Source organism: Lithobates pipiens, unplaced genomic scaffold (genome assembly GCF_037356315.1).
Source record: "Lithobates pipiens isolate NorthernLeopardFrog02 unplaced genomic scaffold, aLitPip1_a1.2 Scaffold_18, whole genome shotgun sequence".
Classification (NCBI taxonomy): Eukaryota; Metazoa; Chordata; class Amphibia; order Anura; family Ranidae; genus Lithobates; species Lithobates pipiens.
This window is the reverse complement of record NW_027507758.1, coordinates 324204510-324276598: the sequence shown is the minus strand read 5'-3', so window position 1 is coordinate 324276598 and position 72089 is coordinate 324204510. Positions and strand designations below refer to the sequence as shown.

The window sequence follows — 72089 nt, the reverse complement described above, 5'->3', positions numbered from 1 at the left end:
CCAAAGGCCCAATTTTTCTACCACTGTTCAACAATGGCATGTAATTACAATTCTTGATATCATCGTTCACAACAGGTCCCTGCAACGCTCGCCAAGAGTCACTTTGAGGGCTTATAGTGGTGTGGCAACACCAACACCTTAGGCCCATATTTCTGCAGAGCATATAGGGCAGGCCCCTACTTTCAAACATCCAACTTACAAACGCCCCCTACTTGCAAATGGAAGGAGACAACAGGAAGTGAGATGAAAAAAGATGGACGGCCCAAAAAAATATGCAGGGGTGATAACCCTTCCCTATGTTTTCCAAAAAGCTTAAAAATAGATTTTTTGACTGGAGCTACACTTTAAAAATGTACCAGGTCAAAATTACAAACAGATTCTATTTAACACAACAAACCTACACGGTCCCTGTCTTCTTTGCACCGCCTGTATGTGCGGTTCTGAGTATATAGGGCCTGGGGGTCCCACGCCTTTCCTTTTTTTAATTTGGGTACGGGGTTCCCTTTAATATCCGTACAAGACCCAAAGGGTCTCAATGTTTTTCATCCGTATTGCCGGAACCAGACATTACATTAAAACCGCAAGCAGTTTTAAATGACTTTTGTTCCGTTAAATGTCATTTTGTGCAGGGACTGTTTTAAACATGGGAAACATGTGCCACTTCACAGGCATACTATAGACACCCCCAGGCACAATATTTAAAGGAATACTTCACTTTTTTTTCACTTTAATCGTCATTAAAATCAGTGCTCCCAAAAAAACGTCTGTTTTTAAAAAAAAAATTGCCATTGATCCATGTCCCCTATGGCAGGAGCTGGGTCCCCAAACCCTTTTTAGGGCAATATCTTGCATATTAGCCATTAAAATTAGCACTTTTTATTTCGAACGTTTGAGTCCCATAGACTTCAATGGGGTTCTAAAGTTCGTACGAATTTTCGGTCTGTTCGAAAGTTCTGGTGCGAACCTAACCAGGGGGTGTCTGGCTCATCCCTAATGGAGGGGTTATAAAGCTTCAGGAACCTTCGTGCACCTGTGGTGAGAATGTGCAAAGATACAGCCTTACTGGGAAGGAATCACTGGAGCCATATATCAAATAACAGGACAATATATTCAGGTGGATCCCTGGAAATGCCTATTTCATAACACGAGAGAAACGGTCACTCAGTATAGGAATACCTTAGTTCCACACTTATTAAACCCAGCTAAAAGTCTCATCCAGAGACTATGGAGAACCCCAGAAGCCCTGAATATGAAAGAGTGGGTAGCAAAGATGGACTGGCTGAGATCTATAGAGGAATCAATACATATAGCAGATGATTCATTAGAGGCATATCACATTATATGGGGGAAATGGCTGAAGTTCAAAAAATCTCTTGAATATATGACTATGATGGATGCCTAATGGGACAAAATAAGGTGGGAGATAGTAGAGTTTAGTCAGAGAGGGAGAGGAAGGAGAGAAGGAAAAAACGGGAAAGAAGAAGAGGAAATGGAAGGGGTGAGGAGGTCGAGAAAAGGGTCGAAGAGGGAGTGGGGTCTAGAAGAGAGAGAGACTAGGGGAGTTTTTTTTTGGGCTTGGGGAGGGGGTATTGGATATGGGGAACACAAATGAAATGATGTAATAATGAAACTGAAACATAGGTATGTTTATTTATTGTGCATTTGTTTGTGTTTTCAAATATAGTAATAGTAAAAGAGAGAATATATATATATATATATGTGTATATATATATGTATATATAATAATTTGTTCTTCCAGCAGAGGTAGGGGAGTCTTGGCAAACACTGTGTGACAGCTGATTGAAGGAAAGGCACAACCCCCCCCCCCCCTCTCCTCCACATGGGCAGAAGGAAGAAAGGAATGTGCAGAGCTGTGCTGTGATTAGACCAGCTCTCTGCTAATCCATTTATAGCACCCAACCAGACACAAATTTCCAGCTGCTTTTATTTCCAGCTGTCAGAAGTTATCATGCTGATAACAGAGGAACGGAGCAGCAGAAAGACACGGGACTTAGGGTTTTGGAGAGAGATAAGAAAACACTGCAGATATATTTGCTCAGCTCAAATTTCATGAAACGGATTTACATCCACTTTAATGCATAGAATGCATTAAGATAAAAAAGCCTTCTGACTTTACATTCACTTTAAGCATAAAAAGAATGTAGTCAAAGATATGTTGATCAAGGCCCATGTTGCCACAGCAACAAAATAATAAATTAAGCAGTTATTTTGTGTGTCTAACATTTCAGCGTGGTACAGCCCACCTTTACCAAGGCAACTAGAAATAGTGATAGTACATTTAACTAACATTTACATACCTACTTATCATAACCCAATCAACAGTGTAATAAAATGACATCGGAGATCACCTCTGGCGTCAACATAAAATATAGGGATAACAATAGGCAGGGGTATAAATAATATTAGCTGCTCAACAGCAAGTAATAAAAATAAGCCACATGCAGGGTGATGCTCTAAATATAAGCAATATGTCCATATGTCACAGGAGTTGCAGGGAACTCCCAGAAGTTGCCTGGAGGTTTTAGGTGATGGTCAGGACATCAAAACACAAAATTATATATACAGTATATTTATATATTTGCTACAAAAACTATTTCTAATTGTTGCTATACCTGTGTTTTGTGACCCTTCAAACTGAGGCTCTTTGTATTTTATCTGTTTGTCTGTTGTTATGTTGTTATGTTGTTAATTATCTTCGATAAGCAATTAAACTTTTTCCCTTCAGGAAAAATGCTGCATTATTAGATTGTACACAGAAAATATCTTCAGATATAATGTCATGTATCTCTTATATGAGCTCTGTATTTTTGAAAATACAAAATTCTTTCTTGCATTTCCTAACAATTGTTGTTTCACCTCTTTTCAATCTCCTTTAAACATTAATACTTTGACCAATTCCTACATAAAATATTTAAAAGAAATCTGTTGAATAAGTTTGTGTGAATGGTTCACAAATGACTCAACTGTCTTCTGTAGAAAATGACTCAGAAGTCATAAAAAATAATGAAAGCAATGAAGACATAACAGCAACAATGCCAACATAAAGGAACAAACATTATGAAATGACTTTGCCTTAACCATCTGGCTTTTGTTTGGGATTCTGATGATAGGATTAGATAAAATATTAGTTATCATACAATAAATCATTAAAGTAGAGAGACAAAGATAACTATACATTACACTAGGGATGAGCTCGATGTTCGGGTCAAACATACGTTCGACTCGAACATCGAGTGTTCGTCCATTCTCCGAACAACGAACATTATTGGGCGTTCGCGGAAAATTTGAGTGCCGCAGAACGCCCCATAATGCCCTGTGAGATCACAGTGCATTGCTGTATGATGATTGGCCAAAGAATGCACCTGACCTACATGCTTTGGTCAATAACAGTGCACTCTGGTGAGAGAGCCATAATTAACCAAAGGCAGGGTACCTTTGGCCAATCATGGCTCAGGGGGACTAAGTCCATGCCCCACACTATATAAGGCTGCTTACACAGTGCCCATGCGTAGTATTGTTGGTGTGGACAGAGAGATAAGTTAAGTTAGATTAAGCAGGCAGGTTATTCAGTCAGTGACAGTGTATTTGATAGATTATATATTATATATACTCTGCATTTAGTGTAGTCTATGTCTACAGTGCATTCAGTGGTGTACTGTTTCTACTACACTTCTGGCGGTGTACACAGTATCTAATAAAGTGTGTACAGTTTATACTACACTTCTGGTGGTGTACACAGTATATAATACAGTGCAGCCATTGTACAGTTGATAATACAGTGCAGGTGGTTTATACAGTATCTAATACAGTGTGCACAGTTTATACTACACTTTGGGTGGTGTACACAGTATTCAATACAGTGCAGCCATTGTACAGTTGCTAATACAGTGCAGGCACTGTACACAATATCTAATACAGTGTGTACAGATTCTACTACACTTCTGGTGGTGTACAGAGTATACAATACAGTGCAGCCGTTGTACACTTTCTAAAACACTTCAGGCGGTGTACATAGTATCTAATACAGAGTAGTGTGGTGTTGCAAAACAAAAAATACATCATGTCCAGAAGTCCACCAAGGAGAGGTAGACGCTCATAGGCCACAAAAAGAGGACAAGCAGCCTCTATCTACAGTGGTGGTCATGGACATGGTGCATCCACTGCAGGTGGCCACGGGGCACGCTTGTCCTTTTTTGCTGCTGCTGGCCGTGTTATTGAGCCACAACATGCAGAAGAATTGGTGGAGTGGATAACGAAGCCGCCTTCATCCTCCTCATCCTCTGTCACCCAGGCTCAGAGTAGTTTGCCTTCCAACGCAGCTGCCAAGGCAGCCTATTCCACCGCCTCCTTGTCCACAGTCACTTCTTCCATAGCCCCACAATCATGCACGGAGGAGTCCCTAGAATTATTCAACCACATTGTTGGATATATGCTGCTGGAGGATGCGCAGCGATTTGGAGGCTCCTATGTTGGTTCACAGGTTGAGGAAGGGAGTAATGTAAGCCTAGAGAGATGGGCTACCACAGACGGACATAAACTGGCAGTCATGTTCCACCAGCTGCAGCATACTGCCAAGTTTGCTCCAGTGAAGGGGAGGGAGGGGATGATGAGGTCACTGACTGTACTTGGGTGAATGAAAGAAGAGAGGAGGAAAGTGAGGAGGAGGAGGAGGCACAACTCCAACGAGGCAGGATGTCCTCTAGGGGGCAGCTTAAAGGCAGCCACCTTATTGCATCACACCACAGAGCTCCACAGGTGCAGGGCACTGCAGACTCCCCAATGAAGTTTAAAAGTTCCTTGGTGTGGGCCTTTTTTGACACGTGTGCAGCAAATTGCACCAATGCTCTTTGCAACCTATGTCTGAAGCGGATCGAGCATGGCCAGAACAGCAGCCACTTGGGCACCACATGCTTGGTCAGACATATGACTTGCCATGCAGTCAGTTGGCAACAGCACTTGAAAGACCCACATCAAAGAAAAAGGTGAACTTCTCCTTGCTCCTCATCTGGGATCCCCAACCCTACTATACTGTCAGAATGTTTATACATTAAAAATGTATTGTAATTATGAAAATATGCAAATCTTTGATTTGGGAGATTTACAATTTTCTAACAATACAAACAAGAAATGTAAGTTTGTTCATCTGTGCTATTTTGAAGAGGAGTAGGGTTGAGCGAACCCGAACTGTAAAGTTCAGGTTCGTACCGAACTTTTGGCTTTTTGGGTCCCAAACCCGAACCCGAACAATTTACTGTATGTTCGGGTTCGGGTCCGGTGTTCGGCAATGTAATGGAGCATTTTAAAAAGCCCTGCAGCAGCCAATCAAAATTCGTTTAACTGGTGTGCCCTTAGAAGCCATCACAGCCATGCCTACTAATGGCATGGCTGTGATTGGCCAGTGCAGCATGTGACCCAGCCTCTATTTAAGCTAGAGGCACACAGCACAGCACGTCACTCTGCTTTAGACAGTGTAGGGAAAGGTTCTGGGCTGCTGCTGCGAGGGAGAGAATTACATAGTAGGAGTCCTGATTCTGAAATCTATTCTAATTAGTCAGCGATCTACATTGATTTAGTTGTGTGGGTGCAGTGCACAATCTTTTTACACTGCAAGCTCAGTGCACCAGCACTGCACATATTGCTGTAAGATACACACTGTATATAGTGTTTTCTGCATATGTGGAGGTGTGCGTTACACAATTTATATAGTTTTCTTCTATTGTGCTATTCAAAAAAATTTTTTTAGGGCAAAACATTTTTTTTGAATAGCATTTTCGGCATTTCTGTAGCTCAGAGATACACAGTTTACATACTCTGGTTGTATTCTGCTATTGCAAAAACACCCATTTAGCGCAAAAAAATATATAACTTTGCAGTGTTTTCTGCATATGTGGAGGTGTGTGTTACACAATTTATATATTTTTCTTCTATTGTGCTATTCAGAAATTTTTTTATAGGGCAAAAACATTTTTTTGAATAGCATTTTCGGCATTTCTGTAGCTCAGAGATAACGGAAAATTTATATCAAATACTTACCGTAATTTTCCTTTCCTGATAGGCTCCATGGCAGCATACGTGTGGGTAGCCCCGCCTCCACGATTACCCAATAGGACCCAACTCCCATAAATCTTTGCTCCCGGCTACTATCAGTGTTCCGTAACTAGCCTACTCCAGACATTTGGGAGGGAACTCCTGCTGCCATGGAGCCTATCAGGAAAGGAAAATTACGGTAAGTATTTGATATAAATTTTCAGTTTTCCTGAAAGGCTCCATGGCAGCATACGTGTGGGAAATAACTCGCCAAACACACCCGGGTGGGCAAAATGTCGAGCAAAGAACAAAAGTTTATTTAGCATTATCAACCAACAAAACTTGCAAACCAAAATTAACAGAAGACAGAGCCGCTGGCTCTACACAATAATGAGAAACAAAGGTATTAATGGAAGACCAAGAGGCCGCTCTGCAAATAACTTCAGGCGCAACATGTCAAGAAGCTGCCCACGATGTTGAGATACTGCGTGTTGAATGAGCCGTTAATGCCTCAGGAGGAGCCAAGCCCTTTGCTCTGTATGCCCTCTGAATGATCTGAACGATCCAGGTAGAGATAGATCTAGCCGAAGCTCGCAATCCTTTATTCTTGCCATGAGGGAGAACAAAAAGAAATTTTGTTTGCCTAAAAGGAGCTGTGACTTCCAAATATTGCTTTAGCGTGTGTCCTACGTCCAGAGGATGAACATCCTGACTCTCTGAGTTTTTGAAAGTGGGAAGCACAATTTCCTGATTCTCATGGAAGACCGAGGTTACTTTGGGATTCGATCCCAACATGGGAATCAATACTGCCCTGTCTGGAAAGAAAGTCAGAAAAGGTTCCTCCGAACCTAGATTCCTAATCTCAGAAACTCTCTTGGCTGAGGTTATAGCTACCAAGAAGATGGTCTTGAGAGTGAGATCCCTTACGGACAGAGGCTCTGTAGGATCCTTTCCAAAGTTCGAAAGAAAATCCAGCACTAAAGGGAGGTCTCATTTAGGAAACCTTGGTTTTCTTTGGGGACTGAGCCTGATAGCTCCCTTGAAGAATTGTCGTACCAGTGCATCCTTTGCCCAGGAAATACCTGTAAAGGCTGAAATAGCCGACACTTGGACTCTCAATGAACTGATAGCTAAAGGTAAATCAAGGCCTGTTTGGAGAAAGCTTAGTATGTCTTGTACTGATGGAGAACTGCACGAATTTTCTCTGGAGGACATATGGGCTGAAAACTTGGACCATATGCGCTCATATACCCTGTTAGTACTCCCTCGTCTGGAATTGAGAAGGGTTGGAATAGCTTCTTCCGGACAACCAAGAGCTTCTAGCCTTTCCCGTTCAAAAACCATACCTTGAGTTGCAGACATGATGGGCATGGATGTAACCTTGTGCCTTGAGATAGCAAATCCGACCTGAGAGGCAGGGGAACTGGCTCTTGATAACTGAGGAGCAGCAGTAGAGGGAACCAAGGCCTGTTGGGCCAGAATGGAATCACTGCGAGAATCTCCACCTTCTCTGTCCTGAGCCTCCGAAGGAATTGCAGAATCACCGGAACTGGAGGGAAGGCATAAGCTGTCTGAAACTTCCAATGTTCTGTGAGGGCATCTATTCCATATGCCTGAGGATCCCTGAACCTTGAGTAATATTTCGGAAGCTTCCGATTGCACGGGGAAGCGAACAAGTCGACTTCCAGGGACAATCCTAAGGTCAGGAGCCAATCGAATACTTCCCTGTGTAGGGACCATTCATTGTTGTCCAACTCGACACGCGATAGGAATGTCCACCTGCCCTGAGCGACATCCGAAAGGCAGTGAGCACCCCATCCTCGGTTGCTGGCATCTGAAGTTACCATGACCCATGAGATGGGAATGATCGAATGGTGGTTGCGCAGGTTCTTCCCCTGCAGCCACCAAAGAAGAGACGTCCTCATCGCTGGAGTGAGGAATATGCGCTGTGTCTGGCTGGATAAGTCCCACTATTGTAGAAACCCTTTCTGAAAGGGACGAGTGTGCCACTGGGCCCACTTTACCATGGGAATGGTGGCTGACATTGTGCCAATCACCTTCAGACATTGGAGAGCCGAGAGATGGGATGACGCAAGGGCTGCATGAATCCTGTCTCTTATGACTCCAACCTTCTCTTCTGGAAGGGCGATAGTACCTTCCACTGTGTTGAACTGTGCCCCTAGAAAAACGAGAGACTGAGTTGGATCTAGGTGACTCTTTTCTAGGTTCAGAAGCCACCTGAACTCCTGCAGAGTGGAGATGACTAGGTCTTTGTGCTCCAAGAGCTGCTCTCTGTTCTGGGATAGCAGAAGTAGGTCGTCGAGATATTGGTGGAGACGAACACCTTTGACTCTGAGAAAGGCCACAACTGCCAAAAGAACTTTGGAGAAGACCGTGGGGACATTGTTAACCCAAAGGGAAGACATGTAAATTATGGATGTTGATTGCCTACCGCAAAGCGGAGGTACTGATGAAACTTCTTTGCCACGGGGACATGGAAGTAAGCATCCTTCAAGTCGACTGATATCATCCAGTCCCCCAGATGCACTGACTGCTGGATGGTAAGCAGAGATTCCATCTTGAACTTCTCTTTGTGAATGAAGGAATTGAGATGGGTCAAATCTATTACCGGCCTCCATGTGCCGTTTTTCTTTTGAACCAAAAACAGAGGGGAATACATGCCCTCTCCACGTTCTTCTTCTGGAATGGGAACGGCTGCGCCTTGATCCAGTAAAGAGTTCACGTAGGTCAATAGGACTTGTTTCTTCTCTTCTGATTCTGGAAGATTTGTGGGAATAAATCTCAGCCTTGGGGTGCTGATAAAACCCCACTTGTGACCTGAGGAAACTGTTTTTACTGTCCAAAAATCCCGAATTGAGGCCGCCCAAACATGCCTAAAGAGGAGAAGACGAGCCCCCACCTGACAAGTTTGAGCGGGCCAAATTTCAAAAGGATTTCGCGGAATCCTGCTTGCCGGACGAACCCCCTTTTGAGGTATTTTTAAAAGAAGAAGACTGCCTGGATCTCCATGACCTTGAGAATTCTCGACCAGGTCTATAGCTCCGTGCCTCCCTGGCACGATCAGGCCCTTGTCTTCTAGGAAATGGACGCTTTTGATTTTGAAGACGTCTGTCCTGGGGAAGAAACCCAGATTTCCCACCTGTAGCCCGGGATATGGCAGTATCCAGCTTGTTACCAAACAAAGATGTCCCCTCAAAAGGAATACGGCACCAGGCCTGTTTGGATGCTGGATCCGCCAGCCATGGACGGAGCCATAACTCACGGCGTGCTGAGACTGCTGCTAACATATCCCAAGATATCAGGCGAATAACATCAATAGATGCCTCCCCCAAAAAGGCAGACGCCATCCTGATTTCTTGAATAGGGGAGTCTTTGGCTGTTTCAATAGAAATACCCCTCAAGAATTCTTCTACGGAATCAGCCCAGGATTCTATGGCCTTAGATACCACTGCCATTGCAAGCACTGTTTTGCAAGCCATTCCAGAAGTCAGGTATATCCTTTTTAGGTCTGAGTCGATCCACCTTTCCAAAGGATCTTTAAAAGATACCGTATCCTCTAAAGGTAGGGTTACATATCTCACCAAATGCATGAGCGCTGCATCCACCAGTGGAGCTGACTCCAGGTGTTTCACATCCTCTTCTTTAAAAGGGTATAACTTCAGGATTTTTGACTGCATGGAACCCTTTTTATCCATCTTTCTCCACTCCTCGGTGATAATGTCACCCAACGCTGAAAGGAAAGGAAAATATTGTCGCTCCTTATTGAGCTGTTTAAAGAATTTTCTCTGCTTTGGTGGGGAAGTAATAGAGTCTTCCCACTTCAGAGCCTCTCTCACTGCTTTGACCAATGAAGGCACCAGTCCATAGTCAAATCCTAAACCAGGATCCTCACAGTCAGATTCACTGTCTGAGATGGGAGCAGATAGGCGACTTGGTTGAGAGGATTCCCATGTCTCCTGCAATGGGTTCTCTCCGGTTGGAGGAGCCAATAATTCTGACGGGGATTCACACAACCATAGAGCATCCCTCTCCTGCAAGGATTCCTTCACAACCCGTCTTACTAATGACTCCAAACGCTGGTCTGCACCATCCCTTTCATCTGCAGCTTTGGAGAAGCAGTGATCGCATAGGGATTTGTCTGATGGAAGAGGCATCCTACACCCCCAGCATGATTTTTCTGTATGCCTGCTGGAGTGAGCAGCAGGGGGGTGAGAATAATTCTTGTCACGCTGTTCAGACCTTGACCTATGCTGGCTAGACCTTGAGGAGGATTTATGGTGGTGTGATCTTGATGATCCACTGCATCTAGAGGTATTAAGTTGTGGATCAGACCCAGAAGGGCTGTAAGGACAAACAGACAGAGAGAGAAAAAGATACACAGTCAATCCTACCTATGCAAAACTCTCTCCATTATAATACCATAAATGCTAGCAACCTACCTAACATGAGCGGGCTGGCCACTAGGAGGCAGTAAGGCGTCCATATCCAAACAAACCAACAGATCAAAGAAGTACTGCAAACCAAAGAGAAATAAAAAATGCATTTTTTTTTTTAAATAAGCATTTCCCTAGCCTAAGGGGCATGCTCTTACCTTAAACCGCCGAACTGTCAGCCCCGGGAAGTCGCTGCGACCACTGCAAACATTCCCAGGGTTCTGACAGCTTCCAAAGACTTTTAAAAGTGGCGCCCGAGACGTCATTGCCGACGTCAGACCGGGATCGCACATGCGCAGAACGCCTGCATAACCCGGAAGTAGGAGAGAGAGGTTTGCTGGAACGCGGAAGCGACCGCAAACAGCATAGAGGAGACCGCTAGACAAAACAGAAAAGAAGAAAAATACACACAAATACATTGCTGCCATGGATGGACAAAAGGCTCACCACTCCACCAACGATCACCTGGCCGAACGGACTGGGACACACACGCCGTACCTCCAAGCAGATAATGGTCATCCATAGCAATGGGACACAGACCGTGCGCACTCAGGTAGGGAATCCTTAACAGTCAGGGCCTATCGGAGGAAAAATTCTCAGTCAATCAGCCAATCGATCGTCGTGAAGTTTTGTTTCCAGGAAAGAAACCATCTGGTCCTACTGGGGAGGACAAAAAAGGAACACTGATAGTAGCCGGGAGGAAAAATTTATGGGAGTTGGGTCCTATTGGGTAATCGTGGAGGTGGGGCTACCCACACGTATGCTGCCATGGAGCCTTTCAGGAAACACAGTTTACATACTCTGGGTGTATTCTGCTATTGCAAAAACACCAATTTAGTGAAAAAAAAAATAACTTTGCAGTGTTTTCTGCATATGTGGAGGTGTGTGTTACACAATTTATATATTTTTCTTCTATTGTGCTATTCAGAATTTTTTTTAGGGCAAAAACATTTTTTTTGAATAGCATTTTCAGCATTCCTGTAGCTCAGAGATACACAGTTTACATACTCTGGGTTTATTCTGCTATTGCAAAAACACCCATTTAGTGCAAAAAAAACTTTGCAGTGTTTTCTGCATATGTGGAGGTGTGCATTACACACTTATATATTTTCTTCTATTGTGCTATTCCAAAAAAAAATAAAAAATTAGGGCAAAAAAAATTTTTTTGAATAGCATTTTCCGCATTTCTGTAGCTCCGAGATACACCGTTTACATACTCTGGGTGTATTCTGCTATTGCAAACACCCATTTAGGGCAAGATCCTAAATTTGGAAAATATGAGGAGAACGTCAAAGAAGGGACGTGGCTCCGGTCGTGCTGCTGCTGGTGGAGCTCCTGTTGCAGGGAGAGGATGTGGTCGATCTGTGCCAGCTACATGCACAAGTGAAACACCTTCCTCAGGTGCGAGTAGGTGACAGAGCCTGCAGAGGTATTTGGTCGGGCCTAATGCGGCTGTATGAATGTTGAGGCCAGGTCAAGTACAGGCGATAGTAGACTGGGTTGCTGACAGTGCCTCCGGTTCCTTGACATTATCTCCCACCCAGTATCCTGATGAAAGATCAGAGTTGGCACCTGCAGCCGATGTCCATCAGTCTTTCACATCACCCCCTTGCAAATCAGCCAAGCAGTCTGAGCCCCAAATCATACAGCAGTCTCTTCTGCTTTTTGATGACTCTGTTAGCAGGGTTTCCCAGGGCCATCCACCTAGCCTTACCACAGAAGTGGAAGAGATTGTGTGCACCGATGCCCAACCACTTCTGTTTCATGATGAGTACATGGGAAGACCATCGCAACACATCTCGGATGATGACAAAACACAGGTGCCAACTCCTGCTGCTTTTGCAATTGTGCAGACCAACAAGGAGGGCAGGGATGATGACTAGGTGGAAGATGATGTGGAGGACGATGAGGTCCTGGACCCCACATGGAATCAACGTCATGCAGGTGACCAGTGTAGTTCGGAGGAAGAGGCGGTGGTCGCACAGAGCCACCAGCACAGCAGAAGAGGGAGCAGGGTGCAAAAGCGGAGCGTCCATCCCCTAGACAGTATGCCTCCTACTGCCCAACGCAGCAAGGAACTGAGCACACCAAAGCCAGGTCCAAGGAGTTCCCTAGCGTGGCAGTTCTTCAGACAATGTGCTGATGACAAGACACGAGTTGTTTGCACGCTGTGCAATCAGAGCCTGAAGCGAGGCATAAACGTTCTCAACCTGAGCACAACCTGCATGACCAGGCATCTAAGTGCAAAGCACGAGCTGCAGTGGAGTAGACACCTCAAAAACCAAGAAAGGTCTCTGGCTCCTCCTGCTTCCTCTTCTGCTGCAGTCTCAGCCTCTTCATCCTCCTCTGTAGTGACAGTGGCACCATCCAACCTACAAACAGAGGATCTGCCAGCAACACTACCACCTGGGTCACCAACCATCTCCACAATGTCCCATGGAAGCATTCAGCTCTCTATCTCCCAAACACTAGAGTGGAAGAGGAAGTACCCCCCTAGCCACCCGTGATCCCTGGCCCTGAATGCCAGCATTTCAAAATTCCACACCTTTGAAATGCTGTCATTCCATCTGGTGGAGACACTGATGGCATTGGCTGTCCCACAGTACGTCGTGCCCAGCCGCCACTACTTTTCCAGGCGAGCCATCCCTTCCCTGCACAACCAAGTGGGGGACAAAATCAGGTGGGCACTGCGCAATGACATCTGTGGCAAGGTCCACCTAACTACGGATGTGTGGACCAGTAAGCACGGTCTGGGACATTATATCTCGCTAACAGCACACTGGGTAAACGCAGTGGCGGCTGGGCCTGAGGCGGATAGCAGTTTGGCGCATCTCCTTCCGCCACCGAGGATTGCAGGGCACTTCAGTTTGCCTCCTGTTGCTAACTCCTCGTACTCCGCTTCCTCATCCTCTACCTCCTCCTCATCCGGTCAGCGTAACACCTTCACCACCAACTTCAGCACAGCCAGGGGTAAATGACAGCAGGCAGTTTTAAAACTTTCCTGTTTGGGGAAAAACCCCACACCACGCAGGAGTTGTGGAGGGACATGGAACAACAGACCAATGAGTGGTTGGTGGCAGTGAGCCTCAAGCCCGGCCTGGTGGTGTGCGATAATGGGCGAAATCTTGTAGCAGCTCTGGGCCTAGCTGGTTTGACGCACATCCCTTGCCTGGCGCATGTGCTGAACTTGGTGGTCCAGAGGTTCCTTAAAAATTACCCTGATATGCCAGAGCTGCTGCAGAAAGTGTGGGCCATCTGTGCGCACTTTCGGCATTCTCACCCTGCTGCTGCTCGCCTGTCAGCGCTGCAGCATAACTTCAGCCTTCCCGCTCACCGCCTCATATGTGACATGCCCACAAGGTGGAACTCCAACTTGCACATGCTGGCCAGACTGTGCGAGCAGCAGCAGGCGATAGTTGAGCTTCAACTGCAACACGCACACGTGAGTCGATCTGCGGAACAGCACCACTTCAACACCAATAATTGGGCCTCCATGCAAGACCTGTGTGCCTTGTTGCGCTGTTTTTTTGAGTACTCCACCAACATGGCCAGTGCCGATGACGCCGTTCTCAGCGTTACTATCCCAGTTCTATGACTCCTTGAAAAAACGCTTCGGACGATGATAGAAGAGGATGTGACACAGGAGGAGGAGGAGGAGGAAGAGGGATAATTTCCATGGCTTTCAGGGCAGTCATTCACAAGTGGCTACAAGGGTGGGTTCCTGCACCAACAAACGCCAGATACACAATTGTCTGGCAGCAAGGGCACAGTTCTGGAGGATGATGAGGTGGAGGATGAGGAGGAGGAGATGGAGGAGGAGGAGGAACCATATTCACAGCAGGGTGGCACCCAGACCAGCTCATGGCCATCACTGGTGCATGGCTGGGGGGATACAGAGGACACAGACGATACACCTCCCACAGAGGACAGCTTTTCGTTGCCTCTGGGCAGCCTGGCACACATGAGCGATTACATGCTGCAGTGTCCCCGCAACGACCGCCGAGTTGCCCACAATCTAACTGGTGCTGATTACTAGGTGGCCACCCTGCTGGATCCCCATTATCCGCGTTATCACAGACAAGCGCAGCCGCCTGTCCAGAGCCAATGTGGACAAGCTCACGTTCATTAAAATGAACCAGGCATGGATCCCACAGGACTTGTCCGTACCTTGTGCAGAATAGACATGTATACCGGTGTTCTGACAAAAACTGTCCGGCCATCGCATAGTGTCCGGCCCAAAGACAAGGAGATTCCGAAAATCTCGGAAGATGAACGGCACCTGCGCAGTGAGTGCAGGTTCAAGCCCCACCATCCAAGTGGACATATGGTAGCACATAGTAACAGGGCCCCTCACAGGCTCGCTTCACTCGCCACGCTTTGCTTGCCACGCTTCGGGCACAGCCTCGCTTCGCTCGGCTTGAATCTCGGATGGTGTGGCTTGAACCTGGACTCACCACGCAGGCGCGTTCGTCTTCGGAGATTTTCGAAATCCCCTTGTCCTACGTACTGAGCAAGTGCAGTACAGGGTGGATACTATCCGACGGGGGACAGAATTCAACACATCACCGGCCTTACAGAGCCATTGTTGTATTTTTGAACCAGTGTTGGCTACCTCGTCCTCCTCCACCTTCGCTTCCACCTACACCGCCACATCAACCTCCTACTCCATATGGACCTCCTCCTCCAAGATTATAATTTTTTATTTTTTTTTATTTCAAAGTATTTTATTTTCCCACTAGCTTATCTGTTAAATTGAATAATTTTTTTCCAGAAAGGGCATATTCTGGGGCATTCCCACCATATGTGTGGCATCGTGCAGTTGAGTTTCTGAGATTCTTAATCACTTCCTGTACCTCTTCTTCTGAGAAGGGGGCCTCCAGCATATTATTTTATTTATTTATTTATTTTATGTTATTTTAAGTTATTTCCCTATCCACATTTGTTTGCAGAGCACTTTCAATGCTCTTAACAACATTTTGTTGCCATTTTCAGCCCTCTAGCCCTTTCCATTACTTTTTTAGAGCCATTTTAGTCCTCAAAAGTTCGGGTCCCCATAGACTTCAATGGGGTTCGGGTTCGGGGTCAAGTTCGGTCCCGAACTCAAACTTTTTTTCCGAAGTTCGGCCGAACTCGTCGAACCCGAACATCCAGGTGTCCGCTGAACTCTATTAATTACTTTTTATTTTTTATTTTTTAAAGTGTTGTGTGGAGCAAGCAGACAATACAGAAATCAAGGTCAACCTCTAAAATCAACAATGGGACAGAAGTGCTAAAAGATAGAATGCTGTTTACTTAGCTAATGTTGACTATGCAAAGTGAATAATGGCAAATAGGGTAGACCTGTGTTCACTTTGAAGACCCAGTCACGTGTGATGGAAATTCAAAAATAGGATTTTCTAGCACATGATTAGCTTATTGAAGGGGACACAACATCACCTTATTAATAAAAATCAGTAAACATTCTCTGCTGGTTTTATAGTAAGCAGCATATAAATATACCTTTATATAGAAGCAAGTGACACATAGAAAAAGTAAACTGATCTTTCCTAAATGCTTTCCTACTAGGTCTAGACATTTGTTTTAAAGGCTTATGTCTAAAGCCCCATACATGTGTTGAATATTGTCCGAAATCAGCCTGTACAGTAGAAACCGGCCAACGTTCGGCCAGTGTGTACAGGTCCTTGTCTGACAGAAGTTGATCTCATGACTGGTTTCTGTTGAATGAGCATGCTGGAAAACCAGCAGCCAATCCGCAACCTATCAGTGCTTCCAGTCAATGGCTGCTAGTGCTGGCTGGTGTATGCCTGGCAGAGGGGCGTCCCCCTGTTATAACACAATAGCACAGTGGGGAGGTCGCTGTACTAACATCACATAGTTAGTACAGTGTGTGTCTCAGTTTTTTTTTCCGTTCAGCCCACTGGGTTGAACGAGAAAAAAAAAATACTTACTGTGTGTACCAGGACAAGATGGAAGACAGTCCAATTGGTCAAGAGATGTCACAGAAGCAGAAGCAGTCCTCAGAAGCAGCCAACTTGTTAGAACAAATCCTTTCAAATGTTCAAAATAGCATGACCGGTGTAAGAGGACTCAAATGGACATATGCTCAGTGAGTCAACAAGGTATATGGTGTAAACACCAAAGTATGCCACTTCCACATCTGGGCTCCAGATCAAGATGGAAGACCGTCCAATTAGTCAAGAAATGTCACAGAGAAGCAGTCCTCAGAGGCAGCCAACGTGTTAAACCAAATCCTCTCATATGTTCAAAATAGCATGACCAAAAAAGAAAATACTCCACATAGTGTGAATCCATATAAACATAGAAATTTAGGGAAAAAATTTTGGAAACACTCACATTTAGAAAGTGGATCAAGCCCTTAAAAATAAGGTTTGTGGGTAACTGTCATGGTCCCTACCGTGTCTTTTCTAGATGGCCAGGCGTGGTTATGCCCCAAGTGTCTCTAGGTGGTATTGAACTAATGACTGTTTGTTCTTGCTCCTGTTTCTTTACCTCTGAGCCACACCTCAGTTCTATTCTGCTTGCTTTCCAGCCATGCCTAGTTTTGCATAAAGTACTGTGGGCAATTCTGTTTGTACCTGTCACTCTTGGATCAGCTGTGGCAGGTTACCTAATTAGCTGGGTATAAAACCCTGTCTTATGCTGAGGGCTGGGTCAGTTCATTGTCTCTTGTCGCCAAAGGTTCCTGTGTTCGAAGACTGACCCCGGCTACCGACCCTGGCTTGTATATCGTTTATTCTGTCTTCTGGAATCCCTGACTACGGCTTTACCTGGACAATCCTTTGGAAAATTCCTGTCAAGCCCCCATGCACAGATTCACAGCCCAGGTAGCTTATCTGTGGGCTGTGTCTATTTGCAAGGTTGAGTGTACATCTCTGCACCATGGACTCCAACCTAGGTAAGCCCTCACATAATGAACTGACCAACATGGAGTCCACAGAGATGTACAGGATGCTCACCTCCCTTGCTCTGCAAGTCTCCAGCCTGAGCCAGACCATTGCTGAGTTGCAGCAAGAAGTCCGCTTGTTTAAAGGCACAGTACACCCAACCCTGGAACCTGCATGTCCGGAACCGTTTGTTTTGATGCCTGAGAAGTTTGATGGTAATCGTGCATCCTTCTTTTGTTTTAAGATGGATTGTGAGCTGTTTGCCCTTAACCCTAGAACTTATGCCACCGACTATATTAAGATTTGTGCTTCCATCAACCTGCTCACTGGACAATGTAAAACATGGGCTCATCAGCTTTTACAGGAGAGGAGTCCAGTCTTGGATAGCTGGGAAGCATTCATGTTTGTTCTGGACTCTTACACTCCTGTTTCTAAGGAAACTAGAGTTCCCAAGTCTGCTCTCTGCTCACGTGGCCTGCGGGCATCCAGGGACAGGAGTACCCGGTACAGATTCGACTCCATGCCATCACAGTATGTTCCAAGCCATGAAGCTGAAGTCCTTACCCCACAAAGCCTAGACGCTCCTAAGGTCACACGCACACCTTCCCTGGGAGACGTTGGAACCCACGGAGATCGGGGCCATCCGGCCCAAGCTATCTCAAGGTGAAAGAGAGTGGAGGAGAGACTGTGGTCTTTGTTTTTACTGTGGGGGGAGAGGGCATCTTATCTCTCTCTCTGTCCAATTCGCCCACCTCGGCCAAAGGTTCTCCAAGTGGGTACTTCTAGGATCCTTCCTGCTGCCCCTGAATCTCTGCCTGCTATCCAGCTTGAAGTTCCTGTGCCGGTGTCCCCGCTTGAAGTTCCTGTGCCCCTGCTTGAAGTCCCTGTGTCGGTGACCCCGCTACCTCCAGACTGTACATATGCCTCAAATGGCACCATCGTCCATAAGCAGGACCTGAAGACTTTCGAAAGAGCCTTGCGAGCGACGAAAGTCTCCCCAACTGGAACTTCTAAAACTAAGAAAGCCCAAGGGAAATAGGATGTTCCATGCTCTGAGGGCATTCCTAAGGGGAGGGAACTGTCATGGTCCCTACCGTGTCTTTTGGATGGCCAGGAGTGGTCGCACCCCAAGTGTCTCTAGGTGGTATTGAACTAATGACTGTCTGTTCTTGCTCTTGTTTCTTTACCTCTGAGCCACACCTCAGTTCTATTCTGCCTGCTTTCCAGCCATGCCTAGTTTTGCATAAAGTACTGTGGACAATTCTGTTTGTACCTGTCACTCTTGGATAAGCGGTGGCAGGTTACCTAATTAGCTGGGTATAAAACCGTGTCTCACTCTGAGGGCTGGGTCAGTTCATTGTCTCTTGTCACCAAAGGTTCCTGTGTTCCAAGACTGACCCCGGCTACCGACCCTGGCTTGTATATCGTTTATTCTGTCTTCTGGAATCCCTGACTACGGCTTTACCTGGACAATCCTTTGGCAAATTCCTGTCAAGCCCCTGTGCACAGATTCACAGCCCAGGTAGCTTATCTGTTTGTTACTGTGGGCTGTGTCTATTTGCCAGGGTGGGCGTACATCTCTGCACCATGGACTCCAACCTAGGTAAGCCCTCACAGTAATGCAATGACATCAGCAGGGCTCGTTTCAACTTGTTTTGTCTAAAGAGATATCATCTGGCGTATGAGCTTGCTGTAGTCAATGTGTTTATATATGTTATGAGGCCCAATAATGAGATTACCAACCTGTGATCATAATTGGTGCACTTCCTGGTTTGGGCAAAGACGTGCGTTCCAAACCTCCCTCTGAATAGAGTTGAAAAATCCATTGACATGTGGAGAGTCAAGCCTCACTGTGACCCACATGTAAAGTAACCGGGTTGGCTGACACACACAGCGTCCTATAAGGACATAGACCACGCCCCATATACCTATGGACAGCACGGTTCAAGCCTCGCTATGGGAGGACAAAGTCAGTAGACACATCCCTCACGTTATCAACAGAAAATACAATGATCATCGGCATTGGGCTCGCCACCTACAGACGTAATGTGATACAGACTTCAATCTGAATAAATAGAGAGGTGTCAGGGCTGGGCCCAGCCCTTCCTTCTCTGAGCTGGCCAGTCAGCTTTTGGCTAATTGCCAGGTTCTATCTCTCTACAGTGACTCATCTGTTGATGATCCTGCTTGTCGGTCCTGCCTACTTAAGCCATCCAGTCCAGATGATCTCTGCCTTCACCTTGGTCATATCTCTAGAGACGCTCTCTTTTGTTCCTGTTAAAGACTTGCTTAGCTGACATTCCTTCTGGCGTTTTGGCTTGTCTGACTATCCGTTCTGTTTCCTGAACTCTGGATATGTTTTGACTACGTTTACTCTATTTATTTACCTTTTTTTTATTATTATTAATCACGTGTGATTTAACTGTACTTCTGTCTGAGTCTGATTCATGGTTTTTGACAAGAGGTCAGTATATCAACTGCAATCTACACAGGAAGTGTGAACGGCAGTGACACCATCATCTAATTTGAAGAAAAGGGGAAGCAATTAATCATATATTAAACGTAAGAATAAAATTAAATTTAGACAATTTGATCACAGGACTGGTCTGTATAAAAAATAGATGAAATAATAGCTAAAATTAGATGTAAATACATTTCATAAAATTATTTTAAAAAAGGTTTAATATGTAAAAAAATTAATATTCAGAAAAATTCATATAAACTAAACTTTAGGCTTTATTAATGAATGTAAATTCAAATAAATGGTGCAGCGCAAAATAAGTCCATATGTTATATGATCAAAAGTTCTACAAAAAGGAAAGATGAAGCCACCACGTGATGAAAGGAATCTTCTAGTAAAATGCCAATATTCAAGGTGACAGATCCTTCCACTATCTATATAAGGTACTCTTACCGAATCTGATTGACCACTGAATTATCAAATGGTCAAATAGGCTTACTCCCAAACACAGGATGAATGGATCCAGCAGCACCAGTTCACAAATGAGGACAGGGTAGGATCTGGTAAAATTCCTCCAGCAGCAGGGAATCCAATAGATCACTCCGGTGCACTAGTAATGCTCATGGGGTAAAATTTACTAAATGTATCCAGTAGCATTAATCCAGCCATCATAGTACATGCCCAGAATTCACTCCAACAGAAAAAGCCCCCAGCAAAATATAAAAAGAAAAACGATCTAAGTGTAGCTAAAAATATAACTAGTCATTGGAGAGCGGCAATAGTTTATAAGATGTCGTAGGACATTACAAGTTCATTATGGATGGTCACAATGGTCCTCAGACAGTCCAGCCTTCTTGGGTTGTTCCAGGTTTTTTTTCAGTGTTGGGCAGCTTATGAACGTCTTGCCTTGAATCGGGTTTGGTAATTCCTGAAGAGGTCTGATGATGACCCGTATTCCTCGGTGATCTGAGTCCTGGCTCTGTGCAGCCTGGAGGAGGCACAACAATGATCAGCACTCTGCACACTCCACACATAAGCACTGTATGAAATGTACCGTCCCCAACTCCCCACAGCTCAGCCCTTGCCACTTCCTGGGGAGGGGGATGAATCTCACCAATGCTGCCTCTTCTGTATTAATGAATGCATTGATGTCCCATTCAATATTGAGGCCCAAGGGGGAGTGGCATTGGAGCTCGTAAATACAATAAGTGGCGCGCCCCTGCTCCTGGCCCCACCTCTCCAAGGGGAAATGTACCTGTCAATAATTAAAAATTCTGTGCCTGTAGGATCTCTGTTATGAAACTGTCAATAATGTCATGGGACATTATGTTCAGTGTCACTTTAGTGTTAATGAGAGTTATGTGTTCATTAACTCTCACTGAAAAAGCCCGAATAGTTCTGCCCACATACTGCTTACCACATTAGCAGGTGAGCAGACATACCACATTTTTTGTGGCACATGTACATGGAAATAGAAGTGTTTAATGTTGTATAAACGATTAGTATTAACTGATTTGAATTGTAAGGTCTTACACCATCCCTGTGTGTTATAAATACACACACTGCACTTCTTACATGGAAAATAGCCAACCAGATTATGAAAAAAGGATGTTCTAACTGGGGAATTGATGATGTTAGGTGCAATTTTGGTCTGTAAAGATGACACTGACCTATATATCACCTTAGGTTGATCCGGCATTAGGGGGACCCAAAATGTTATCTTTTTTGAAGACACCCCAGTGCTTACGAAAGATTGACTTAATCTGCACGTGCTGAGTAGAAAATTAAGTGATCAATGACCACTTAAAGGTTTCATTAGACTCAGAACGGGGTTTGTCCCTTAGCAGAGAGTTTCTCTCCTTCTCTAATGCTCTCTGTAGCTCACTCTCAACTTCACTTTGATTATATCCCTTATCCAAGAATCTTTACTTAGAACAGTTCGGACACAACCTCAGAAATTGGCTGTGTGGAACTGAGCGGAGCCACGATCTATGGTGGCAACTGTCCACAGGGATGAATCCGTTGCAGTCAGTTGGTTTGAAATGGGTTTTAAATATGAATTGGTCACCAATGATCTCAATCTCTAAATCCAAGAAGGACATCTTCTCATGACTGGACTAATGAGTTGGAGAAATACCCCTATTATTATCATTGAGGGAGGTGAAAAATTAATCGAGAGAATCAGAACTGCCATTCCATATGAGGAGGATGTCGTCTATGTATCTTGCCCACATGACCAATTTGGGCCGCTGTTGGGCATAGACATCCTCCTCCCATTTGGCCATAAAAATACTAGCAAGGCTGTGGGGAAAAATTGTCTCCCATTGCCACGCCTCTCTGCTGAAGAAAAAAACGGTTATCGAACCAAAATTAATTGTGTTGAGTGGCGAACTCCAACAACTCAATAATATATGCATTTTGAAATTGAGTAAGGGAAGGTAATCAAATCGATGCCACTCACGTTAGGGTGTCCAGGGGGTTGTATAGAGTCCCTATGGATTTTTGATATATAATACATGATTGCGATCCTAGGGGCTATGGGGACTAGAAATGCTTTTTCTTTTTTATTTAAAATGTGCAGAGCGAACCCTTTATCCACCAGGACCACAAGACTTTTCTTGTAACAACTGTAAGTGTCATAATCACTCAAAATTCTGCACAATTCTTTCTGATAGTCCTCTATGTCTAAAATAACCATGCCATCGCCTTTTTCCTGGGGGCGAATGACAAGCCCAAATCTCTGAAGATGGAAATGGCCGGAACCGTTTGTGTTGAGGAATTAAACAGTGATGGGTTTGACAACCAGAATGTACAGTTCCTGAGGTAACTGCCCTAGATGGGTTTCTAAAGGGATTGGTGACTAGGTAGCGTGGAATATTAGGGTTCCACTGATACTAGTATCGGTGCCGATACCAAGTATTTGCACAAGTATCGGTACTCGTGTAAATGCACCGATACCCGAAACCGATACTTTCAGGCTCGGCTCTTTGAGCTGTCAGTGGGTCTCTCCAGTGTTAACCACTACAATACAGGGCACTTTCGCCCCCTTCCTTCCCCGCCCAATTTTCAGCTTTCATCGCTCTTGCACTTTCAATGACAATTGCGCGGTCATGCTACACTGTACCCAAATGAAATTGTTATCCTTTTGTTCGCACAAATAGAGCTTTATTTTGGTGGTATTTTTTCACGACTCCGTTTTTTTATTTTTTGCAATATAAGCGCAAAAAAAGCGGAAATTTGGAAACAAACAATATTTTCTATTTTGAAAGAAATCCAATAAAATATAATTTTTGTCATAAATTTAAGCCAAAATGTATTCTGCTACATGTTTTTGGTAAAAAAAATTCCGTCAAGTGTATAATAATTGGTTTGTGTGATCACGGACATATGTGCGCAAATGATCATGTACAGATGTGTGCGGGTGATCACGTACATATGTGTGCAGATAATCATTGGAACATGTGATTTTAGTGAGACATATGTGGGGGACATGTGTTTTTTATTTGGGGACATGTGTGTTTTGGGGACATGTGTGGTGACGTGTATTGTGGTGACATGTGTGTTTACACTGTGTGGTGATGTGTGTATTACACTAGACTGGTGATCAGTTAGTAAAAAGCTGTAAAAACAGCTCATACTCACTGATCACCAGCCAGTTGCAGCGATCTATTCTCCTCTCCTCAGCGATGACTTCTGTGTGAGGAGAGGAGGAGCCGATTGCCTAGCAACCGGCTGTTTACATCACATGACGGCCGTGATTGGACACGGCCGTCATGTGATCAGGAGGGCCAATCACAGAGCCCTCCTGCCGATCCGAGATGTGCTGTGTCCGGGTGACACGAGCACATCGGGATCGTGCCACTGCATGGGCACGCGATCCCCCTCCTTCTGAAGGACGTTCCTGAACGTCCTATCAGAAGTAGAGAGCTCCCACCCGGCCGTATATGTACATTGGCCGGGTGGGAAGTGGTTAAAGAAGTCTAGTAATTGGAGCTGTCAAAAAAAAAAAGCAGCCGGCAATGTTTATTACCAACATTGCTCAGCCCTGAAACACTAAAATAAAAAGAAATACTGTTTCTTTTTGTATATTTCTGTTTGTTCATCTGCAGATCAAAGGGATGAACAAATTTTCCTCTGTTTAACCCATTAATAACCCTTAATTTACTCTAATCAGCCTTAATTACCTGTGAATAATATAAACATTTAAACTTGTGCTGAATGGTGAAAAAACTGTGAAAAAGAAAACTAAAGCAGCAGCCACACACAAAATGCTACTCACTAGAAATGTAAAATTATGAAAATGTGGCACTCACAAATGTTAATAAACATGTGTGGATGAGTGTAGATGTGAATATACAATATATATTGGGGGATTGCGCCTCCCACTCACTAATCCCCCCCCCAACCAATGTAGATAATTTTGAATAAGCAAAAGCTTAAGCTCACTAAGTGATCACTGTGCCGCCTTGATACCATATAGACTCCCCAAAGTGTATACAAAACAATGTATTATAACAACATATGTGTTTGCAAAATTAACTCCAACTGTGTCATCCTAATCCCCGTTCATCTTCTAATGAATAAGCCGCATGTGTCACCAAAGAAAAACCAAGTCTGTGTCACCATCACCTAGTAGAATGGCCACTCACCAGACGTCACCAACCAGTAAGCCTTCGGTTCATTCAATGGATAACCAATCCACAATGTACTTCTCTCGTTAGCAATTCCTCAATGTCCGTATGTACATACAAAATTAAATAGAACCAATATAGTGTAAAACAGTTTAGTCTTTAATAGAAAATCATTAAAAACATATTGCACTCACATTTCATGTCTGTTAGCCGACACCAAGCTTTTCCAGCAATGAGAAAACCGAATAGGATCGGGCAAGCCAACGATGTTCCGCAGGTGGTGCTCTCCTCCCTCCACTAAACCGACCTGTTCCTGGCTATTATTCAAGGACATTATGTCTCCCACAGCTTCTACGTGTTTCACAATTCAGCATCGTCAGGAAGCTGTGGGAACCCCTACCAACCCTTCATTATATAATACCTCAATTACCTGTTAAGGAGCCACCGGAAGTGGCGTCACCGCCATCTTGATCCCGGAAGTGTATACTTAACCTTTGCCCTTTTACCAGGCTGCCCCCTTTATATATATATATATATATATATATATATATATATAATTTTTTTTTTTTTTACCTCTACCTTTTAATTTATTATTATTAATTTGAGCCAATATTAAATCCCTACCCCTATTTTGGTCAGAACATGCTATTTCTATTTGGGATCTCATCCCCGTTAGAACGGGAGGTAAATGCCACCATCTTGTTGTGGGGCAATTTTGCCCTTACTTATATTATCCCATTGTTTTCCATTTATTTACTTTCCCCATTTTTCAATTTTTTTTTAAATAATCGAAAAATTTATATAGGAGAATTATTTGATAATTATGATAGTATCACTACAGTTAATTTGAAATATTCAAAATTATCTACATTGGTTGGGGGGATTAGTGAGTGGGAGGCGCAATCCCCCAATATATATTGTACATTCACTTTAACCCTTAAGGTGGGGGATTTAGATTGGGATTGCAGTGCACCTATAATAATAAAGGAGAAAAAGGGGGTAGGTTTGAGCGCCGGTACAATTTGAAGTTTTTCTAGATGTGAATATACAAAGAAAAAACATGTAAATAAAGTCCAAATAAATGTGCTGTATATTCTGATCCACAATGGAGAAAAAAACATTTGAAGTGCAATGGACCACAGATGCTCCAGGACTTTTTCAGGTGCAGAAATGCCACCCCACATGTGTCCCCACTCACCAAATGGCAATGACCCCCAGCTTTGCAGTCTGGGGGTCACTTCAGGCTTATCTGATGATATCCAGAGAAGCTCAGGAGACGTGTTGTGCACATCAGATCAAAGGATTTCTTGTTGGAATTTCTCAGCAGTATCACCAGGCACCAGAAAAGGATAAAAAAATGGAACTAATAGGGAAAAGTACCATTTGAAAAGGGATTTATTCCATATACAAATAGGTACTTATAAAATAGTTGATAAAAACAGGCATTTAAAGGGATTAGGGATGGATCCGGACGCTGCTCGCGGCGTGCGTTCCAGAAACCAGGAAGTGTGTTCCAAGGAGCAGGAAATTACGTAAGTGCCACCGGAAATACATCAACATGTTTCGCCAATCTACAGGGCGTTATCAAAGACCCTTGATAACGTCCTATAGATTGGTGAAACATGTCAACGTATTTCCGGTGGCACTGACGTAATTTCCTGCTCCTTGGAACGCACTTCCTGATTAGCCTTAATTAACCACTTAACAACCGCCCCATAGCCGAATGACGGCTACAGGGCGGTTTCTTAACTCTGGGAGGCCATCATATGATGTCCTCCCAGAATTCCGCTCTCGCGCACACCCTGGGGCGCGCACTCGAGATCACGAGGATCATGGTAAATGGTCGCTCATCACGTCAAATGATGGAGCGATCACTTGTAAACAAACCGGCGTCATGTTATGACGTCGGTTCCTCCCTCCCCTCTCTGTACAGATCGGTACAGTGGAGGGGGAAGACATTGGTGTCAGCAGCGCTGTGGGCTGCATCTGCAGTGCCCATATCGCTGCTCACCGAAATGTAACCCCTCAATTCCCTGCCAATACTCTGCAATACCCGCCAATACTCTGCTGCAATACCCTGCCACTACTCTGCCATAAATTGCCATACCCAGCCATACTCGGTGATACCCAGCCATAGACGCCCCCCCCCGTCGCCCTCTGGTGCTTCTACCAACTCGCTAATACGATCAAAGCCAGAATCTTTTTTATTTTTATTTTTTTTATTTCAGGCTTCCCAGCCTAGAGGTGAGATGTGGGGTCTTATTGACCCCATATCTCACTGTAAAGAGGACATGTCATGCCATATTCCTATTACAAGGGATGTTTACATTCCTTGTAATAGGAACAAAAGTGATCAAAAAATTATTTTTGGGGGAAAAAATGAATTCCCAGACGTGGAGGTCCTATACTTTGGTGTTTACACCATATGCCTTGTTGACTCACTGAGCATATGCCCATTTGAGTCCTCTTACTCCGGTCACACTGTTTTGAACATTTGAGAGGATTTGGTCTAACAAGTTGGCTGCTTCTGAGGACTGCTTCTCTGTGACATCTTCTGACCATTTGGACTGTCTTCCATCTTGATCTGGAGCCCAGACGTGGAGGTCCCATACTTTGGTGTTTATACCACATGCCTTGTTGACCCACTGAGCATATGCCCATTTGAGTCCTCTTACTCCAGTAAGCCTCCTCACTAAATGGTGGTAGTTCTATTGTCTTCACTTCAATACCGATGTCATGGGGAATTCCACTTCTGGTGACATAATCTGTTTTCACTGTTTATCCAAGGACTGTTATATATATATATATATATATGTGTTTTAAAAATCTTTATACGATGGCACATGGACTTTAGTTTGGGTGTGAATTTCACATCACTTTTTCACAGTTTTTTGTGGTCATTGCACCATGTATATTAGTTTGTGTGTATGTATATATATATATATATATATATGTGTATGTATGTGTATATATATATATATATATATATATATATATATGTGTATATATATATATATATATATATATATATATATATAAATTTTACCTTTCACATATCCCTTAATTTACACTTGTCTTAGTGTTGTGCTGGCTGCTATTTGATATACGTTTGCATGTCAGCGCGATATACACCAATTTTTCTATTTACTGTGTGTTCCAGGCATAAGAGTTATCTTTGGACTGGTGTTAGCTTCTTTTGTCTCCTTAGGCTTGGTGAACCATGGTTTCAATAAACAAGGAGATTGATAAGAAAACACGATAAGAAAATTGGAAGTAACATTTAGTCCGATGAATGATCTGCTAATTTTATGATCGTTAGTATGGTGCTTTTTCAGCCGATTCCAAATTTTCAGATGACAAAAGCTGAAGGTGCAGGCTATAAATATTTTATCGTATGTGAACACAACCTCCGATTTAAGCTTAATTAGTACAGTTTTCGTCTGAAAAAAAAAATCGTAAGAGCAAGACTACGCATGCTTGGAAATGAAAGAATACATACAAAACAATTCAACACACTACATCACTTCTGAAGTTGTATTCTGTCGTACGAGAATTTTCCTATGTTAAGTAGCCTCTTCACTTTCGATATGAGAATAGCATGCAACAAAAAACGGATGAAAATTTGTCCGGCAATCTGATTGTGTGTACCAGGCTTTACTTCCAGGTTTATTTTTTTTGTCAAAGCTTAATTGAAAAGCTGAAGTTAGAAGCTAATTGGTTACCACGCACAGCTACACTAGATTTTGCACTCTCCAGGTTTGGTAAATCAACCTCAAAGTGTATCCAATGCCAGACTGTCTTTTTGTTTTTTAAATTAAAAAGGTCACCCTCCCTTAAAAGATATGAGCCCAATGCACAGAACGTAAAACAAAAATGTATTATTTTGCAACTTACAAGTCCTAAAATATTTGTTTTGGGGTTTCTTTTGTTTTAATATAAGCCATTATGTAATTTAACCACTTGCCGTCTGCCCTATAGCAGAAACACGGCGGCAAAGTGGTTTCAAAATCCTGACCGGACATCATATGACATGATCAGGATTTTGAGCCGCTGCACGCCCCTGGGGGCGCACATCGCGGCGATCGTTGTTGCGGGGTGTCAGTCTGACACCCCACAACTACGATCTCGGTAAAGAGTCTCCGTGTCCAATCACGGCTGATCACAGTGTAAATAGGAAGAGCCAGTGATCGGCTTTTCCTCACTCGCATCTGTCTGACGTGAGTAGAGGAGAGCCGATCGCCTGCTCCTCTCACAGGGGAGGTCTGTGTTGATCGATTATCAGCACATCCCCCCCGAGGATGCCCACACTGGACCACCAGGGATGCCACCAGACCACCAGGGATGACCAGCACCAAGTATGCCACCCTAGACCACCAGGGATGCCAGTCAGTGCCCACAATGGATGCCAATCACTGGTTGGTAAGCATTATTGTTTGGCACTGATTGGCATTCATCAGTACAGTATAATACAATACAATGCCGCCTATCAGTGCCCATCCGTGCCGCCTATCAGTGCCCATCCGTGCTGCCTATCAGTGCTCATCCATGCCACCTATCCGTGCCGCCTATCAGTGCCAATTTGTGCCACCTATCAGTGCCCATCAGTGCCACCCATCAATGCCGCCTATCAGTGTCCATCAATGCCACTTCATTAGTGCCACTTCATTGGGGCCACCTCATCGGTGTCGGTCAGTGCAGCCCCATCAGTGAAGGAGAAAACATACTTATTTACAAAGTTTTGAAACTGAAACAAAAAAACATTTTTTTTTTCAAAAATTTCAGTCTTTTTTTATTTGTTTAGCAAAAAATAAAAACAGTAGAGGTGATCAAATACCACCAAAAGAAATCCTCTATTTGTGGGGGAATAAAATGATAAAAATGTAATTTGGGTACAGTGTAGCATGACTGCGCAATTGTCATTCAAAGTGCGACAGTGCTGAAAGCTCAAAATTGGTCTGGGCAGGAAGGTGTTTAAGTGCCTGGTATTGAAGTGGTTAATATTAAATAGGTATCTTGAAAAAGTGTCTAAAAAAAAAGCCCTACATTTGAAACACTAGCTTAGGCCTGATTCAAGCCTATGCATTTTTAATGCATTTTGCAAATTTGTACTACAGTGCATTTAACATGGTTTCCCATAAGACATCTTCTGTAGTGCCAATCAGCAAAATGTAAAAAGCACTAAAAATGCATAGGTGTGAATAAGGCCCACTCTATCTCAAAGAACTGCTCAAACTGCAAAACACAACACATCACCACTCCACTCATTCAAACCTTCTTCATTTACCCAGAACTAGACTTAGGACAATGGGAGACAGGGCATTTAGTGTAGCTGGCCTTCGCCTGTGGAATGCCCTACCGGATACCTTGAGGACTCCTCAATCCACTGACTGTTTTAAAAAAGGTCTTAAGACATTTCTTTCTAGCAAAGCTTTTTGTCCTTTTTAGATGTTTTTTGTATTGTATAAATTGTGCATTTTTTTTTTTTTTACCTGTAGCACTTTGAGATCTTTTGATCAAAAGGGGCACTATAAATAAAATGTATTATTATCATTATTATTCGTCAATAGACAGGTTTCCAGTTTTATAAATGTGTACAAATACTAAATCAGTGACTTGAAAAATTGTGAAAATGTACATCAAATGTTAATTCTAATCTAAGTTTAATTGAGTGTATACAAGCAAGAATAAATAAAAAAAAATCAGCTTTATTTGAGACCAGTTAAGGTAACTTAGGTGAAGGGAAAAGTGTGCTTCTATTCAGACATGTAAAGTCAGGGACATTGTTAGAGGTTCTTAATAAAAGGCAGGAAAGCTGTTTTATAATTGCATGTTAACAAAAGACAGCATTTGATGCTTAGGATTTGTGGTACAGGCAGGTACTGCAGTGACAAGCTGTATGGTTTTCAATCTTCACGTTGTCCATTACCGTAACCTGGAAAAGAAATATACAATTCTGAAGCAAATAACAAAACAAGTAAAAACTGCAGGGTGGAACTTTAATACAATTTTACATATGGTTCACACTTAGCGATCAATGGGCTATTGCTATTGAGATGTGAACATTTTGGGTCTATAGACAAAACCTCCTTTTTTTTTATTTATTTTTTTTATTTTTTTTAGAAAGAGCAGGTATTGCTTAGGAGTCAGACCCTGTGTTCCGTTGGGAAGACGTATCTGTCTCAGAGAAACAGCAAGCAGCCAGAAATCTCTCAAATGTAATGTGAAATTCACTCTTAGACAGTTATCATCAGCAGAGGTGTCCCCATTTAGAGATTTTCCCTCACCTCGTGTTCCAGAGACAGTGTAAATTTCTGGATTTCCCATCACTTTCTGTTACAGTGAGAATGGTCACCAATACAAATAGAGAGGATTAAGCTCCCCGTGGACAGCAATAAATACCTTTAGACATGATTTCTTATTGGGGGTGTCTTACTAAAAATCTGCTGGAGGACACAACCTTAGTAAGTTGGGCTGGAGAAGGACCACTTTCACTGAAGTGTGTCACAGGGAAGCTGGCTGGGAGCTGTCTCTGGATATTGTATTGAGTAATGCCCTTTGCCTAGAGCTACAGGTGTGCTTGTACAGTCTATAATTTTAATGGTAGGGTTATTTTAACAGTGAGAGAAAGAATAACAACAAAAATATCCAGAAAATGCATTTCAAAAAAGTTATAAATTGATTTGCATTTTAATGCGTGAAATAAGTATTTGATCCCCTATCAATCAGCAAGAATTCTGTCTCCCATGTGTCTTCTATACAGGTAAAGAGCTGAGATTGGGAACACTCTCTTAAAGGGAGTGCTCTTAATCTCAGCTTGCTACCTGTATAAAAGACACATGTCCACAGAAGCAATCAATCAGATTCCAATCTCTCCAAAATGGTCAAGACCAAAGAGCTGTACAAGGATGTCAACGACAAGCTTGTAGACCTACACAAGGCTGGAATGGGCTACAAGACCATCGCCAAGCAGCTTGGTGAGAGGGTGACAACAGTTGGTGCGATTATTCGCAAATTGGAGAAATCCAAAATAACTGTCACTCTCCCTCAATCTGGGGCTCCATGCAAGATCTCACCTTGTGGAGTTTCAATGATCATGGCAATGGTGAGGAATCAGCCCAGAACTACACGGGAGAATCTTGTCAATGATCTCAAGGCAGCTGGGACCATAGTTACCAAGAAAACAATTGGTAACAAGCTACACCGTGATGGACTGAAATCTTGCAGTGCCCGCAAGGTCCCCTTGCTCAAGAAAGCACATGTACACGCTCATCTGAAGTTTGCTAATGAACATCTGAATGATTCAGAGGAGAACTGAGTGAAATTGTTGTGGTCAGATGGGACCAAAATCTAGCTCTTTCCCAATTTGCCGTGTTTAGAGGAGGAGGAATGCTGCCTATGACCGCAAAAACACCATCCCCATCGTCAAACATAGAGGTGGAAACATTATGCTTTGGGGGTGTTTTTCTGCTAAGGGGAAAGGACAACTTCACCGCATCAAAGGGACAAAAGATAGGGCCATGTACCGTTAAATCTTGGGTGAGACCTTCCTTCCCTCAGCCAGGGCATTGAAAATGGGTCATGGATGGGTCTTCCAGCATGACAATGACCCAAGCACATGACCAAGGCAACAAAGGAGTGGCTCAATAAGAAGCACATTAAGGTCCTGGAGTGGCCTAGTCAGTCTCCAGACCTTAATCCCATAAAAAATATGTTGAGGGAGCTGAAGGTTTGAGTTGCCAAACATTAGCCTCGAAACCTTAATGACTTGGAGAGGATCTGCAAAGAGCAGTGGGACAAAATCCCTCCTGAGATGTGTGCACACATGGTGGCCAACTACAAGACACATATGATCTCTGTGATTACCAACGAGGGTTTTACAACCAAGTACTAAGTCCTGTTTTGCAAAGGGGTCAAATAATTATTTCACACATTAAAATGAAAATCAATTTATAACTTTTTTTAAATGCGTTTTTCTGGATATTTTTGTTGTTTCTGTCTCTCGCTGACTCCTTGCAAAATCAGAAGGGGATCAAATACTTTTTTTGCCTCACTGTATGCTATATTTTTTTAATTTTCTATTTTTTTCCCCATGAAAGTGGAATTTCTCTTTAAGTCATGCCTCTGCTAATGTGACCAGCTATAGCTACGAATAATACTCCACATCTTTTCACAGGGACCCACTTCTTTTACTGCCTTTAGGGATATATAAGAATTTGCATTCCTTGTAATAACAAATAGACCCTAGTTTAAGTATTAATGTACACTGGTCCAATGACTAAAACTGGAGAAAACAAACATATAATCATCTTTTAATTTTTAGGTTTGCAGGTAGTAGATAAGAAATAAAGTAAGAATATAAACATTATGCCCTACCTTTTTTAATATAAATTTAATCACTAGCCCCCCCGCAGTTATACATGCGACAGGTTGGCTCATCTGGGAAAATCACTGTAGCTGTACAAAGCTCCTTTAAGACGCAACACCAATCTCTCTCCTCCCCTAGTCAGTCCCATCCTCCCAACAGTTAGAACATACCCAAGGAACACAGTTAACCCCAGTTAACCCCATCCCTGCCAATGATATTTATACAATAATCAATGGCTTTTTTTTTAGCTCTGATCGCTATATAAATGTCAGTGGTCCAAAAATAGTGTCAAAAGTGACTGATCTGACCGTCACAATATCACAGTCCTGATAAAAATCGCAGATCACTGCCTAGTAAAAAAATAAATAAAAAATTAATAAAAATTACATAAATCTATCCCTTATTTTGTAGACGCTATATCATTTTTGTGCAAACCAATCATTATACGCTTATTGCGATTTATTTATTTTTTTAACCAAAAATATGTTGAAGAATACATATCGGCCTAAACAGAGGAAAAAATGTGGTGTGTTTTTTTTTTTTTTTTATTGGGATATTTATTATAGCAAAAACTACAAAATATAGTGTTTTTTCAAAAGTGTTGCTCTTTTTTTGTTTATAGTGAAAAAAATAAAATCCACAGAGGTGATCAAATACCACCAAAAGAAAGCTCTATATGTGGGGAAAAAGAGAACATACATTTTTTTTGGGTACAATGTCGCGCGAATGTGCAATTGCCAGTTAAAGTGATGCAGTGCCGCAAAAAATGGCCTGGTCGGGAAAAGGGCTGAAGTGGTTAAGCTGTTTACATAAAATTATTAAAACTGATATTTGACTGCCAAAGGTACTTTTCTTTAAACTTGACAGGTGTTGCCAACAGCTAATTTTCCTCTAGAGAGAAATGCTATTGAGAGTGTTTTAGCAGCTGCACAAACTGTTTTGTGAATCGTGTGCCACCCTTTAAAAGATATTTACTGCATTTGCTTAGTTTAAATCCCACCATGCACATTATATGCATAAGGGCTTAATCTGTTCCTACGTTTGCATAGGTTTCCATCCTACAACCACACTAAGGCCGCGTACACACGCGCGGACTGTTTGCCCAACCTTGTTCGTCAAACAGTTTCGGCAAACAGTCCGCTCAAAATTTGCATGAGCGGACTTGCCCACACACGAGCGGACTGTTTCAACGAACTGTTTGCCAAACAGTCCGCTCAACTTTTGAAATGAACGGACTCGCCCACGTAAGGCGGAGGCAAATCCGCCCATTTCGAGCGCGTGTACAGGTAGGCGGGGCCCGCGAAGGAGACGTCGCGGGCTCCGCCGCCTGGAATGGGCTTAAAGGGGAACCCCAACGCCGAAAAAAATCGGCGTGGGGGTTCCCCCAAAGTCCACACCAGACCCTTGTCCGAGCACGCTACCCGGCCGGCCAGGAAAGGGGGGCGAGCGAGCGCGCCCCCCCTCCTGAGCCGTACCAGGCCGCGTGCCCTCAACATGGGGGGGTGCCTTGGGGAAGGGGGGGCCGCGCGGCCCCCCCACCCCAAAGCACCTTGTCCCCATGTTGATGAGGACAAGGGCCTCTTCCCGACAACCCTAGCCGTTGGTTGTCGGGGTCTGCGGGCGGGGGGCTTATCGGAATCCGGGAGCCCCCTTTAAGAAGGGGGCCCCCGGATACCGGCCCCCCACCCTATGTGAATGAGTATGGGGTACAATGTACCCCTACCCATTCACCTGTGAAATAAAGTACAAAAAAAAACACAACACAGGGAAAAAATATTTTATTGCACAGCTCCGGGGGTCTTCCGTCTTCGGGGGTCTTCTCGCCGGACTCCTCCGCTATCTGTGTGTAGCTCTTTTACTAGCGGAGGAGTCCGGCTTTCTTCCTCCCCGCCGCCGGCCTCTTCTCCCGACTTCGGGGGTCTTGTCCCCCTCTTCGGTTCTTCTGCCGGGCCACCGCGCCTTCTTGTAGCTCTTTTGCAGGCGGTGGCCCGGTCTTCTGTCGCCGCTGCCTTCCGTTCTTCTGTCGCCGCCTTCGGTTCTTCTGCCGGGCCACCGTGCCTTCTTGTAGCTCTTTTACAGGCGGTGGCCCGGTCTTCTGTCGCCGCCGACTTCCGTTCGTGTTCTTCTTCTTGTTCTTCTTCTTCTTCCCCAGGAGATGTTGACTCGACGAGCTCTCCGGCCGGAATGCCAGAGCCGCGCTGTGCGGTCACTTATATAGTGACAATGGGGCGGTGTCACATGGTATATGTCACATGGGTTGGTCACATGGTGACCCCGCCCCCTTACGATGTCATAGTCCCCATGTGACATCAACCCATGTGACCAACCCATGTGACATATACCATGTGACACCGCCCCATTGTCACTATATAAGTGACCGCACAGCGCGGCTCTGGCATTCCGGCCGGAGAGCTCGTCGAGTCAACATCTCCTGGGGAAGAAGAAGAACAAGAAGAAGAACACGAACGGAAGTCGGCGGCGACAGCGGCGACAGAAGACCGGGCCACCGCCTGTAAAAGAGCTACAAGAAGGCGCGGTGGCCCGGCAGAAGAACCGAAGGCGGCGACAGAAGAACGGAAGGCAGCGGCGACAGAAGACCGGGCCACCGCCTGCAAAAGAGCTACAAGAAGGCGCGGTGGCCCGGCAGAAGAACCGAAGAGGGGGACAAGACCCCCGAAGTCGGGAGAAGAGGCCGGCGGCGGGGAGGAAGAAAGCCGGACTCCTCCGCTAGTAAAAGAGCTACACACAGATAGCGGAGGAGTCCGGCGAGAAGACCCCCGAAGACGGAAGACCCCCGGAGCTGTGCAATAAAATATTTTTTCCCTGTGTTGTGTTTTTTTTTGTACTTTATTTCACAGGTGAATGGGTAGGGGTACATTGTACCCCATACTCATTCACATAGGGTGGGGGGCCGGTATCCGGGGGCCCCCTTCTTAAAGGGGGCTCCCGGATTCCGATAAGCCCCCCGCCCGCAGACCCCGACAACCAACGGCCAGGGTTGTCGGGAAGAGGCCCTTGTCCTCATCAACATGGGGACAAGGTGCTTTGGGGTGGGGGGGCCGCGCGGCCCCCCCTTCCCCAAGGCACCCCCCCATGTTGAGGGCACGCGGCCTGGTACGGCTCAGGAGGGGGGGCGCGCTCGCTCGCCCCCCTTTCCTGGCCGGCCGGGTAGCGTGCTCGGACAAGGGTCTGGTGTGGACTTTGGGGGAACCCCCACGCCGATTTTTTTCGGCGTTGGGGTTCCCCTTTAAGCCCATTCCAGGCGGCGGAGCCCGCGACGTCTCCTTCGCGGGCCCCGCCTACCTGTACACGCGCTCGAAATGGGCGGACTTTCCGAGCGGGAACAGTCCGCTCATTTCGAAAGTACAGCGGACAGGCCCACACACGGGTGGACTGTTCGCTCAAACACGGTTTCAGCGGACAGTTTTTCGGAATTTCCGAAAGACTTTGTCCGTCCAACTGTCCGCTGAAACTGTCCGCTGAAAGCCCACACACGAGCGGACTGTCCGCCCAAACACTGTTCAGCGGACAAGGTTTGGCGAACAGTCCGCCCGTGTGTACGCGGCCTTATACATATATTGGTGCCTGATCAAATGGACCGTATAATGTGAAAAATTGTAGTAGGGGCATTTCAGTGTCGGCTTCTCTAGTTCAGTAAACACTTTGGGGTTGATTTACTAAAACTGGAAAGTGCATAATCTGGTGCAGCTCTGCAAGGAAACCAATCAGCTTCCAGGTTTTATTGTCAAAGTTGAATTGAATGAGCTGAAATTAAAAGCGGATTAGCTAACCTGCACAGCTGCACCAGTTTTTGCACTCTCTAATTTTAGTAAATCAACCCCAATGTTATATTGAGACTATTTTCATGAAAACTAGAAAAAAAACAATCATGGCCACAGGCTCATTGAACAGATCTTACAATTATTTAATACAGGAAACACATGAAAAATATTCAGATCCAATTAAATTATTACAAACCAGCTCCTTATTTTGAAGTAGAATATTTCAACTAAATCATATCTTATTTTAAAAATTGAACACTTTCCTCTTTCCTTCCACCAGCTTTAGCCAGACTTAATGTAAAAACTGTCTAAAAGATGTCCAGTGATTTCCACATTGAGTTGTATTCCATAACTATTACATTTGTTGAAAATTTAGTAATAACAGGGGGAAAATCAGAACAGAACTGTGAAGGTTTTAATTTGCACATTGTTATGAAGAATAAGAAGTAAAACAGTCAAAAAGTAGGTCTATTTATTTAAAGTTGGAGAATTGAGCACATATTCTCAGGAAGCTCTAACAAACCTAGGGCAGGTTTCTATATAAAGTTATTTGGCTGGTAAGTTTGCCAGGAGCTAGATTTTCAAATTCACCAGATGGATCAGTGAGTTCTCTATTTCATAACTGGAAAAACATCAAAATATTAGAAAACTATAGCTAAAAAGTTTTTTTTGTAACCCGGTTAGAATTGTCAACAGTTTACCTTTGTTGATTATAATTCAACTTAAATGGTAATAAAAATAATTATAAAATTAATTAATATTATGCATTTCTTCTGAGGCACAATCTGATAACTATATCTGTATAAACAGTAAGTTATGGCGTATGGTTACAGTTTCTGCAATCCAAGGTATTCCTTGTTGAACTGTCAAATTAATCTCAATCTAGAGAGGTGGTTGGCATCACTGCCCTAGACATTTTCAGATAACCATGTACATGGAAGTTGTTGAGGGTTTATTGAAGTACACATGGATATTCAGCTAACTAAGCATATTTTATTCTTATGCCGCGTACACACGATCTGACTTTCTGGCAGACTAGGTCCGGCGTTTCAGAATCCGTCGGACAATTCCATCGTGTGTGGGCTCCAGCAGACTTTTTTTTTTCCCCAAAAGTCAGACGGACCTAGAAATAAAACATGTTTCAAATCTTTCCAATGGAAAGTCTGGTCGAAAAATCAGTTTGTCTGTATGCTAGTCTAACGGACGAAAACAGACGCTAGGGCAGCTATTGGCTACTGGCTATGAACTTCCTTATTCTAGTCTGGTCGTACACCATCACGTTCAAATCTGTCAGACTTTGGTGTGCTTGCGTGTGGTCAAGTCCGTTCATTTGGAAAGTCAGTCGGAACTCCACCGAAAGTCCGTCGGGAAGACCGTAGGACCTAGTCCGTCGAAAAGTCAGATCGTGTGTACGTGTCATTAGAATGGTACCATCTGACAACATGTGTCCATCTATAACAGTTCATCAATGTTCCCCTGACTCTATTCATATTTGTCTATTAGTCAGTGTCTGTCAATATCTCTTTGTTTCCATTAATGCTATGCAGGTCATCAGTTTTTTTTTGCATGATACACAAATTATTGCATAGGAGACCTACATGAGCACAGTGAGATATTAGATAACATGTAAAATAGAGGCTCTACTGACACAATAATCAACTTAGCAGTGTGGTACTCCCTCATGGACAAAAATAGACAATTATATTTATGCTACATGGCCAGCCTGAAGAAAATATAGACATTTGTCTATATGATCCTTGCATCTCTAGCAGATTTTTCTAAAATATAGGCATTTGATGCTCACTATCGATTTACCGTAAGTACGCTGGACTTGTCAATGACTTGGCTATATATCAATACCTTTTCCATGCCTCCATCATCATGTGAATGTCTAAGCCCAAATTGGTCACACATAAGCCCTTTGAACTAGAATTATGCCTGATTAAGGTATCTATAGCAACAAACATCCATGTATAGGAAGCAGTGCAACAGACCAAAGAAGGTTTTCAGCATACCCTTACGTCTCTGATTGTTGTGTTTTTCATAGAAAATCAACAACTCTTTAATAATATTAAAAAAATATTTTTGCAACAAATCTGGACAAATATCCCAATGAGCATGGCAGAATGTTTCAAAAATAAGTAAATGACAATAGATATGACCCAGCGCCACTACTGCCCCACTTCTGTACTAAGGCTACCTATGATAACCTGTGTGGATGTGCACTATTACAGCATGTGTATGTATTTGTTGATGTGCATTCTTATAGGTATATGTGGATGCACAGTATAACACAGGCAACTAATTTAAAGTAGAATGTCATTTGCTACATAGGCATGCCAGGAATGCCATCAAAGCCCAAGACCAATATCAAACTGTTGATGGTTGTCAGCAACACTTAAAGGTGAAGAGAAATCTCTGTAACGTAGTCACAAATAGCAATTTGTTTTATAGATGCACTGCCATGTTTTTATTGCTTTTCTGTATCTCCATTGAGAGGGAAACAGAAAAGATGGGGTTGGACTTTCAGCCTGCACAAATTAAAACAAGTACGGGAGCTTCAAGTAAAATATTTTGAATACATGTGAATTTCTTACTCTGTATTGAGTCTTCGCCACACAGCACTTGGCTTCAGAGGTAATGTTCTTTGGCACCAACATTGTCTTCTTTGATCTCATTGGGGTAGGGTATGCCCTAGAATAGCAGCATCCACTGCATTGATAAATTCGACCTATTCCCATGTTAGAAAAACGCAGATTTTCCTTCAGTCTGCATTCAGGGCAACCTGATAAATAAAACAAAGAGACTCTGATATGCCTGATTGATACATAAAAATTAGGTTTTGATACTTTCTCAAAATATTTTACTATCATGCACTACAACTAGTGAACTGTGTATTTCAGCAAAGCAATAGGGATTTCAATACAAATCTGCTCTGAATTTTACTTTGAAGAGTCTGTATGCTGCATGAAAAACCAGTTTCCAGCTATACTTTAACCACTTCTGGACTGCCCACCGTTATTTTACGTGATGACTTTGAAGGAGGATATCATTGTTATGGCAGCAGCTAGCTGCCACAACCCTGGTATAATCATCTTCAGCAAGCATTCCACTACAAGATAAAAGCGGTCCCTGAGGCGGACTCGCCGCAAGATCACTTTTATCGGTGGCGGGAAAGGGACCCCCTCTCCTGCCGCGATCCGGTTCCCCCCGTCGCTTACCGGAGCCGTGGGCAGCGGCGGAGGCGATCGCATCTGTTCCCTTGCTGGGTATGGAGAAGAGTGAGGGGAAGATGGCCCCCACCCATCTCCATATAACTGCAGGGTGGAAGCGACGTCAAAACGTCACTCCCGCCCACAGCTCTTAAAGGCCCATTTTTTTTTATTGCATTTTAATGTGAATATGAGATCTGAGGTCTTTTTGACCCCAGATCTCATATTTAAGAGGTCCTGTCATGATTTTTTCTATTACAAGGGATGCTTACATTCTCTGTAACTTAAAACATGCAACTGTAGAATTTTTTAAACGTCGCCTATGGAGATTTTTAAGGGTAAATGTTTGTTGTCATTCCACGAGCGGGCGCAATTTTGAAGCATGACATGTTGGGTATCAATTTACTCGGCGTAACATTATCTTTCACAATATAAAAAATTGGGCTAACTTTACTGTTGTCTTATTTTTTTCATTCAAAAAAGTGTATTTTTTCCAAAAAAAGTGCGCTTGCAAGACCACTGCGCAAATACAGTGTCCCAGAAAGTATTGCAACAGCCGCCATTTTATTCTCTAGAGTATTATAAAAACAAAAATGTATAATGTTTGGGGGTTCTAAGTAATTTTATAGCAAAAAAAAAATGTTTTTAACTTGTAAGCAACAAATCTCAAAAAGAGGCTCGGTCTTTAAGTGGTTAACAAATAGGCTGGTCCCAGGGCAAATGACAATAAATCAATCATCTCTAGAAAAATGTTACATCATTAGGGCCAGCCTGAGAATTATGCAGTTTGTATTTCATTAATAGTCAGTGACATCTGTATATAGCGCAACGCTTTTCCCAGATGTCACAAAAAATGTTAATGTCATCCCCATACAAAAAAAAATATTAGGCACTCTATACAGCTTTAAAAAACTTACTGATCATCCACTGCATAGAATTTCAACTCAGCTGATCATTTTTATGTACCGGTACTTAAAGCGGAGGTCCACCCTAAAGTGGACCTTCCGCTCATTGGAACCCTCCCCCCCTCCGGCGCCACAATGTGCACCTTTCAGGGGGGAGGGGGGTGCAGGTACCTGTACAGTACAGGTATCTTCACCCACTTTCGGCGTAGATTCTGCAGAAGGCACACCCCTTTCCGCAGAATCTACGCCCCTTTCCGAAAGTCCCCCGCTGCCTGCTGGGAAACACACGGATCCCAGAGACAGCGGGACTATCCTTATTGCGCAGCGCGACTCGCGCATGCGCAGTAGGGAACCAGGAAATGAAGCCGAAAGGCTCCACTTCCTGATTCCCATACCCAAGATGGCGGCGGCAGCACCCGAGAGATGATCGAGAGATCGGCTTCGGGTGCCGACATCGCAGGCGCGCTGGGCGGGTAAGTGTCACTATTTTAAAAGTCAGCAGCTGCAGTATTTGTAGCTGCTGGCTTTTAAAAAAAAAAAAAACGCGGACTCCCGGCGGACTCCCGCTTTAAACAAAAAGTGACTGTGCTTAGGGATTTTTTTCATGATATGCCCACTTCAATTTGTGGCTTGTGACAGGTTTACATCAAAGTTAATCCTACAGTTTGAGCTGTATTACAACTCTAAAACTTAAATTGTTAACAAAAAAGTACCCTTTAAATGTAAACATCCTTACCTGGAGTCAAAAAATTATCATCGGGAAAGGTATAGAGGACATGCATACAGACTGAGAAAAAGATCAGTGCAAGTGCTATGCATTTTCCATAACAATCCATAGTGTGTCTGAAATGAAAAAAAAAACAAGTATTTTCATTAGTTAGAATATTTTAGAATGTTATGACATGTTGTTGTACACGGGTGAGGTGTCTTATTCTAATTTGGCGTACTGTACCTGAACTATGTCATACTGCATTGACATTATCCATTACAAATGCATAGTATTCTATACAATTACCATTAAGAAATGTTTGGCATCATGACTGTGCAAGTGACAAGCTTGTATTAAATTTCCAATTTTTTTTAGAGAATTGTTTAACCTATTGAGGACTAATCATTGGGGATATACCAATATATACATAAATGAATTGCAAAGCAGTCAAAATGTACTCAGTATTGTGCTTTTGTATATAAAGGTATGACACTTATGGGAATATATTTTATAGCGTATATTAACTGTCACACAAATGAAAATGCTGTTGTATGTTGACAATGTCACACATATGCTGATCTTACCCTTTCACTATTGGTTCCTTGGGAATCACTGTTAAATAATACAGCATAGTTTGTTAGGAAATGCAGGGCAAAGGGACAGAAAATGTGCGTAGGTTTTATATATAGTATATGCACACAGTACACATCGCACAACTTCTCTTAACTAACCTGCATTAACTATCGTTTGCCTAAATTATGTAGTATTGTAATGCAAACAACGCTGAGTTTTAATAAATGTAAAAGCTGTAAAAAAAATCATCTGTTATAAATATTCTCCAGATTAACTAGTTGTCCCGAACTTAGCAGAATTTAGTATGACAAGCAGGCCATATTGTGGCCTGGGTTACACCAGTATGCAACTTCTAGTAAGTCCCTTGGTTACTGGTTCAAGTACCGTAAGCTTAATGGCAGTTAGAGTCAATTCACACAGGGGCAACACAACTTCCAGCGACTTTGGGAGGCAACTTGGACAGGACTTGAGTATGAATCACTATGTAACTTGAGGCAACTTACAAGGCAACTTGAAGTTGCCTTCAGGACATGGGACTTTGCCAGTGGCCAATCACATAATAATCAGCTCTGTGGGAGGGGTTTGCCTAGAAAACTATTTTTACTTCCTGGAAAGTTGCTTCAGTTAAGACAGGGGATCCGACTTGGAGGCAACTTCCATTGAAATCAATGGGTACAAGTTGGCTAGAAGTCAGATTGAAGTAGTACAGGAACCTTTTCTGAAGTCGGAGCAACTTTAGTAGTGAACATTAAGACAGCTCTAATTCACTTACATTGATTTTATCATGTTGCGCGACTTGAGGCAACTTGGGATGACCTCAAGTCGGATCCAAAGTTGCCCCTGTGTGAATGGACTCTTAGGGGTTTTATTATGTGGATTAATTATGTGTTTTCATTCCCTTTGTCTGTGTTTTGAGTAATTATAGATATTTATCAAAATGACCATTGTTTTGTTTTTTATACATGCATCCTTGATAATTAAAATAAAAATTGTTATGTTTATTTTTCCTATACATAATGTTCAGTAGGGCAGCCCATTGTTGCATTTAGGCTGGATTCACACCTATGCATTTTTAGTGTTTTTTGCATTTTGCAGATTTCTATTACAGTCTACTTAACATGGTTTCCTATGGAACACATTCTGTGGTGCAAATCTGTAACATGCACAAAGCACTAAAAATGTATAGGTGTGAAACCAGCCTAGGGGATCGTTTGTTTATTGGAAACATTGCTCTCTTTCCTGACTGCACACTAAAGCCCGATACGCACCTATGCATTTTTTTCCATGTATTCAGTTTTGCAGAAACACACTACAGTCCATTTAACATGGTTTGATGCAGTTAATTTCTGTATTTTATGGAAAGGGCCAGAGATTTTTTGGTTCCTTAGACTTAAATGGATGAAAAGCATGTATTGAAAAACGCAAAATGCATCTGCAACCTGCATAAAGCCCCATACACACTATCAATTTTTCTGCTGAGTTTTTCCTTCAGATTTACCAAAACCATATAATATGAGGTCAAACCTTAAGAGTTTAAATTTCTATGCAATCAGGCAGGCCCTTGCACTACATGGTTGTGGTAAATCTGAAGACAAAAATCTGCAGAAAATCTGATGGTGTGTATGGGGCATAAGTGATAACCAGGCCTCAGGCTGGATTCACACCTATGCACCTACGCAACACGTTCTGTAGTGCAAATCTGCAAAAAGCGCTAAAAATGCATAGGTGTGAATCCAGCCTTACCGATGCTGATTCTTTTGGTTTATATGGCATACACTGCTAAGAGGTATGTGTTTTTATCGAAGAATTTATTGGATGTCAAGATCTGACAACTAATAAGGAATGGACTTACAGCATACCATTGGTTTCCAGACCATAACCATAATGTTCAATTGAAATTTTAACAAATGCCTGCAACATTATATCATATCTATTTTTCCAAAATTGGATTCAATAAGCAGTTACCTGGTAATTGTATTTTAGTGTTTGTTGCAACTATGCAAATCAGAATATATGCTATCAATCAGTGTCCAAATTATGTGCCGCTATCCAGATACAAGGGGATTTAATAAATAGATAAATAGAGATATCCTTTTGTATTTAAATGATAAAGACCCTACACCATATCGGTTGTAAATTTTAATTAAGTCCCATACACACTATAATATTTTCTGCTGATTTTTGTCTTCAGATTTACCAAAACCATGTAGTGCAAGGACCTGCCTGATTGCATACAAATTGAAACTCCTAAGATTTGACCTCATATTATATGGTTTTGGTAAAGAAGTGGTGCTTGAGTCTTCGTCACACTCCTAAAATGACTTTAAAATGACTATTTTCATATAAATACTATATCAACCAAGTTCTGGGTACAATTTACATTATTTGTCGAAGAAAGTCGATATCAAGTCTCACTTTGTGCAATAATTACAAAAAAAATTTGTTACTCTGTGTATTTACTTCCAAAGCTTATGTTTGGGATAATAGGGGCATTTTATCTGGAAAGGCAATAAGTGCAATGCCAGGTAAAAAAATGTTTAACAACTAACTATATTTAAAATCGCAACATGCCTATTTTTTCCTAGCAGTATATTATGTCCCTTGAAAAAGAGTTGGCTGCCACCTAGTGAATGAAATCAGTGCAGGCTCTGTTGGTATTTTTGCACTGTGATAGATGTTGAAAGATTTGCTTTTCATACGGCCAAATGTAATTGGGCACTCAAGCATTCCATGCTTCCAGGTATACAAAAATGTAACTACTGGCAACGTTTTTTTTTTTTTTTTTTTTTACAGCAGTGACCTTTTTAACCACATGGAAGAAACAGTAACACCATTATGTATTTAATTATTCAGTAGGTATTGTTAAAGGCAGAATTGTCCCTCCAAACATGTTAATTACAGAGATTTTGTTTAAAAGCGGAATGGCTAAGACTGATCGGTGAGCGTTGACTTTTAAACACTTTTGCTTAGTAGAGTGTTAAAGTCGACAGGCAGACCAGAATGGTTAGTGAAAATAGACATGTGTCCCTAGGCATATAACACTAATAATTTTTTTCAATGCTATCAAAATGAGTGGCTGTAAAGTCTACTTTCACATACTTGGCTGTTGTGCTAACTGTTGTTGCTAAAAGCCAACAATTCTAATGCCGCGTACACACGATTGGAATTCTTGTCGGAAAAAGCTCTGATGGTTTTCCCGTCGGAATTCTGACAGAATTCAGCTCAAACTGTCTTGCCTACACACGGTCACACCAAATTCCGACCACCAAGAACGTGGTGACGTACAACACGTACGACGGGACTAGAAAAAGGAAGTTCAATACCTAGTAGCCAATAGCTTCCATCTCGTAGTTGAATCTGAGCATGCATGAGTTTTTGTGCATCTGAATTGCATACACACGGTCGGAATTTCCAATAGAAAGTTTTTCCTTTGGGTAAATTGAGAACATGCTATCAAATTTTTGCTGTGGGAATTTGGCCAGCTAAATTCTGATGGAGCATATACCCGGTCGCATTTTCCGATGAAAAGCTTTCATCGGTCTTTTGCTGGCCCAAATTCCGATCGTGTGTACGCGGCATTAGTTATAAGTTTGTTAAATCCTCCAAAAAGTAAACTAAACTCACAAAATTTTCATTATCAAATGAGCAGCTTTAACATTATCTACCCAGGTCCATTAGACTAAATAGATAGCGTTAAACATGATTACACCATAACAGCATGGTACTGTAGTAGTTTTAGAAAGTGCCACGTCCTGACTGGTATAAGAGAAAATTGGATTGAAAACATGGACTTAGGCACCAGATATTAAAATAAATACTTTTATTAAAATTTCAAAAAGTAAAATAGGTAATCAAATCAGACTACTAGTGTGATCAAGTGACCCAGACCATTAGGTTGAATAGACCAGTACATGTTGTGTTGTAAATGATGAAATCAGGAAAAACACACATGTTTTAGGGGCGGGCTCCCTCCGCTTCAGTTATTTAATCCTTAGGTCACATAATAGGTCTGGAGCAGTTATTTCACAGTGAAGGGGAACATGTAAAGCTTTCCTGACCCAGGAATAGCAAGGGTCAGAGCAGGACCTCTGCTTCTGTAATACGCAAACCGATTTCCTCCAGTAAAAAAAAACAAAGCTATTTCAAAGAATCTCAGATCAGGATGAAGCTTAGAAAAATGTGTACTCAGTACAAGTGAAGAGTTCATCATAGTTGGATCACAAAATGAATATGCTCACCCTAGACTCATTACATAAAAAAACATTATAGGTGTCAGACAGGTCAAAATTTCACATTTTATTAAGTTACATTTTTAATGATTAAATGATACGTTTGGGCAATTAATCTTACCCAACGTTTTTTAATCAACCAAACCAGCATAGTTAAAATAGCATTTTCACACAAAAGAGTATGAAAGACTCTATTACCTTTATCCTGCAATACAGGGAATGACTGCGTGGTTTGATGATCCCTTGATGTTAGTCTGAACGTCTGGGGTAGTTATTGACTTTTCACTTTCTCTTTTTATACCAGTTGCATCTATAGCGTGGGATTTAGCATCTAAGCCAGGGATCAACTTTATGTCTGCTGGCTGTAGAGCAGCTCTTTATCTAATTACTTTCATATCTACTTAATCGTTTCATGTTTTTAAAATTCATTTCAGACGCACCTCTTGCCAAGCTGCCAGTGTATCAAGTTAACATCAATAAGAACAACTCGAAATTCATTTCTAAATTTTCTGCTTACAGGTAGTCTCAATGTTAAACTGTTCCAGTTCCGGAAGCTTATATAGTTACATAATTAATTAGGTTGAATAATACACATCTAGCATATTGCAAACTCCAAGAGTTTTGATGCAAAAAAGAGGCAAACAAATTGCGACCGGTTTTTCCACATAAAGAAAAAAGCATTTCCTAATGACCCCACAAATGGAATCAGATCATTTCTTTGCATCAAACTATTTTATCATTTTATAATTATAACTGTATTAGTTATAAGAAAATTATTTGTAAAATTTCTCTTAATTCCTTAGGCAACTAACTGTGTTTGTACAACAAATAAACTTGTTATCTCTGGATGTATTCATACAAATTAATTAAACAACCACTAAGGTATCTTTTTCTCCAAAGAAAGTTTTAATTTCATAATACACGAGACTCTCCATCACCAATCCTATCCTAAGACTTTCATACAGTGTAGCATTCAGAATTGTAACTGATATCAAAGTTGTTTTAAATGCTCAAGGTTTTTTACCTTCCTACCTTTTACCTTTACTGCCAATCAAGGGTCCTATATCTTGTTAAATTTGTGTGGACAGCCTCTGTGATGAAAGGTCAATTTTTTTATTAGTAATAAAGAGTTAAAGTGGTTAAAGGCTCAAGGTTTTTTACCTTCATGCATTCTATGCCTATATGCTATTCTTTCCTGAGCCCCATCTCGATCCAGCAATATGCAGGAGACCCTCGACTCTCTCACCTCATTGGCTGAGACGACAGAAGCCATTGGCTCCCCCTGCTGTCAATCACAGCCAGTGAACCAATAAGGAGAAAGTGGGGGCAGGGCCGAGCAGTGACTCTGTATGAGAATGGACACACAGAGCCATTGCTCAGGAACGAGCCTACTTGGGTGCCCCATTGCAAGCTGCTTGCTCTGGGGGCACTCAGCAGGAGGGAAGGGCCAAGAGCACCGGCGAGGGACCCAAGAAGAGGAGAATTGGGGCTGCTCTGTGCAAAACCACTGCACAGAGAAGATAAGTATAACATAACATGTTTGTCATTTAAAAAAAAAATCTGCAGTTAATATCACGTTAACTATATACATATATTCGCCTAGAAGCTAGGGGTAACAATAGTAGATTATTAAATATAGCAACACTCACCTAACAATCCCTGCATCTGGCCTGGGTCAGCAATAGCTCCTTCATAGCAGGACAGGTGCATACCAGACCCTTTGAGTCTGGTATGGATTTTTATGGGCTACATCACACACAAAACAAAAAAAAAAAAGAGGAAATGCGGCCTCCCGCCACCTATGGCTCATATATGGTGGTTCTGCCTGGCACTGTCCTCATTTTGCAAAGATGTAGACACTCTATTTGCATCACTCACTAAATCAAATACTGTACTTACTCCACAACTTGCTTTGCTAGGAGTGGGGCTAAAGGAGTGGCACATACAGTACCATCCTGTAATTACTCACATCCTAATAGCATATTAGAGACCCACGATCATGATTAATTTATCCTATTTTAAATTATATTGATCTACAGTCCCTTTCCTCCCCCTTTTTAATATATAGTGGTTTTATCCACCAATTAGATTTATTTTTAACATTAAGTCCTACTACACTAAATTGTTTTTTTTACAGGTATCCTTTAGTAATACATCTAAGTTATGTGTAATATATTATTTATTTGTGACTTATTAATTTGATGTGTTCATTTTATCTATTTTCAATTAAAATGATCCATATCCCCTTTTCTATTAGTAATTGTTGCATAGTGGCTTAAATCTGCTATTCATTTCTATTTTTATCTTTTAGTTCTATTGCACCTAATTGATTGATTGCAGTAATTTTATATGTATTTCTTTTTAATATGCATTATTTATTAACTTCTCTAGCATTGTGTCCTTTTAATGTTGTTTCCCTTATAGCATTGCTGCCCCCCCCCCTTTTATGTACGCTCTGGCCCCGCTCCCTGTTAGTATGTGTTTGCTCCCTAAGCCTCGCTTCCAATCCAGATACAAGGCCGTGTCTCTCTCCACACTACAGAGGCGGAACGGACGCTGTGGACACACAGCTCGGCTCAGCCATCTGCACTGACGTCCATCCTCCCCTCATTGGAACCCCTATTTTTTATCTGAAGGACTTTATACTTCCACCAGACTGTGATAGGAATAAGCCTGGAACACTGAAGGAGACTGAGCTGTGCTCAGCCATTTCCACCATTTCCTGCCTGGATTTGATGTGGTGCCAGCCATACAGGATCTGCTGTGACCTGCAGTCCAATACCATCTCCTCAGCGCAGCTTATGGACCTGAATGCTACTCCTCTTTCTCCCATGTGAGTGGCTAGAGGCGCCCTTTTCCTTGTTCACATCCTAATAGCAACTGGAAAAGTACTCATGCACCCACTTTCCAGCAATTCATATCCTTATTTAATCAACACATATGGAATATATGCATTCAAAAGACCATCCTGTTCATGTTCTCTCTCCTCAATACCACCCCCTATTTTTTTACTTCTTTTATCGTATCCTTCAACATTCCCCTTACTCCCTTTTCATCCTTTTGTTCCTCCTGGCTGATCATCTTGGTCTTCTTGTCCCATACGTATGATGTGACTTTTGATATCAAAGCTCTATGTACTGATTTGTTATTCTTCTCATTGATCCGAGATACACTCCAGCAACAAGGTCACATCTTCACTGACCGTTTTACAGTGTCTATTGGATACCAGTTTGCAGTATTGTTGATCCATGTACTTGGCTTACTTTCTCTGTACCCGCAATGCGGACTGTTTGATCTGTACCACAAACTTATACCAAAAATAATAAATTCATTGCAATCAAAAAGGCAAAACCTGCCTGTGGGCAGTTGTATGGCCTGATGCACCTGGTTCAAGAATGGCTGCAACCAGAGGTTTTGATCCTATCAATATGACTGTGGAGCGGGTCCCCCTGGCCTATTTTTAGTGTAGCTTTCCCAAGGAATACACTGAAGTGGAATGATACAACTGCATAGAGGGCTTCCTAGGGGTCCCTTCATCAACAAGAGAGCCATTCTGAAGCAGTGAGGTGCTCTTCGGTGCCAAGGTGTTAGGAGATGACCACAGTAAGTCTGCCCAGGGGTGTAATACTCCCAACAAAAGCACCCACCACGTGCAAAGAAAAAAGATGATAAAATTAAAATTGCCAGTAAATGACAAAATTACATTTATTGCCAACTTCTTTAAAATACATAACAAAAATTTGGAGGGGTCTGTGTACTATTTTTATTTGAAAGAGAAGTAAAGAATTTTTTTTTCCACCCAATTATACCTACCTCGGTGGATGCAGCATCGGTCCGATGCTGCATCTACCCCCGGTGCATCTACAATAAGAACCGAGCCATTGAACACCACGATCACTTGGTTCTGACAGCTCCCCAAGCAGAGAGCTGCTGACTCTCTGCCTCCTTCTCGCTTACTGGAACACTGAGCTGTGGAGGGGTGGGGAGCGGCCATCTCTGCCTCTCATCGGCTCGCTGAGAGGCTGAGCGGGATGTCAATCTAGGCACCTGGCAGAACCAATTCTGGATGACGCGGTGCCTGGACTGATTTCTGTGACGTCAGCAAAGAGCGGACTTGCAAAACGAACTGCACTCCTGTGATTCATAGGAAAAGTACAGCCAAACAAGCTTTGGCTATACTTCTCCTTTAAAGGAAGCTGTTGATGAGATGTCATTTTCTGGCAACTTAAAACCCATTTTCCTTTGAAAATGTCTGTGCTGCAGCAGTACTTTCTCTACCTCAGGCACCCCCGCCCATATCCCCCCCCCCCTCTCCCCCAGCATGTTATTTAATGAAATTGGGCATTTTGAATTGGTATATATTTCCCAGGGCAGTGTCCATATGGGTTTTGTAACAGTTTTGTTTGCCCAGTGTATACTGGGAAATGCAGGACTGGGGTGCAAACACGATGCCCTTAGTCAGGGAGCATTTGCAGGCTACTTAAAAGACTCAGATCCAGCTGCACCCCAAATTGGATCCCAGAGTCAGAGCATTCAAGTGATGATTTAGCTCTTATTTTGCCAATTGTTGAGAGCAGGGACTCTTTGAGATATTATAAAGGGTAAGAAATGTTAAATATAAAGCCTATCATCCCACAAAGAGAAGGCCTACCAAATCTATAATGTTAACCAGATCAAACCCTGGAAGGAGGCCCTGAAGACCCTGTGTGTGCAGATGTACAAGCCACTTTGTGAACGCCTGTAATAGTTAATTAATGTCCATAGTTCTCATATAAAGTCAGTTTTAAACCATTTTACGTTATACCTGTCAAACTCAAGTAATCAAGTATTTCTGACACTGATTTTGAAAGTGAGTCATTCATACTGGCCCTTTTTGCAGGTATAAACAAATGGCTCCTTTTGCAGATATAGCTATGGAAAACATTAAAAATAAGTGGCTATACTGTTTGTAATCCAGCATCACACTGCTCTGCACATGTACAGTTGCTCTCTATTTTTTGGCACTATGCAAAAAATGAGGTCCATCTGCTGACAGCCTGAAGATTTACTGCTGCTATGGTGCTCTTGGAATCAGCAAAATGGCAGCCTCCAGCAAGAAGAAACAGGAACAATGCTAGAGGCATTTTACAATGCCCACTAATTTTGGTAGCAGAATTATTAATGTCTAATGTATGTTCCTTTCTAAAGAACATTATTTTCATCAATGCAGTCATAGGAAAAAGACAGCTGGCAACTCCATAATCCTCAAGTATTTATTAAGCCATAACAGTGAATATACAGATGGTGGCAAATGCGTTTCCGCAAGAAGCCTTGTTCACAGCACACATGTGAGATAGAAATGAATATATATATATATATATATATATATATATACTGTATATATATATATATATATATATATATATATATATATATAGAAAGGCCAGTATGCTGGCCTGAAATTATGGGAGGAGCCCGGTGGAATATATAACCAGCCCATTCGCCTGTCCTCCTCGTCGGTTCCGGTGCGCGATACCCGATACGTCAGGTATCAAGCGCCGGCCATTCAGACCAGACGCAGTGAGCCCGTTCGTCAGTTCCCGCATTTTTCGTCCCCGTCTTGACAGCTCGTCTTCCCGTTCAGCAGCGTCCGTCGGTTTCGCCGTCGGAGTGTCGCCGTACCCGTCGAATTTGTCGTTGCACGTCGGGCTGGCTGTCGCAGGTAGGGCTTCGGCACCCCCTTTTTCAATTCATGTATTCGATGTACCGTCAACATTCCCTGTACTCACGAGCCGCTCGCTGCTTTCAAATCGAATGTTTTCTGTGGCCCTCGTACGCATGTCGCTATTTTCTACTTTCGATGCTGTCGTTATCACTTTTTTGACACGTTCGATTACGCCACGTCAGGCGATTCATTCGCAGGTACGGCATTCGAAACCGTTCGACTGCCCGAGCATTTCTATTAGTATCGGTCGAATCGTTCGACTCACAGCCAACTGCTTGTTACGACAAGGCAAGCAGTCCGCACGTTTCGCTTGCCCTGCTTCAATTCGAATATCCCTTCATTCATGCAGTTATGTTATGTATTTCATTCGATCTCATTCCAATTCATTTCACTCCCAGTCATTTCTTCCATTTCGAATCATTTCTGTCACTAGTCGCGCTCCGGCGCGAATCCTGTTGCACCTCTGGTGCACCGATTCGCTTTGGAGTGCCCCCAGGGTTTGGCCTCATTTCTGTACATGCTCCAGAGACTGAATCACTCGCAGGTTCACGCACGATCCCTGATTTTTGTCTTTGTCATGGCATATCATTTCTGTCACTTATTACGCTCCAAATCGAATCCTGTCGCATTCTCTTATGCACCGATTCGTCTTGGTGTGCCCAGCTGCTACGCCTCATTTCGGTACATGCTCCAGAGACGGATTCTTTGTAACCTACAGTCCAGTCGTTGAATCCTGTCTCTGTCATGGGATATCATTTCTGTCACTTATTACACTCCAGTTCGAATCCTGTCGCATTCTTTATGCACCGATTCGTTCTGGTGTGCCCAGCTGCTACGCCTCATTTCAGTACATGCTCCAGAGACGGATTCTTTATTGTTACCATCAGTCCAGGCGTTGAATCTTGTCTCTGTCATGGGATATCATTTCTGTCACTTATTACGCTCCAATTCGAATCCTGTCGCATTCTTTTATGCACCGATTTGTTCTGGTGTGCCCAGCTGCTACGCCTCATTTCAGTACATGCTCCAGAGTCGGATTCTTTGTTATAACCATCAGTCCAGTCGTTGAATCTTATCTCTGTCATGGCATATCATTTCGGTCACTTATTACGCTCCGATTCGAATCCTGTCGCATTTATTTATGCACCGATTCGTTCCGGTGCGCCCAGCTGTTACGCCTCATTTCAGTACATGCTCCAAGGACAGGACTCATCTGTTTGGTTCAAGGGCTCGTCCTCCGATTCTTGTCTTTGTCATGGGTTTCATTTCATTTCACCTATCACGTTCCGGTACGAATAGTCACATCTGTGTACCAAATTCATCCCGGCGTGCCCCAGGAATGGCCTCATTTCAGTACATGCTCCAAGGACAGGATTCATCCGTTTGGTTCAAGGGCCTCGTCCTCTGATTCTTGTCTTTGTCATGGGTTTTCATTTCATTTCACCTTATCACGTTCCGGTACGAATAGTCACTTCGGTGTACCAAATTCGTCTCGGCGTGCCCCAGGAACGGCCTCATTTCAGTACATGCTCCAGAATCCGTTTCGTGCTCAGTCGCAAAGTTGTGGCATGGCGATCCGGATCTCTGTCATGGCAGCTTCTCTCATCTCACTATCACATGCGGTCTGGATGCCTACCAGGGGGGCCTTGCTCCTCGGCCTCATTTCATTATAAAGTTGCCTCAAAAGGAAAACAGCTTCGTTTAGGCGTGTTGCGTTGTTTTTCTCCACATTCAAGCGCAGACTTCCTGCAATCGTCGTAAATACACATCCAAGCGCAGACTTCTTGCAGTCGTTGCAAGCACGCATCCAGAGATAGACTAATCGCAATCATTGTACCAGCACGCATACGAGCAGAGACCTCTGGCAGTCGTCGCAAGCACGCATTCGAGCCTAGACCTCTTGCACTCGTTACAAGCACGCATTCGAGCATAGACCTCTTGCAGTCGTCGCAAGCACGCATTCGAGCCTAGACCTCTTGCACTCATTACAAGCACGCGTTCGTGCATAGAGCTCTTGCAGTCGTTGCAAGCACGCATTCGAGCATAAACCTCTTGCGGTCGTTGCAAGCACGCATTCGAGCACAAACCTCTTGCTATCGTTGCAAGCACGCTTTCGAGCATAAACCTCTTGCAATCGTTGCAAGCACGCATTCGAGCATAGACCTTTTCCAATCGTCGCAAGCACGCATTCGAGCATACACCTCTAGCGATCGTTGCAAGCACGCATTCGAGCGTAGACCTCTTGCAGTCATGACAAGCACGCATTCAAGCATAAGCCTCTTGCGATCATTGCAAGCTGATGTCCGGGCTCAACTTATGGCAATCATTGCTGGCAGGCACTTCTGCCTGCTCAATAGGTTGCTTTGGGGGAAGCCTGGATACCTTCCTAAATGTCCGTTGTATTACAGGGTACTTATACTTATAGGCATAGTTGATCCAGGGAAAATCCGATTGCCTCTCGAGGGGTCAGGAAGGAATTTTTTCCCCTACTGTAGCAAATTGGCCATGCTCTGTTGGGGTTTTTTGCCTTCCTCTGGATCAGCTGCGGGCGTAGAATTGGGGTGTCGGGTGGTGTGATACCTTATTATTTCAATTGTGGTTGGACCGGATGGACTTCTGTCTTTTCCGGCCTGGCTGCCCACGAAGCCTACTGTAAATCCTTGCAATCGCTGCAGGCACGCGTCCTAGCATAACATCTTGCAAATCATGGCAAGCACGCATCCTGGGTAACATCTTGCAACCGTCGCAAGTACGCGTCCTAGCATAACATCTTGCAATCATGGTAAGCACGCATACTGAGTAACATCTTGCAACCGTCGCAAGCACGCGTCCTAACATACATGCAAGCATAACTCCCGCACTCTTCGCAGTGCACATGCGGAACGCGAATTGCTCGCAGTCACCACGTACACATCTCCTCCGACAAACTCCCGGGCAATTGTCGCAAGCACACGTACAAACACAACCTTTACTCATGCCAAGGCTCGCGACTTAGCATAACTTCTTGCAATCGTTTGTTGCAAGCACGTTCTCAGTGGTACGCTAACTGGCTACACCTCATTTTCAGCAGCACTTAATTGGCCACTCGTCTCCTGTGGCCTTTCTTACAAGCCACTCACTGTCGCCTGTCCGGCTGTCTCTTCCTTGGGACAGTTGAGTTCAACCTCCGTCCGCACCAGGATCATGTTGTCACACGCGACTGGCTTCTTCCGTAGCACGCCCAGGCTATTTCTAGCCAGCGTTCAACATTTCTTATTCTTACATGCTCGGAGAACCATCTGTTGTTACAGCCCACACAGCAAGATCCCCACTACGATGCGTCCAGAGGCATCAGCCCATAATCTTCGGCCAATGCTCGCCCATTACAACTGCCATCTTTACGGACACATAATACCCTCGCAGATTCCCCAGTTTAGTCATCCAAGAGACACCTACAGTCCCTTCACGGTATGTCGAGCGTCCCTATGCACGTCATCCCTCAGGGGTCGCGCCTCTGTGTCACGCCGATTGGTCTTACTGTCTCTCTCACAGGATCCGGAGCAAGTCCTCAGCCGGGTCCCCGCGGCAATAGCAGTCCTTGCTATGCGGGAGGAATTCCTATCGTCTGGGAGTGACGTCTCTCTGTTCATTCCCTTCGCGTCTTCCCTTTCTCCTCAGGGATGACTGACGCAGCGGCCTCCACGGGCTTGCCGCTGATTTTTTGGCCACCTCTGGCTCGCAGCTCCCTGGCCTCCCCAGTTACTGGCAATTCCTGGCTGCGCCAAGGCGCCTCTCTGGTGGTATGTACTTCCTACGTCAACTGGTCCAGCTCTTGTTGTTGTTTCAGTTCAACATCCATTCTTCCTTTATCCCCGGTAAGTTCAATCAGGCAGCGGACGCCCTCTCCCGCTTTAACCTTGTCGCGTTTTCATTCAGGTACCCGGAGCCGGACCAACATCAGCAGCTATCCCGGACTGGTCTCAGCTGACCCTGGGTTAGCCCCTCACCTCCTAGCGGCTACCCAACTCGTTTGATCACTCCCTTTCCCGCAATACCCTCAAGGCCTATCAATCAGCCTGGAGGGCCTTTAACCAACTTCGTCACGTGTCACAGTACAGAGACGTCCCGTGTCAAGCAAGTCACAGCCTTCATTTCCTACTGTCACTCGCAGTTGGCGTCATCCTTTAATACGATCCGGCTATACATGACCGGTGTACAACATCTTACGTCCCTCCAGGACCCTACCGTACCCTTCCTATTTTACCACGCCGTTCGGGCTGTTACGCGCGGTATCCAGGAAGCGCCAGCCGATGACCGGCACCAAAACGACCGCCTATCACAGGAGACGTTTAGAAATACGTCAGACTTCCTGGCTACTTCACCTTTTCGGTCTCCACGTTGGTGTCATTTACAAGCAGCCATACACCTCGCCTTCCCCGGCTTCTTACGGCCAAGCAAGTTTACTTGTTGTAGCCTCACGGCACGCATGCTGTACCAGCACCACCTGGTCCGATACAAAGACCATTTCGCCTTACACTTAGCAGTCTCCAAGACGCAGCAGCTTGGCTCGGGTTCGGACATACACCGCTATAAGTCCAACAACCGTCGGTACCCGGTCGCCATTTTCACGCGCCTGTCGGCCCCTTTTGGCTGATCAACCAGGAGTTAGTCCTCTTCTGCCATTTCTCACTAAACCCCTGAACGCTGCCCGGTGCAACGTGTCAGGATACTCCCGGGTGTCCTTCACCTCTGTCCTACTCACATTATCAAGAAGTGGGGCAGATGGAGGTCCACCTGTTTCGCCCGCTACATACCCAATCCGCAAGCGGAGATGACCCAGGCCTTTGTCGAGCGCACCCAGTAACAAACTTGGATCAAAAAAATACAACCCCTACCTGAATGATTTTGCCCCCTTATTTTGGTATACCGTACGTTAGACCAGGGCACACTTTCAGGTCCATTTCAAGTAAGCGAGTTTATGTTAACCTTGTTTGTCATCCTTAACCGTATCGGTCAGAGGGCTCCATACCATAAATAGAAAGGCCAGTATGCTGGCCTGAAATTATGGGAGGAGCCCGGTGGAATATATAACCAGCCCATTCGCCTGTCCTCCTCGTCGGTTCCGGTGCGCGATACCCACCCACCCATCCCCCTTTTCAGGGCATTTCTCAAGCATCATACTCCTCATGAGAGTACTCTTTTCTCCCCATTCATATTCATTTCATTTATCACCCACTTTCTATCTAGGGTATGCCCCCTTATTTTGGTATACCGTACGTTAGACCAGGGCACACTTTCAGGTCCATTTCAAGTAAGCGAGTTTATGTTAACCTTGTTTGTCATCCTTAACCGTATCGGTCAGAGGGCTCCATACCATAAATATATATATATATATATATATATATATATATATATATATATATATATATATATATATATACAAAAATATCAAAATAAATGCAATATACATGCATAGACCTTTAAGAACTAGAGTGAGTGAACATTTCCATGGGGCATCTTATAGAAGTGATGAAATCTATCTAATGTATCCAAACACTTTAAGTATGAACACGGTGGAAATATGGCATCTTTTTCCTTTTTACATTTGGAAAGGGTTAAACCGTTCTTTCGCAGTGGGTATATTCACCGTAAACTGCTGTTACGTTAGGTTTGGTGGATATTTAATCTTCAAATGAGAGTGCCCCAGGGAATTAATCACCGCTACGATGTAGATCTGTTTCTTAAGTTGTTCTCATCCAGTTGATCTTTATCTGTGTATATCACATTATATATGTGACAACACTGAAGAAATGACACTTTGCTACAATGTAAAGTAGTGAGGGTATGGCTTGTATAACTGTGTAAATTTGCTGTCCCCTCAAAATAACTCAACACACAGCCATTAATGTCTAAACCGCTGGCAACAAAAGTGAGTACACCCCTAAGTGAAAATGTTCAAATTAGTCCCAAAGTGTCAATATTTTGTGTGGCCACCATTATTTTCCAGCACTGCCTTAACCCTCTTGGACATGGAGTTCACCAGAGCTTCACAGGTTGCCACTGGAGTCCTCTTCCACTCCTCTATGACAACATCATGGAGCTGGTGGATGTTAGAGACCTTGCACTCTTCCACCTTCCATTTGAGCATGCCCTACAGATGCTCAAAAGGGTTTAGGTCTGGAGACATGCTTGGCCAGTCCGCCACCTTTACCCTCAGTTTCTTTAGCAAGGCAGTGGTCGTCTTGGGGGTGTGTTTGGAGTCATTATCATGTTGGAATATTGCCCTGTGGCCCAGTCTCCGAAGGGAGGGGATCATGCTCTGCTTCAGTATGTCACAGTACATGTTGGTATTCATGGTTCCCTCAATGAACTGTAGCTCCCCAGTGCTGGCAGCACTCATGCAGCCCCAGACCATGACACTCCTACCACCAGGCTTGACTGTAGGCAAGACACACTTGTCTTTGTACTCCACACCTGGTTGCCACTACAAACGCTTGACACCATCTGAACCAAATACGTTTATCTTGATCTTATCAGACCACAGGTCATGGTTCCAGTCATCCATGTCCTTATTCTGCTTGTCTTCAGTAAACTGTTTGTGGACTCTCTTGTGCATCATCTTTAGAAGAGGCTTCCTTCTGAGATGACCCATTTGAGGCAGTGTATTACGTATGGTCTGAGCACTGACAGGCTGACCCCCACCCCTTCAACCGCTGCAGCAATGCTGGCAGCACTCATATGTCTATTTCCCAAAGACAACTTCTCCATATGACTCTGAGCACGTGCACTCAAGTTCTTTGGTTGACCATTGCGAGGCCTGTTCTGAGTGGACCAGTCCTGTTAAACAGCTGAATGGTCTTGGCCACCGTGCTGCAGCTCAGTTTCAGGGTCTTGGCAAATGGCAATCTTCTTACAGCCTAGGCCATCTTTATGTAGAGCAACAATTCTTTTTGTTCAGATCCTCAGAGAGTTCCTCCAGTGACCAGTATGAAAGAGTGAGAGCGATAACACCAAATTTAACATACCTGCTCCCCATTCACACCTGATATCTTGTAACACTAATGAGTCACGTGACAACGGGGAGGGAAAATGGCTGATTGCGCCCAATTTGGACATTTTCACTTAGGAGTGTACTCACTTTTGTTGCCAGTGGTTTAGACATTAATGGCTGTATTTTGAGTTATTGTTGTTATTGTGGAGTTATTTTGAGGGGACAGCAAATTTACACTGTTATACAAGCTGTACACTCACTACTTTACATTGTAGCAAAGTGTAATTTCTTCAGTGGTGTCACATGAAAAGATATAATAAAATACTTGCAAAAATGTGAGGGGTGTACTCACTTTTGTGAGATACTGTATATATATATTGTTATACCCTTTTCTTTTATTACATATGTATTGGGATAAGACTATTTTGTTCTACTAGGTGTTGTACAGCATCACACCTGCTGACACTTTATGATTGATTATTGATTGTTTAATTCAATATGTTACTGATTGAAGGAGGGGTGAAACCTATTTTGATATTTTTGTATACATATATGTTCATTTTTATCTCGCATGTGTGCTGTAAACAAGGTTTATTGCATAAAAGCATCTGCCACCACCTGTATACTCACTGTTGTGGCTTAATACATACTTGAGGATAATGGAGTTGCCAGCTGTCTTTTTCCTTTGACTGCATTGTCTTTTGGTGAATGGGAGGAAACCACAGATCCAGCACCTTCCAGTTTGCATTTGAATTTCCACTGGTCTGAGCGTCACATCTTTTTGATTGAATTATCTTTATTAAGTTGTTATGGGAAAAGTTTTGCTTTAATGTACCTAATTTTGCTTTTAAGGGAGGCTTACTTCCATTTTCCATAAATTAAGCAGTGATTGTGGTGATCTCCAAACCAGGAAAAGACTTGTTACAACCAGACCCCTATTGCCCAATCTCTCTCCTCACCTCCAATGTAAACATCTTGGAACACGACCTAGCAAACAGACAAATCAAGGCCTCTTGCACACTGCAGCTTGAAAAAGCTCACTACAGATTTTTTTTGTTTTTACTGAGCTAAAATACAGCTCATTAATTGTAATGTGCCTATGCACACAGGTGCGAAAACAAGCGCCGTGCATTCTTCAGTAAAAAAAGAAAGTAGAAAAATTAGCATTTTTGGTCAGTAACTTACGCCTCACGGGCGCAAATATTTGCGCAAATGTGCAGAATTGTGCATTTACATACTGTGCAGAACAAGAACATGCAAATAAGTTCACGCACATTTGCATGAAAATGCACGCAGATTTACGTAAACAAAAATGTGTGAAAATACATGCAAATATATACAAAAAAGTCTGAAAAAGTAGATGCTCAAACAGGAGTATTGCGTGCAAGAGTCCTTAACCACTTACAGACCGGACCATTTTGCTGGTCAAAGACCAGACCACTTTTTGCGATTCGGCACTGCATCGCTTTAACTGACAATTGCGCGGTCGTGCGACGTGGCTCCCAAACAAAATTGACGTTCTTTTTTTCCCACAAATAGAGCTTTCTTTTGGTGGTATTTGATCACCCCTGCGGTTTTTATTTTTTGCGCTATAAACAAAAATAGAGCGACAATTTTGAAAAAAACGCATTATTTTTTACTTTTTGTTATAATAAATATCCCCCAAAAATATATAAAAAAACATTTTTTTCCCTCAGTTTAGGCCGATACGTATTCTTCTACATATTTTTGGTCAAAAAAATCGCAATAAGCGATTATTGATTGGTTTGCGCAAAAGTTATAGCGTTTACAAAATAGGGATAGTTTTATAGCATTTTTATTAATAATTTTTTATTATTTTTTTTTTTACTAGTAATGGCGTCGATCAGCGATTTTTATTGTGACTGCGACATTGTGGGGGACCCATCAGACATTTTTGACACATTTTTGGGACCATTGTCATTTATACAGTAATCACTGCTATATAAATGCAGTGATTCCTGTGTAAATGACACTGGTAGTGTAGGGGTTAAGTGTTCCTAGGGGTGTGTTACTAACTGTGGGGGGGTTGGGCTTTCATTTAGTGAACACTGATCTCTGCTCCAATCACATAGAGCAGAGATCAGCGTCACTAGTTGCTAGGCAGAATGGAGAAATGCTGTTTACATGGCATTTCCTCCATTCAGCCGTCCCTTGAGACGATCGCGGGTATGCCCGCGGCGATCGAGTCCACGGGTCCCGCGACCGGACTCACGGTGGTCCCGACCAGCGCGGGAGCATGCCGCCGGCGGCGCACTCCCGATGGCAGGGCGGCATTGAAGATTGGACGTACCTGTACGCCAATATGCCTGCCCGTGCCATTCTGTCGACGTACATCGTCGTGCGCTGGTCGGGAACCGGTTAATATACAGTATACACAAATTGATATGAACCAGTCTGGTGTTAAAATACTAGATCCACAGCAATTAATATCAGACACATTTTTTTCAATCTTCAGATTTCATCCGACAAAGTTATTTTATCATTGGATGCTGCCAAAGCCCTTGACAGCATAAAATATCAGTACTTATGGGAAGTACTTACCGCCTTTGGGCTGGGGCGACACTTTATTACATAGATTCAGATTTTATACTCAGCCCTCAAAGCATGTGTGTGAATTAATAATGTCATTTGCACTTCATTGGGGTCCAAGACAGGGGTGTCCACTATCACTGTTCCTGTTTGTGCTGACAGTGAAAGACATTATAGAAGCTATCGGACAACCCCCCCTTAATAAAGGGATTTAAAAGAGGAGAAAGAGAGTAAAAGAATATGTTATAGTTTGATAATGCCCCCTTTTTTCTTGGCAATACCAACTAAGTTGAACTGTAGCTTGCTTCACTATTGTTCTGCTACTGTGCTTATGCTTAATTGCTAAATAATTTAGGTTCTCTGGCAAACGGACCAGCTAAGATTGACTGTTCTCTGAAATGTGTCTCTCTCTGCTAGCAATCGTAAGTGAAAGTAAGTTGGCTGTACGTGTGTACTTAGTTCTAGCTATTTTACTGCTCCTCCTCTTTTGTTACAATCAGCCAATAACGTTCATCATCATCATTATTATTTTTTTACTTCCCCCACCCAATTCCAGCAGCGATCTTTTCTCTCTATGTCGAATCTTTTCTCCCTATGTTGAATCTTTTCTCTCTATGTAGAATAATCCTGGACTAATAGAGTTAAGGTTAGGCACATTCGACCACAGGTTCAATAGACACAGATTGTTATTGTCAGCGTCATGTCGAATCTCCTATCTATATCGAACTGTTGTCACAGCGAAAACGAAAATAAAGCATTTGCTTATGTCGGATCTTTCGTTTTTTGGATTCTGCACTTTCGTTATCGTTTGTTAAAACGAAAATGAAAATACCTGAAATTCGGATGAAAATGCAGTGGGACGAAAACGAATGCACATGTTTAGTGTGTACTATTAGTGTGTACTAGGCTTATTACTATAGGAAAAAGTGAACAATAGTGATGGACGAACTTCCGACGGGACGTTTCGCGAACGCGAAATGCGAACGGACCCAAACGTTCGCGAAACCGACCGTTCGCCGCGGGCCCCATTGACTTCAATGGGAGGCGAACTTTGCAAACCTTCATGTCGAATTTGCGGCCACGTGGTAATTATTAGGGGGTAAAACGTAGTCCCACCATCTGGACAATGACATAATACATGTATGAGGTGAATTTGGGATCGATAACTACAAGCATTTTTATTTTATTTGGGAAATTGTTCTAACAATTCAGGACTATGGAGCTAATGAAGGCAATGGAGGAGAGGGAAGGTCAGGGACCAGGGTAGGCAAAGAAGAGGGTGCAGGAGATGATCACCAGCAGCGTGACATACCGGAATGACACATGCACCGTGATAGAGGCATCTGACAGCAGCACCGTAATACAGAGCACTGACAGCAGCACCGTGACATACAGCGCTGACAGCAGCACCGTGACATACAGCGCTGACAGCAGCACCGTGACATACAGCGCTGACAGCAGCACCGTGACATACAGCGCTGACAGCAGCACCGTGACATACAGCGCTGACAGCAGCACCGTGACATACAGCGCTGACAGCAGCACCGTGACATACAGCGCTGACAGCAGCACCGTGACATACAGCGCTGACAGCAGCACCGTGACATACAGCGCTGACAGCAGCACCGTGACATACAGCGCTGACAGCAGCACCGTGACATACAGCGCTGACAGCAGCACCGTGACATACAGCACTGACAGCAGCACCGTAAGCAGCCCCAGGAGGAAGTCAGCACAGCACAGGGATGGTGTGATCCCCTCATAATAAGAACCCCCAGGAGGAAGTCAGCACAGCACAGGGATAGTGTGATCCCTTCATAATAAGAACCCCCAGGAGGAAGTCAGCACAGCACAGGGATATCATAAGCAGCCCCAGTAGAAATATGACACCGCTCAACCTCTTCAAAGAGGAGGGTAGGGGCATATAGTACGGTGTGCTTTTTTGGGTCAAGGAAGTGAGCCAAATGAATTAAGAAGGTCTGTGTGCTTGATTAAAAAAATAGTTTATAGACATATACATGGTCTACTGGTCACATGTGTTGAATTCCTCCGAGATCCATGCCTCATTCATTTTTAGAAATGTGAGGTAGTTAACACTGTGGTGAGCTAGGCGAGTACGCTTATCGGTCACAATCCCCCCTGCTGCGCTGAACGTCCTTTCGGACAGGACACTGGATGAGGGGCAAGCCAACAGTTCGATTGCAAATTGGGCAAGCTCTGGCCAGAGGTCAAGCCTGCCCACCCAGTAGTCTAGGGGTTCATCACTCCTCAGAGCGTCCACATCGGCCGTTAACCCAATGTAGTCGGACACCTGACGGTCTAGGCGTTCCCTGATGCTGGATCCGGATGACACCTGTCGATGGGTCGGCTGAAAGAATGACCTCATATCCGAAGTCACCAACACATCTTCAAACCGGCCTCTTCTTGCAGGCGCTGTTGGATTGGTACCCGCAAATCCTTCTCTGGGAGTGGGAATTGCTCCTCTGCCAGCGCACGCAAAAGCAGAATGCAGCATTTCTCGAAGCAAGGCCTGGAAGTGCTGCATTCTGACAGCCCTCTGCGACGGCGGTAACATTTCCGCCATTTTGTGTTTGTACCGGGGGTCTAAGTACGTTGCCACCCAGTACTGGTCCTTGACCCTCATGCTTTTTATACGGGGGTCCCTATTAAAACACTGGAGCATGAAGGCCCCCATTTGCACTAAAGTGGAAGCGGTGTGGTGGCCTGGCTCCTGCTCATCATCCAGGATAATGTCGTCCTCTTCATTCTCCTCTCCCCATCCTCGCACAACAGGGATCCCAGAAAGGTTTAAAGCATGCTCTTCTTGCTCCTGCTCATCCGCCCCGGCACCATCCTCCTCTGACTCCTCATCAGACTCCTGTTGTTGACTTGTCTCAGATAGAGTAGCCCCCCCTGGGAATTCATCCAGCATTGCGACTTCCTCATCTTCCCGCTCCTGCTCCTCCACAGCCTGATCAATGACACGACGCAATGCACGCTCCAGAAAGAAGGCATAAGGTACCATGTCACTGATGGCGCCATGGCTGCGACTGACCAGTTTGGTGATCTCCTCAAATGGCCGCAGAAGTCTGCATGTGTCGCGCATGAGCAGCCACTGGCGCGGTGAAAAAAAACCCAGCTCCCCAGAACCGTTTCTTTCGCAGAGTTCATACAGGTAGACGTTAACTGCACGTTTCTGCTGGAGCAGCCTATCAAGCATATAGAAGGTTGAGTTCCATCGCGTCGGGCAATCGCAAATAAGACGTCTGACCGGCAGATGGTGTCGCCGCTGAATGTCAGCAAGGCGAGCCATGGCCGTGTAAGATCTTCTGAAATGGGCCGAGATTTTCCTTGCCTGCCGCAAGATGTCCTGGACCCCAGGGTATTTGACAAGGAATCGCTGCACGACCAAGTTTAAGACGTGTGCCATGCACGGCACGTGCGTGATTTTGCCCTGTTTCAATGCGCTAAGCAGATTGGCACCGTTGTCACACACCACTTTACCAACTGTCAAATTGAGCGGTGTTAGCCACTCATCTGCCTGTGAACGCAAAGCTGAAAGGAGTGCCGGGCCAGTGTGGCTCTTTGCTTCCAGGCACAACAGACGCAGCACGGCATGGCAACGTCTCACCTGGCATGTGGAATAGGTTCTGGGGAGCTTGGGCGGTGCAGTGGAAGAGACGCTAGCAGCGGAAAAGGAGGAGGCAGCTGAGGAGGAGAGGGAGGAGGATGGAGTAGGAGGAGGAGAAGAAGAGTCAGGCCTGCATGCAATCCGTGGCGGTAAAACCAAATCTACACGGGTGCCACGGGTTACATGCTTGACGGCCGTCAGAAGGTTCACCCAGTGGGCAGTAAAACTGATATACCTTCCCTGCCCGTGTTTGCTAGACCACGTGTCTGTGGTCAGATGTATCTTGGCACCGACACTGTGTGCCAGAGATACATTCACTTGCCGCTGAACATGGCCATATAGCTCTGGGATGCCCTTCTCTGAGAAATACTTCCTTCCTGGGACCTTCCATTGTGGTGTTCCAATGGCCACAAATTTGCGAAAGGCCTCCGAGTCCACCAGTTTATATGGCAGTAGTTGGCGGGCTATGAGTTCTGACAAGCCAGCCGCCAACCGTTGGGCAAGAGGGTTATCCGGCATCATCATTTTTTTACGCTCAAACATTAGGCCCACGGAAGCCTGCCTTTTTGCAGAAAAATGTGAGCTTGGCGTGATGGAAGGTGGAGTGGAGGACAATTGTGAGGAGAGAGGAGAAGGAGAAGTAGAAGACGAGGCTGGACGGTGAGAGCCTGCAGTGTGGCTTTGTGTGTTCCGTTGCTCCCACTGGGCTCGGTGATGGCTGCTCATGTGCCTTCTTAAGGCGGTCGTCCCTAGGTGAGTATTGGGCTTACCGCGACTAACGCGTTGACTGCAAAGATTGCAGATGGCAACGCTATTGTCAGCAGCGGACACGTTAAAAAAAGCCCACACTGCGGAGCCATGTGCCGGTGTCCTGGGAGCGCCAGATGTGACCGTACATGGTCGATGACTCGCTCCTGATACATTTGCAGTCTGCTTTGTCCCTGCTGTGCAATGTAAGTCATTGCTGCTTCTCCTCCCTATCTGCTGGTCCATATCTCCCTCTGAACTCCCCTCCTCTTCCTCTCTTGTGGGCACCCACGTGACATCACTAGACACGTCATCATCAACGTCACCTTCCCCACCGCTATAAGTAGAGATCTCGGAGTAGGCAGCAACACCGGGGACCAACCTCCTCCTTGGGCTGATCTGGGTACTGGCGTCAGACTGCTGAGTAGCGCTTGTTGCTACCTCCTCTTCCTGATCCAATACCAAGAGTGGCTGCGCATCAGAAATGTCCTCTTGATATGGATCGGAAAATAATTCCAGTGACTCAAGCGGAAGGTATGTGGTGGTGGTGGTGGTGGTCGTGTTGTTGGTGGTAGTGTCTTTGGGGGTGCACATAGCAGAGAGTGAAGAAGAGGGTGCAGATCGAGAGGATGAGGAGGGTGCAGAAGAGTAAGGCTGAGCGAGCCACTCAACCAAGTCTGGTGCATCCTTTAAAGTAATTGAACGCACCTTCTGCAACTTCCCACTTTGGCTCAAGCCTGTTGCTCCTGCCCTACCCCTACCACCCCTGCGGAAGGGCCTGCCTCTTCCTCTGCATGTCATTTTTTAAATGACCCTGTGACAAAACTCTTAGTCCCTATACCGCTGAAGGACTGCTGCAGTATAGGTGAGCGGTCAGCAGTGGTGCACGTCAACCCTATCTATTGTGGACCTATAGCGGTCCTTACAGAACAGCAGACTGTACCGCACTCAAGCCTATGTACCGTAGCACCCTATACCAAGTTACCAGTCCTTATAAGAACTTTTGTGGACCAAGCAGGTTGTGTATTAGTGTTTAGCAGACTGTACGTCAGTCCCTATACCGCTGAAGGACTGCTGCAGTATAGGGCAGCGGTCAGCAGTGGTGCACGTCAACCCTATCTATTGTGGACCGATAGCGGTCCTTACAGAACAGCAGACTGTACCGCACTCAAGCCTATGTACCGTAGCACCCTATACCAAGTTACCAGTCCTTATAAGAACTTTTGTGGACCAAGCAGGTTGTGTATTAGTGTTTAGCAGACTGTACGTCAGTCCCTATACCGCTGAAGGACTGCTGCAGTATAGGGCAGCGGTCAGCAGTGGTGCACGTCAACCCTATCTATTGTGGACCGATAGCGGTCCTTACAGAACAGCAGACTGTACCGCACTCAAGCCTATGTACCGTAGCACCCTATACCAAGTTACCAGTCCTTATAAGAACTTTTGTGGACCAAGCAGGTTGTGTATTAGTGTTTAGCAGACTGTACGTCAGTCCCTATACCGCTGAAGGACTGCTGCAGTATAGGGCAGCGGTCAGCAGTGGTGCACGTCAACCCTATCTATTGTGGACCGATAGCGGTCCTTACAGAACAGCAGACTGTACCGCACTCAAGCCTATGTACCGTAGCACCCTATACCAAGTTACCAGTCCTTATAAGAACTTTTGTGGAACAAGCAGGTTGTGTGTTAGTGATTAGCAGACTGTACGTCAGTCCCTATACCGCTGAAGGACTGCTGCAGTATAGGTGAGCGGTCAGCAGTGGTGCACGTCAACCCTATCTATTGTGGACCGATAGCGGTCCTTACAGAACAGCAGACTGTACCGCACTCAAGCCTATGTACCGTAGCACCCTATACCAAGTTACCAGTCCTTATAAGAACTTTTGTGGACCAAGCAGGTTGTGTATTAGTGTTTAGCAGACTGTACGTCAGTCCCTATACCGCTGAAGGACTGCTGCAGTATAGGGCAGCGGTCAGCAGTGGTGCACGTCAACCCTATCTATTGTGGACCGATAGCGGTCCTTACAGAACAGCAGACTGTACCGCACTCAAGCCTATGTACCGTAGCACCCTATACCAAGTTACCAGTCCTTATAAGAACTTTTGTGGAACAAGCAGGTTGTGTATTAGTGTTTAGCAGACTGTACGTCAGTCCCTATACCGCTGAAGGACTGCTGCAGTATAGGTGAGCGGTCAGCAGTGGTGCACGTCAACCCTATCTATTGTGGACCGATAGCGGTCCTTACAGAACAGCAGACTGTACCGCACTCAAGCCTATGTACCGTAGCACCCTATACCAAGTTACCAGTCCTTATAAGAACTTTTGTGGAACAAGCAGGTTGTGTGTTAGTGATTAGCAGACTGTACGTCAGTCCCTATACCGCTGAAGGACTGCTGCAGTATAGGTGAGCGGTCAGCAGTGGTGCACGTCAACCCTATCTATTGTGGACCGATAGCGGTCCTTACAGAACAGCAGACTGTACCGCACTCAAGCCTATGTACCGTAGCACCCTATACCAAGTTACCAGTCCTTATAAGAACTTTTGTGGAACAAGCAGGTTGTGTGTTAGTGATTAGCAGACTGTACGTCAGTCCCTATACCGCTGAAGGACTGCTGCAGTATAGGTGAGCGGTCAGCAGTGGTGCACGTCAACCCTATCTATTGTGGACCGATAGCGGTCCTTACAGAACAGCAGACTGTACCGCACTCAAGCCTATGTACCGTAGCACCCTATACCAAGTTACCAGTCCTTATAAGAACTTTTGTGGAACAAGCAGGTTGTGTGTTAGTGTTTAGCAGACTGTACGTCAGTCCCTATACCGCTGAAGGACTGCTGCAGTATAGGTGAGCGGTCAGCAGTGGTGCACGTCAACCCTATCTATTGTGGACCGATAGCGGTCCTTACAGAACAGCAGACTGTACCGCACTCAAGCCTATGTACCGTAGCACCCTATACCAAGTTACCAGTCCTTATAAGAACTTTTGTGGACCAAGCAGGTTGTGTATTAGTTTTTAGCAGACTGTACGTCAGTCCCTATACCGCTGAAGGACTGCTGCAGTATAGGTGAGCGGTCAGCAGTGGTGCACGTCAACCCTATCTATTGTGGACCGATAGCGGTCCTTACAGAACAGCAGACTGTACCGCACTCAAGCCTATGTACCGTAGCACCCTATACCAAGTTACCAGTCCTTATAAGAACTTTTGTGGAACAAGCAGGTTGTGTATTAGTGTTTAGCAGACTGTACGTCAGTCCCTATACCGCTGAAGGACTGCTGCAGTATAGGTGAGCGGTCAGCAGTGGTGCACGTCAACCCTATCTATTGTGGACCGATAGCGGTCCTTACAGAACAGCAGACTGTACCGCACTCAAGCCTATGTACCGTAGCACCCTATACCAAGTTACCAGTCCTTATAAGAACTTTTGTGGAACAAGCAGGTTGTGTGTTAGTGATTAGCAGACTGTACGTCAGTCCCTATACCGCTGAAGGACTGCTGCAGTATAGGTGAGCGGTCAGCAGTGGTGCACGTCAACCCTATCTATTGTGGACCGATAGCGGTCCTTACAGAACAGCAGACTGTACCGCACTCAAGCCTATGTACCGTAGCACCCTATACCAAGTTACCAGTCCTTATAAGAACTTTTGTGGAACAAGCAGGTTGTGTGTTAGTGTTTAGCAGACTGTACGTCAGTCCCTATACCGCTGAAGGACTGCTGCAGTATAGGTGAGCGGTCAGCAGTGGTGCACGTCAACCCTATCTATTGTGGACCGATAGCGGTCCTTACAGAACAGCAGACTGTACCGCACTCAAGCCTATGTACCGTAGCACCCTATACCAAGTTACCAGTCCTTATAAGAACTTTTGTGGAACAAGCAGGTTGTGTATTAGTGTTTAGCAGACTGTACGTCAGTCCCTATACCGCTGAAGGACTGCTGCAGTATAGGTGAGCGGTCAGCAGTGGTGCACGTCAACCCTATCTATTGTGGACCGATAGCGGTCCTTACAGAACAGCAGACTGTACCGCACTCAAGCCTATGTACCGTAGCACCCTATACCAAGTTACCAGTCCTTATAAGAACTTTTGTGGACCAAGCAGGTTGTGTATTAGTTTTTAGCAGACTGTACGTCAGTCCCTATACCGCTGAAGGACTGCTGCAGTATAGGGCAGCGGTCAGCAGTGGTGCACGTCAACCCTATCTATTGTGGACCGATAGCGGTCCTTACAGAACAGCAGACTGTACCGCACTCAAGCCTATGTACCGTAGCACCCTATACCAAGTTACCAGTCCTTATAAGAACTTTTGTGGAACAAGCAGGTTGTGTGTTAGTGATTAGCAGACTGTACGTCAGTCCCTATACCGCTGAAGGACTGCTGCAGTATAGGGCAGCGGTCAGCAGTGGTGCACGTCAACCCTATCTATTGTGGACCGATAGCGGTCCTTACAGAACAGCAGACTGTACCGCACTCAAGCCTATGTACCGTAGCACCCTATACCAAGTTACCAGTCCTTATAAGAACTTTTGTGGAACAAGTGAGTTGTGAATGTTTAGCAGACTGCAGCAGAAGGGCAGCAGTCAAGTATAATATCCTTTCTATATTTGGAAGAAAGAATATTATACATGTACAAGCCTATTACTGTACCACTGATACCAGTCCTGAAAAGAACCTTTGTGGAACTAATAATAACAGCAAGTCTTTAAAATTACCCTCACTGCCTGACAACACTGCTTCCTTCCTGTCCCTATACAAATTGGCAAAAAAAGAGAACGATTAGTGGTTACTGGAACAGCTCTTTTGTGGACCTTGATAGTAACAGCTAATGATGATGATGATGATGATGATGATGAAAGACTAATCTGGCTGTCCCTGTAGCATACACCGTCCTTTCCCTTTCTCTAAACTAACAAAAGACACTCAGGCTGCTGCAAGAATCAGCAGCACAGCAAACCTATCAACACCTAACACCTATACCAGTCCTGAAAAGAACTTTTGTGTACCAAATAGCTAGTGGTTTATCTCTCCCTACTCCACACAGGAACCTGTCCCTATCTTAACAGAAGAAAGAATGTAAAATGGCCACCGGATCGGGTGTATTTATAGGTTAGGGGGAATGTACAAGTGTCCATGTGCTGTCATGTCTCAATTGGCTGTCCTGTATCACATGATAAACGTGTCACCAAAGGTTAAAGTTCTTGTATACATTAAACACGTAAGTCCGCCGCGGCGAACGACGGAAAAAGGCGTTCGAACGTGCGGACCGCGAATGTCGGAAATTCGCCGCGAAACGACCGCCGGGCGAACCGTTCGGCCATCACTAGTGAACAATTCCCCACTCTATTGTATAGAAACAAAACTTCTTATTAAGTATGAAGGTTCAAATTTGTATACCCACTACTGAATAACTTCATTAGCTGCAGACTTTTGATCTCTGGTATAAGCAGGTAATCCAAAATACAGTATCCACACTACAGATTGAATGTCACCACCTGAAACAAAAATGATATCAATACCTACAGCTAAGACATACATTAACCAAATCCCCAGCTTCTCTAATTACTTTTCTAGACATCACCATAACAAAAAGGCCCTAATATGATATCTATAGGCTTCTCTTCATTAAGAATAATCCGACAAATAGTGAGCTGTCCCTGCCGGAAGAATACAGTGATTACTGCTAAGGTCTATAGCTGCTGGCAATAGCCTCATGCTAGAAATCCGACATGCTGGTTGTACCCAAGTTGATAGATGGATCAATTTGGCTACACTCAGTCTGCACATAGATGGATCGAATCGGGGCCAGCCCCTACTGAACCGGCTGAGATTCGATCCATCTGTGGCAAGCTTTCATCTTCTAGACAAGGGGACTTTCCTCCTGGAGGTATATGCTGGTACTCTTTATGGCTCGCAAACTAATTTCTCTAAATTTATTGTCTGCCCATCCACTAACAATCATAGAATGAAAACTTGTGTTAAAGTGATATTACAAGCAATTCTTTTTTTTTTTTAAAGGTAACAAGCATGTCATACTTGCCTGCTATGTGCAGTGGTTTTGCACAGAGCAATCCCGATCTTCCTTTTCTTCAGTCCCCCTATTGGCGCTCCTGGCCCCTCCCTGCTGCCCCCAGGGAAAGCAGCTTGAAATGGGAGCACCCAAGCAGGCTTGCTCCCATGTCGCTGCTTTGCGTGTCTATTCACACACAGAGCTGCTGC

General features: G+C 44.1%; 1 protein-coding gene across 1 annotated transcript; it reads right to left on the bottom strand.

Moving 5' to 3' along the window:
• Window positions 1-30184: 30184 nt before the first annotated feature.
• CGA (glycoprotein hormones, alpha polypeptide) lies at window positions 30185-46580 on the bottom strand. Its single transcript, XM_077487288.1, has 4 exons — window positions 46473-46580; window positions 41500-41606; window positions 39244-39431; window positions 30185-30431 (listed from the first exon to the last, which is right to left on the bottom strand). Exons 2-4 carry the CDS (start codon window positions 41597-41599, stop codon window positions 30354-30356), a joined length of 366 nt encoding a protein of 121 aa, XP_077343414.1. The 5' UTR covers window positions 41600-41606; window positions 46473-46580; the 3' UTR covers window positions 30185-30353.
• Window positions 46581-72089: the final 25509 nt, after the last annotated feature.

Excerpts from the sequence above, each read along its gene's own strand:
- CGA (XM_077487288.1), bottom strand. The coding sequence starts at position 41,599 with ATGGATTGTTATGGAAAATGCATAGCACTTGCACTGATCTTTTTCTCA. Across the intron at positions 39,432-41,499 it reads TGATAATTTTTTGACTCCAG|GTTGCCCTGAATGCAGACTG; the intron begins GTAAGGATGTTT and ends TTTATTTATCAG. Across the intron at positions 30,432-39,243 it reads TGGCGAAGACTCAATACAGA|GTTACGGTAATGGACAACGT; the intron begins GTAAGAAATTCA and ends TTTCTTTTCCAG.